The 60,948-nt window shown below is 37.8% G+C and overlaps 2 protein-coding genes and 1 long non-coding RNA gene across 3 annotated transcripts; 2 read left to right on the forward strand and 1 right to left on the reverse strand.

The window, feature by feature from the left end:
* Positions 1-39,838: 39,838 nt before the first annotated feature.
* LOC143551476 (uncharacterized) lies at positions 39,839-40,225 on the reverse strand. The gene is made up of 2 exons (XR_013138501.1): positions 40,052-40,225; positions 39,839-39,980 (listed from the first exon to the last, which is right to left on the reverse strand). It is a non-coding gene; the product is annotated as an uncharacterized LOC143551476 (long non-coding RNA).
* A 7,298-nt stretch (positions 40,226-47,523) lies between these two features.
* On the forward strand, positions 47,524-50,193 carry LOC143551477 (WAT1-related protein At3g28050-like). The gene is made up of 7 exons (XM_077041901.1): positions 47,524-48,191; positions 48,274-48,339; positions 49,063-49,176; positions 49,250-49,490; positions 49,556-49,714; positions 49,791-49,942; positions 50,038-50,193. The coding sequence occupies exons 1-7, from the start codon at positions 48,007-48,009 to the stop codon at positions 50,180-50,182; spliced, it is 1,062 nt and encodes a 353-aa protein (XP_076898016.1). The 5' UTR covers positions 47,524-48,006; the 3' UTR covers positions 50,183-50,193.
* A 5,517-nt stretch (positions 50,194-55,710) lies between these two features.
* Positions 55,711-59,261, forward strand: LOC143551479 (WAT1-related protein At1g70260-like). The gene is made up of 7 exons (XM_077041902.1): positions 55,711-55,933; positions 56,147-56,191; positions 56,748-56,864; positions 57,864-58,104; positions 58,436-58,594; positions 58,698-58,849; positions 59,141-59,261. Exons 1-7 carry the CDS (start codon positions 55,731-55,733, stop codon positions 59,259-59,261), a joined length of 1,038 nt encoding a protein of 345 aa, XP_076898017.1. The 5' UTR covers positions 55,711-55,730.
* The last annotated feature ends 1,687 nt before the right edge of the window (positions 59,262-60,948 follow it).

The following is a 60,948-nucleotide window of genomic DNA, read 5'->3' on the forward strand; positions in this document are numbered from 1 at the left end:
ATTCCGACTAAGTGGGTTTTTAAATGTAAAAAGGACGATCGAGGGGTGATTGTCAGAAACAAAGCACGTTTAGTGGTGCAAGGTTTTCATCAGCAAGAGGGTATTGATTATACTGAGGTATATGCTCCAGTTGCAAGATTAGAGTCGATTCGGATCTTCCTGGCTTATGCTACTTACAAGAATATCAAGGTTTATCAAATGGATGTTAAAAGTGCTTTTCTCAATGGTGAACTACATGAGGAAGTGTTTGTTCAACAACCACCTGGTTTTGAAGATCCTGATTATCCTGATTTACCGTTTAAACAAAGCCCTGTATGGTCTACATCGAGCCCCGAGAGCTTGGTATGGCACGCTCGCCGACCATCTGACTGATAATGGCTTCAAACGAGGAACTGTTGACTGCACTTTATTTCATAAAACTGTTGGTGATGATCTTCTTCTAGTCCAGATTTATGTTGATGATATTATATTTGGGTCTACAAACGACACTTTATGTAAGGAGTTCGAGAAGTCCATGCAAACAAAGTTCGAAATGAGCTCGATGGGAGAGATGAATTTCTTTTTAGGGCTGCAGGTTCATCAATCTGATAAAGGAATCTTCATTCATTAGACTAAATATGTGAACGACGTCTTGAGCCGATTCAAGATAACTGCCGGAAAAATCCCTTCAACTCCTCTTCCAGTGGGTCACAATTTATCACCGAATGAATTGGAGGATACCGTTGATCCGAACCTGTATCGTGCTATGATTGGTTCTCTAATGTATTTAACTGCTTCTCGACCCGACATAATGTTTGCTGTTTGTGTATGTGCTAGGTACCAAGCTAGTCCCCGAGTGACTCATCTGGCAGCAGTCAAGCGTATTTTGCAATATCTACGGGGAAATCCTGACATCGGGTTATGGTACCCCAAAGATAATACTTTCGATTTTACCGCCTACTCAGACTCAGATTATGGAGGATGCAAGATCAACTTCAAATCAACGACTGCAGGATGTCAATTCTTAGGAAACCGGCTTGTTTCCTGGCAGTGTAAGAAGCAGACAATGGTCTCTACTTCAACCGCCGAAGCTGAATATGTTGCAGCCTCGAGTTGTTGTTCCCAGGTTCTGTGGATACAACAACATCTTCGCGACTACGGTTTGAAGTTTCTTACTACCCCCATCTTGATTGATAATTCTGCTGCTATAAGTATCACTAAGAATCCCGTACAACATTCTAAAATGAAACATATCGAGATTCGATATCATTTTATACGGGACTGTTATGAAAAGAAATTAATTGATCTTAAGAAAGTACACACAGATTTTCAAAAAGCCGATCTATTTACCAAAGCGTTTGATAAAACACGTTTTACTTTTTTGCTTGGTTTAAATGGATTGAAGACCCTTGCTGAGATCCTAAAATTAGGATAATTATCTTTTAATTGCTTTATAGATTTATTCTTATTTTTTTTATGTTTTAGATTTTAAGGGGGGGAGAAAAGTATAGAAAATACAAAAAGAATGTGTTTTCGTTTGTATAGATAAAATCCAAAAACATTAAAAATTTTCAAAATTTTAAAAACAAATATTGTGATTTCTGTTCTTTAATGTTTTCCCTTTAAATATCTAGAAAAACCAAAATCATTTAAAAAAATTTTTTTTGAAAAACCAAAAAGAATGTGACTTATGTTTTTGTACAGAGAAAAACCAAAAAGATTTTTAGATTATTTTCTCGCTGAAAATTACGTCGGTTATTTAAGTTTGTGAAGCATGCTTGCGTGTCTTGGTCCTATGATTCACTTGTGAATTGAAGGTTAGCCATTTATTTATTCACTTAAGTAAACTGGGGCGATTAAATTTATCTTTATTTTGTTTTTATGCTCCTCAAATTTTGAGTTTTTGAAGCAAAAAGAGAAAATGATAGTACATTGATTATTTTGACCCCAAGTTCAGCAAAAAGTAAGCTTAAAAGACTGTGTGCTTAATTGTATTGATGCATTGGTAGGTCTTAAAACAACCCAGTAGAGTAAAGTATGTGATATTAACATAAAGAAACGCCAAATTGATGGGGTGTTAGTCTCTAGCAAAAGTCTTGGTGAGGATGGCAGAAATGTAATAACCAGTCATACTCAAGCCTTATATTTGTTGATCACCAAAAAAAAAATCAAATAAAGCAAATAACAAGCGTTAAGATTCTGGACATTGTGATTCTTTATGCGGCTTAACCATCTGGGTATTCATGTGCATGAATATTCACTCGCTTTCTAGAGCAAACCCAAAGTCATTAAACTTGATCACCGCTGTACCTCGTACAATTTACATTACTGACTTGATCAAAATCCGCTGTTAGTCATACAATTGTTCCTCCCTTGCGTGCGTCTTAATACCATTAAGAAACGAACCCCAGGGGATACAATGTATGTAAGCCTACAGATGGACTCGTGCATACTCACTCACAGTAAAGAAAACTTGATGCATTGCTCAAAATTTCTACAATTGGTATCAAAAATTTTGATCAACAATATAATGGTTTAAGTCAAGTTGGGGTGATTTGGCAAAAATCAAATTACGCTTGAACCGAGATTAGAGGCTGACAATTTCTGATATTCTGTGCTTTAATTGAACTATTTAATCATATCACAAAAATACTTGAATGTGTGTTACTAGATTTATGTGGACAACAATACCAATGACCGACTTATCGCCAGTCATAATATCGCTGAAATATAAAGCTGTGATGGAAGGGCAGTTTGGTCAATATGATTCTTTGCTCAAACTCGACAAAATTACAAAAATATGTACTGGTTTTTGATAAAATATTTGAAAAATACAAAAAGATTGTCTATTTTTATTAGTTCGGATATTTGTCTGTAAATACCTTCTTTAATTCTTTAAATTTTTTACAAAATACTAAAAATATTTTCGTTTTCTTTATACAAAATATTTAAATAAATTTTAAGTTAAGTTTCGGTAATCTGGAACAATTTTAACGTATTAGGTTGTCGGGGTATAAGGGTTTTTCGATAATTTAACTTATTGATTTATTTCATTAAATTATTCATTTATTTATTTATTTAATTTAAAATTAAATAAAAGGGTTTTAATTCGCTAAAATCCATTCGTTATGTATGGTTAACGAATTAGATGATTCTTTAGCGAACTAGCATCTGGTTTGCTAACCTAATTCGCTTCCGCACTCTGTAACGAATCATCCCTTCGTTATACATATTTAACGAATCTTGACACGAATCGTGTCTTGATTCGCTATCTTTAATTTAACGAATCACATTGTGATTGGCAAACATAAGGTAACGAATTGAGTTAGCGAATGGGCTAATTCGCTAACTTTAAGTTAAACGAATCGTCTGATTCGTGCAAGCTGTACCTAGGGTTTCGTGCACTGCTATATAAGACAAGATAACGAATAAGCAGTTCACTGTTCGTCTTCTTTCTTCATATTTCAGAAACTATTCAAATTCTCTCTGATATTTTCGATCTTTGTGTTTGAACATTTCAAAGATTATTTTGAGTTTTTAAGGTATACATGTGTTTGGCGATATCATTTTCGTCAAAAATGACATTGATTTAAGTGTTAAATTATGATATTTCAGAGGTTCAAGGGTTTTAAACTTTTGAAATTCGTTTGTGTATAATTTATGTTATTATTTGTCTGATTTTGATATTATTTTGATCGGAATCACTTTCCGATACTCTTGGTGGACTCTAATCATCTTTTGATTATTGTTTGCTGGGTTAATTATGGTTGTGTGTTCTTGATGGTTACTGTTGGTTCGTTGATCCTTAGTACATATAGGTAATGAGTCTCAATCTCATTCACCTACATTAACGAATGTGTTTCCGAGCTCAACGAGCTAATTATCGTGATAGTTCAACGATGATTATGGCCGAATTGAATCTGGGTTAAGATATTGACTATTATTGTTCTTGATAATTTTGACCTTGACTTAGTGGAGTCACAGAAAAAGTCTTAATTTTGACCATTCGTTAGTCTTAGCGAATTGGAACTGTTTCGTGTCCAATTCGTTAAGATTTCACACGAACTAGTTTAGCGAATAAGACGTCACACGAATCAGAGTGTGATTCGTTAAAATATAACGAACTAAAGTTTAGTTCGTTAAACTTAATTAGTGATTCGCTAAGTCCAGTTCGTTAAGTTATTTACTTGATAGCGAATCGCCTGATTCGTTATCTTTGTATAACTAATCAGTGTGATTGTTAACGAATGACATTATATATATATATATATATATATATATATATATATATATCTTTTTATTAATTAACTAAATTGAATATTCAATTGATTTAATTAAAGAATTTAAATTGTCTAATACACGTAACTAGACTAAATACATATATCTTTTTAATATATTGTGTGCTATCTATTCTTATATACGGTTTTTAATTTATATAGTAACAATGGCTGATCAAGAACAACAAATTCAACCTCCACAAGAAATAGCGTCACAGGAACAACCTCGTCAAGAACAACCACAAGGACAACCCCCACAACAAGCTCAACAGGCTGAAATGGTTTTATTACCATTTGATAAGAAGCACAATATCTGTGCTTATGTTGATCACGACGTGGCTGATTTAAGGACGTTCGGAGCCATGTTGAATTTCTTACGCCGTTCGAAGATACATTATGCAATCACTGCTAAACCTAAGGTGTATCTTAGTATTATCAGACAGTTCTGGAACACGGCAGTATATGTTGAAGAAAGTAATTGGGTTCAAGCTAAAATTAATCAGCTTCCGATCACGATTGATGTTGAGGTCATTCGTCGGGTACTACAATTTGACGATAGTGACGATTACCCGAGTGAATTTTACAGGACGCTGGTTAGGGGGTTATTCACCAGATTAAATTATGGGGGTAATATTCGTCGATCAATGTTGAACAAGAATGGGTTGTGTCCACCTTACAAGTACTTGCTGCATGTCTTGCTTCATTGCTTGAGTGGACGTCGCGGTGGGTTCGATGAATGCAGATTAAGTTTACAATCGGCATTTGTTGCTTTAATCCTGAACAAGCCATTCAACTATTCAGAACTCATCTTTGATCATTTGAAAGAGCAAGTTCAGCAAACTCTACCATCAAAGAAGTTCTTGATGTATCCACGCTTTCTACAATTAATTATTCAAGATTTGATACCGGATTTGGTGATTGATAGATCGTTAGTGAACGATGTTCTAGATATGGAACATATGAAAGCTGAAACAGTGCATCGTATGTTGATTTATCGAAAGGATAAGCCACAAGACAAAAGGATGATTGGTCATATAATCAATCCAGATTATGTATGTCCTCCTAATGAGCGCTGGATCCATGATGACTCGGATTCTGAGCGTGAAGGGGGAGAAGGTGGGAACAATGATGATGGGGATGAGATGGTAACGATGGTGATGGTGATGATGGAGCTGGTGAGCGAGCTCTGAAAGAACAACAAGATGCAGTCGATGCTGCTCTAGCTGCCACCATGAAAGCTCAGCAAGAACGAAAACGAAAAGGCAAGGCTGTAGCTACTGATGAGCCACCTAAGAAGCCCCGTGTGTCTTCTGGGGCTGGTGTAATTATTGGAACACCACCACCTCGTCAATCAACTCCTCAAAGCTTGGCGGTGCCGCTAACTACTAGCACCCCGATGCTCACATTGACAACGACGATGGTGTCACATGAGAGGCTCGACTTGATTCCTCAAACGGCGTTGACCGAAATACCGAGGCCTCCTGCTGTGCTGTCAACTGTTTCTTCCACCACTCCAATGGGACCTCCTCCTTTTCCAACAACTACTTTTCCTCCGCCTCTACCTAGTGATGTCTCTTTCATGAGAATCACGCGGCCTCAGGGACCTATTCAACCAGATCACCCATCTGTATACAATTTGTCACCTGGCCGTCAAACGGAAATGCTGCTTAATCTGTTACACTTATATGAAAGTCAAATGGCAGCTGACCGACTCAATCAAGAACGACTCATGGAGAATCAACGAAAAATGATGAGTTACATTTCGTTCTGTCAGAAGGAGACCAAGTCGTTGCTTGCGATTGTTGAGTCTCAGGGGGTGAAATTAAAAGAACAAGATGAGTTAATTTTACAACTAACTTGTAAAGAAGATGCCCTCAAGAAACTCAAAAATGATGATGATGATCCTGACGAGTCTGATGCAGGAGGTGAGCCTAAACAATCGCATGGTTCATCCTCTGGTGCTGGTGTGAGTGGCGCTGATGATTCAAACAAACAGATAATTTCATTTCAAGATCCAACAGCGGCCAAGCTGATAGAGATGATTGAGGCTAACAAGGTAATATTTATTGATGAATTGGGGATAGTTAGAAGTATGGTGAACAAAGATGAGATACAGATCGGTGAGTTTGTGGTTAGATCTTTGACAAGGGAGCAGATCTCGATTCTACTTGGGCTAAATGACGATCAGCTGACTGCATTAGAGACTGAGCCCGATGTCGAGGTGATCAATGAAAATGAAATGGAAGATGATCCAGTATTTATGAATACAGACTTTATTTATGAGAACGAGGAGATTGAAATGGAGGATGTTACAGCTGAAGAGTACCCGGACTTGTATCAACACGCAAATGTTGATCAAGGTGCTCCGGTATTTCATGAAGACGTAATTAAAGAAACTGAGGATGATTTGGAGAAGATTGTGCAGCGAACGGTTCCTTCACTCAAAGAAGTGACTGATGATGACATTGAAAGATGGTTCAAACGCCAGAAAGTGGGTAAGATCATCAGTGCTTTTCGATATGTAGATAAAGAAAGAAAGGAGACTGCTACTGCTTGGATTGAGGCAAATCAGATGACTACCTTCAAGACTGTTTCTAAGGTACATGGTGATATTGTCTCCTGGCTCTATGATTCAGACCTTAAGGTATGTATTGTTAAATGGGAAAAAGGTGTGCAATATTACGCGAGGATAATGGATGTTCTGACACTACCACGTTGGGATGTACGCACCCTCGTGAGACGTCCATTTATCAATCGTGGGGATAACCGAACTACTGAGTGGTTTCATCAACACTTACTGTTCGAGGTCAATCATGGATTCAAATTCTTCAAGCCCCAGGTCCCAAGACGTAAACGTACTAATGAGATTGACCAAAGGACCGGCTGGAAGAAACTTGTTTTGAAAGTGAACCCACCAAAGACAATGAGAAGGGTTCCTGTGAAGACAATGCCGCAAGATATTTATCTGTCATTCAACCGTTGGTACTATGACAATCGTACTGGCGAGGCCGTTATTGTTCGTGGTCGAGGACTACAGACTGAGCTCATCAAGATAATCGATCCGATGTGGTTGGTTAATTTATCAGAGACAGACAACGACGTGCTACACAGGAAGCAGATTTTGTTTGAACGCCAAGAAGATTACGACCTGGCTATGCAATTCCAACGTGTTGTTCGTGTATGCCATGAACATGGGATTCATAGTTGCAGAGATTGGCAGACAAAGCGTTTCAAATAAGTTAAAGACAAAGAGCTCAAGACGAGGGGGTGTCTGTTAATGCACGGTTTTGTGTCTCGAGTCTTTGTAATTATCGTTAATGTTTATTTGATTATTTTAATGTAATATTTAAAGTTTATTTATCTAATACGTTATGTTCGGTCTAGTTCGCTAGGGAATGTTAGCGAACTAAGACTAGTTCGTTAAGGTTAAGTCTAGTTCGCTAGGGATGTTAGCGAACTAGGACTTTATAATGTATTCCCTCCTAATTCGTTAGGGGATGTTAACAAATCAGGGGGTGGTTCGTTAAGTTAATTTAGTAAACGAAGGGGATGCTGGTTCGCTAGGGGATGTTAGCGAACCAGATCGTCTTCAATAAATAGTGAACTACTGTTCACTTGTAAAAAGTTGAAGTTTTTAGAGAACTAATTATATTCAGAAAGTTTAAAGTATTCTCTCTCTGTCTCTCAAGCTTCACGATTAATATTATTGATAATATATATTACATAACAATCCAACTAAGGTATTAACGAGTTAGATCCGTATAATTAATGTCAACATATAGATCTGGATCAGATCTAAGATATTGATTAGAACGAGTTGTTAAGTTTAAGGGATCAAACACTTATGGTCATAAAATATTGTTTGGCAGTCTCCTATACCAAATTTATGATCCGATTCAGTGGTTCGACCCATCCTCAGTTTTTCCTCCGGCTCGCGTACTACCACCTTTGGCAATACGACCAAAATTTCGAACGGTCCACGGGGTGGCGTGAGGTCATAATTATTGATTCGATTTTTTCTTATGGTTATAAAATATTGCATGTCTATCTCCTAGACCGAATTTATGATCCGATTCATTGGTTCGACCCATCCTCAGTTTTTCCTCCGGCTCGTGTACTACCCCCTTTGGTAATACGAACAAAATTTCGAACAAGCCACGGGATGGCGTGTGGGCATAATTATTGATCCGATTCTTTCATTTGGTCATAAAATATTCTATGGCAGTCTCCTAGACCGAATTTATTATCCAATTCGGTGTTTCGACCCATCCTTAGTTTTTCCTCCGCCTCGTTTACTACCCCCTTTGGCAATATGACCAAAATTTTGAACGGGCCACGGGGTGGCGTGGGGGCATAATTATTGATCCGATTATTTATTATGGTATTAAAATGTTGTATGCAGTCTCCTAGACCGAATTTATGATCCGATTCAGTGGTTCGACCCATCCTCTGTTTTTCCTCCGGCTCGTGTACTACCCCTTTGGTAATACGACCAAAATTTCGAACGAGCCACGGGGTGGCGTGTGGGCATAATTATTGATCCGATTCTTTCAGTTGGTCATAAAATATTGTATGACAGTCTCCTAGACCGAATTTTTTATCCGATTCAGTGGTTCGACCCATCCTTAGTTTTTCCTCCGGCTCGTGTACTAACCCCTTTGGCAATAGGACCAAAATTTCTAACGAGCCACGGGGTGGCGTGAGGTCATAATTATTGATCCGATTATTTTTAGGTTCATAAAATATTGTACGGCAGTCTCCTCGACCGAATTTATGATCCGATTCAGTGGTTTGACTCATCCTTAGTTTTTCCTCCGGCTCGTGTACTACCCCCTTTTACAATATTACCAAAATTTTGAACGGGCCATGGGTTGGCATGAGGTCAAATTTATTGATCCAATTATTTCATATGATCATAAAATATTGTATGACAGTCTTCTAGACCAAATTTATGATCCGATTCAGTGGTTCGAACCATCCTTAGTTTTTCCTCCGGCTCGTGCGCTACCACTTTTGGCAGTACGACAAAAATTTCGAACGGGCCACGAGATGGTGTGAGGTCATAAATATTAATCCGATTCTTTCTTATGGTTTTAAAATATTGTATGGCTGTCTCCTAGACCGAATTTATGATCTGATTCAGTGGTTCAACCCATTCTTAGTTTTTCTTCCGGCTCGTGTACTACCACGTTTGGCAATACAACCAAAATTTCCAACGGGTCACGGGGTGGCGTAAGGTCATAATTATTGATTCGATTCTTTCTTACGGTCATAAAATATTGTATGTCAGTCTCCTAATCCGAATTTATAATACGATTCAGTGGTTCGACCCATCCTCAGTTTTTCCTCCGTCTCGTGTACTACCCTCTTTGGCAATACGAATAAATTTTGAACGGGCCACGGGGTTGTGTGAGGTCATAAATATTGATCCGATTCTTTCTTATGGTCATAAAATATTGTATGGTAGTCTCCTAGACCGAATTTATTATCCGATTCAGTGTTTCGACCCATCCTCAGTTTTTCTTCCGGCTCGTGTACTACCCCCTTTGGCAATATGACCAAAATTTTGAACGGGCCACGGGGTGGCGTGTGGGCATAATTATTGATCCGATTATATCTTATGGTCATAAAATATTGTATGGCAGTCTCCTAGACAGAATTTATTATCCGATTCGGTGTTTCGACACATCCTCAGTTTTTCCTCCGGCTCGTGCGCTACCCCCTTTGGCAATACGACCAAAATTTCGAACGGGCCACGGGGTGGCGTGAGGTCATAATTATTGATTCGATTCTTTCTTATGGTCATAAAATATTGTATGCAGTCTCCTAGACCGTATTTATGATCCGATTTAATGGTTCGACCAATCCTCAGTTTTTCCTCCGGCTCGTATACTACCCCCTTTGTTAATACGACCCAAATTTCGAACGAGCCACGGGGTGGCGTGTGGGCATAATTATTGATCCGATTCTTTCATTTGTTCATAAAATATTGTATGACAGTCTCCTAGACCGAATTTATGATCCGATTCGGTGTTTCGACCCATCCTCAGTTTTTCCTCCGGCTCGTGTACTACCCCCTTTGGCAATATGACCAAAATTTTGAACGGGCCACGGGGTGGCTTGAGGGCATAATTATTAATCCGATTCTTTCTTATGGTCATAAAATGTTGTATGGCAGTCTCCTAGACCGAATTTATGATCCGATTCAGTGGTTCGACCCATCCTCAGTTTTTCCTCCAGCTCGTGTGCTACCCCTTTTGGCAATATGACAAAAATTTTGAACGGGCCACGGGGTGGCGTGAGGTAATAATTATTAATCCGATTTTTTCTTATGGTCATAAAATATTGTATGGTTGTCTCTTAGACCGAATTTATGATCCGATTCAGTGGTTCAACCCATCCTCAGTTTTTCCTCCGGCTCGTGTACTACCCCGTTTGGCAATACGACAAAAATTTCGAACGAGCCACGGGGTGGCGTGAGGTCATAATTATTGATCCGATTATTTCTTAGGTTCATAAAATATTGTATGGCAGTCTCCTAGACCGAATTTATGATCCAATTCAGTGGTTGGACCCATCCTCAGTTTTTCCTCCGGCTCGTGTACTACCCCTTTTGGCAATACGACAAAAATTTCGAATGGGCCACGGGTTGGAATGAGGTCAAAATTATTGATCCGATTCTTTTTTATGATCATAAAATATTGTATGACAGTCTTCTAGACCGAATTAATGATCTGATTCAGTGGTTCGACCCATCCTTAGTTTTTCCTCAAGCTCGTGTGCTAGCCCTTTTGGCAATACGACCAAAATTTTGAACGAGCCACGCGGTGGCGTGTAGGCATAATTATTTATCCGATTCTTTCAGTTGGTCATAAAATATTGTATGACAGTCTCTTAGACTGAATTTATGATCCGATTCAGTGGTTCGACCCATCCTTAGTTTTTCCTCCGGCTCGTGTACTAACCCCTTTGGAAATACGACCAAAGTTTCGAACAAGCCACGGGGTGGCGTGATGTCATAATTATTGATCCGATTATTTCTTAGGTTCATAAAATATCGTATGACAATCTCCTTGACCGAATTTATGATCTGATTCAGTGGTTCGAACCATCCTTAGTTTTTCCTCCGGCTCGTGTACAACCTTCTTTGGCAATATTACCAAAATTTTGAACGGGCCACGGGTTGGCATGAGGTCAAAATTATTAATCCGATTCTTTCTTATGACCATAAAATATTCTATGACAGTCTTCTAGACCGAATTTATAATCCGATTCAGTGGTTCGACCCATCCTTAGTTTTTCCTCCGGCTCGTGCGCTAACCCTTATGGCAATAGGACAAAAATTTCGAACGGTCCACGGGGTGGTGTGAGGTCATAAATATTAATCCGATTCTTTCTTATGGATATAAAATATTGTATGGCTGTCTCCTAGACTGAATTTATGATCCGATTCAGTGGTTCAACCCATCCTCAGTTTTTCTTCCGGCTCGTGTACCTTTGGCAATACGACCAAAATTTCGAACGGGCCACGGGGTGGCGTGAGGTCATAATTATTGATTCGATTCTTTCTTATGGTCATAAAATATTGTATGTCTGTCTCCTAGACCTAATTTATTATCCGATCCGGTGTTTCCACCCACCCTCAGTTTTTCCTCCGGCTCGTTTACTACCCCCTTTGGCAATATGACCAAAATTTTGAACGGGCCACGGGGTGGCGTGGGGGCATAATTATTGATCCGATTCTTTCTTATGGTCTTAAAATGTTGTATGCAGTCTCCTAGACCGAATTTATGATCTGATTCAGTGGTTCGACCCATCCTCAGTTTTTCCTCCGGCTCTTGTACTACCCCCTTTGGTAATACGACCAAAATTTTGAACGAGCCACGGGGTGGCGTGTGGGCATAATTATTGATCCGATTCTTTCAGTTGGTCATAAAATATTGTATGACAGTCTCCTAGACCGAATTTATGATCCGATTCAGTGGTTCGACCTGTCCTTTGTTTTTCCTCCGGCTCGTGTACTAACCCCTTTGGCAATACGACCAAAGTTTCGAACAAGCCACGGGGTGGCGTGAGGTCATAATTATTGATCCGATTATTTCTTAGGTTCATAAAATATCGTATGACAGTCTCCTTGACCGAATTTATGATCCGATTCAGTGGTTCGAACCATCCTTAGTTTTTCCTCTGGCTCGTGTACAACCTCCTTTGGCAATATTACCAAAATTTTGAACGGGCCACGGGTTGGCATGAGGTCAAAATTATTAATCCGATTCTTTCTTATGATCATAAAATATTCTATGACAGTCTTCTAGACCGAATTTATAATCCGATTCAGTGGTTCGACCCATCCTTAGTTTTTCCTCCGGCTCGTGCGCTAACCCTTATGGCAATAGGACAAAAATTTCGAACGGGCCACGGGGTGGTGTGAGGTCATAAATATTAATCCGATTCTTTCTTATGGATATAAAATATTGTATGACAGTCTTCTAGACCGAATTTATGATCCGATTCAGTGGTTCGACCCATCCTTAGTTTTTCCTCCAGCTCGTGTGCTAGCCCTTTTGGCAATACGACCAAAATTTCGAACGAGCCACGCGGTGGCGTGTGGGCATAATTATTTATCCGATTCTTTCAGTTGGTTATAAAATATTGTATGACAGTCTCCTAGACCGAATTTATGATCCGATTCAGTGGTTCGACCTGTCCTTTGTTTTTCCTCCGGCTCGTGTACTAACCCCTTTGGCAATACGACCAAAATTTCGAACAAGCCACGGGGTGGCATGAGGTCATAATTATTTATCCGATTATTTCTTAGGTTCATAAAATATTGTATTTTAGTCTCCTCGACCGAATTTATGATCCGATTCAGTGGTTCGACCCATTCTTAGTTTTTCCTCCGGCTCGTGTACTACCCCCTTTGGCAATATTACCAAAATTTTGAACGGGCCAAGGGTTGGCATGAGGTCAAAATTATTGATCCGATTCTTTCTTATGATAATAAAATATTGTATGACAGTCTTTTAGACCGAGTTTATGATCCTATTCAGTGGTTCGACCCATCCTTAGTTTTGGCTCGTGCGCTACCCCTTTTGGCAATACGACAAAAATTTCGAACGGGCCACGTGGTGGTGTGAGATCATAATTATTAATCCGATTCTTTCTTATGGTTATAAAATATTGTATGGCTGTCTCCTAGACCGAATTTATGATCTGATTCATTGGTTCAACCCATCCTAAGTTTTTCTTACGGCTCGAGTACTACCACCTTTGGCAATACGACCAAAATTTTGAACGGGCCACGTGGTGGCGTGAGGTCATAATTATTGATTTGATTCTTTTTTATGGTCAAAAAATATTGTATATCAGTCTCCTAATCCGAATTTATGATCCGATTCAGTGGTTCGACCCATCCTCAGTTTTTCCTCCGGCTCGTGTACTACCCTCTTTGGCAATACGAATAAATTTTGAACGGGCCACGGGGTTGCGTGAGGTCATAATTATTGATCCGATTCTTTCTTATGGTCATAAAATATTGTATGGCAGTCTCCTAGACCGAATTTATGATCCGATTCAGTGTTTCGACCCATCCTCAGTTTTTCCTCCGGCTCGTGTACTAACCCCTTGGGCAATATGACCAAAATTTTGAACGGGCCACGGGGTGGCGTGGGGGCATAATTATTGATCCGATTCTTTCTTATGGTCTTAAAATATTGTATGCAGTTTCCTATACCGTATTTATGATCCGATTCAATAGTTCGACCAATCCTCAGTTTTTCCTCCGGCTCGTCTACTACCCCTTTGGTAATACGACCAAAATTTCGAACGAGCCACGGGGTGCCGTGTGGGCATAATTATTGATCCGATTCTTTCATTTGGTCATAAAATATTGTATGACAGTCTCCTAGACCGAATTTATAATCAGATTCGGTGTTTCGGCCCATCCTCAGTTTTTCCTCCGGCTCGTGTACTACCCCCTTTGGCAATATGACCAAAATTTTGAACGGGCCACGGGGTGGCGTGGGGGCATAATTATTGATCCGATTATATCTTATGGTCATAAAATATTGTATGGCAGTCTCCTAGACCGAATTTATGATCCGATTCGGTGTTTCGGCCCATCCTTAGTTTTTCCTCCGGCTCGTGTACTACCCCCTTTGGTAATACGACCAAAATTTCGAACGAGCCACGGGGTGGCGTGTGGGCATAATTATTGATTCGATTCTTTCTTAAGGTATTGTATGGCTGTCTCCTAGACCGAATTTATGATCCGATTCAGTGGTTCAACCCATCCTCAGTTTTTCCTCCGGCTCGTGCACTACCACCTTTGGCAATACGACCAAAACTACGAACGGGCCACGGGGTGGCGTGAGGTAATAATTATTGATCCGGTTATTTTTTAGGTTCATAAAATATTGTATGGCAGTCTCCTAGACCGAATTTATGATCCGATTCAGTGGTTCGACCCATCCTAAGTTTTTCCTCCGGCTCGTGTACTATCTTCTTTGGCAGTACGACCAAAATTTCTAACGGGCCACAGGGTGGCGTAAGGGCATATTTATTGTTCCGATTCTTTCTTATGGTCATAAAATAATGTGTGGCAGTCTCCTAGACCGAATTCATTATCCGATTCAGTGTTTTGACCCATCCTCAGTTTTTCCTCCGGCTCGTGTACTACCCCCTTTGGCAATATGACCAAAATTTTGAACGGGCCACGTGTTGGCGTGGGTGCATAATTATTGATCCGATTCTTTCTTATGGTCTTAAAATATTGTATGCAGTCTCCTAAACCGAATTTATGATCCGATTCAGTGGTTCGACCCATCCTCAGTTTTTCCTCCGGCTCGTGTACTACTCCGTTTGGTAATACGACCAAAATTTCGAACGAGCCACGGGGTGGCGTGTGGGCATAATTATTGATCCGATTCTTTCATTTGGTCATAAAATATTGTAAGGCAGTTTCCTAGACCGAATTTATGATTCGATTCAGTGGTTCGACCCATCCTCAGTTATTCCTCCGGCTCGTGTTCTACCACCTTTGGCAATACGACCAAAATTTCGAACGAGCCACGGGGTGGCGTGAGGTCATAATTATTTATCCGATTATTTTTTAGGTTCATAAAATATTGTATGGCAGTCTCCTTGACTGAATTTGTGATCCGATTCAGTGGTTCGACCCATCCTCAGTTTTTCCTCCGGCTCGTGTACTATCTTCTTTGGCAGTACGACCAAAATTTCGAACGGACCACAGGGTGGCGTGAGGGAATATTTATTGATCCGATTCTTTCTTATGGTCATAAAATATTGTGTGGTAGTCTCCTAGATCGAATTTATTATCCGATTCAGTGTTTTGACCCATCCTCAGTTTTTCCTCCGGCTCGTGTACTACTCCCTTTGGCAATATGATCAAAATTTTGAACGGGCCACGGGGTGGCGTGGGGGGCATAATTATTGATCCGATTCTTTCTTATGGTCTTAAAATATTGTATGCAGTCTCCTAGACCGAATTTATGAACCGATTCAGTGGTTCGACCCATCCTCAGTTTTTCCTCCGGCTCGTGTACTTCCTACTTTGGTAATACGACCAAAATTTCGAACGAGCCACGGGGTGGCGTGTGGGCATAATTATTGATCTGATTCTTTCATTTTGACATAAAATATTGTATGACAGTCTCCTAGACCGAATTTATGATCCGATTCAGTGATTTGACCCATCCTCAGTTTTTCCTCCGGCTCGTGTACTACCCCTTTCGGCAATACGACCAAAATTTCGAACAGGCAACGAGGTGGCGTGAGGTCATAATTATTGATCCGATTATTTCTTATGGTCATAAAATATTGTATGGCAGTCTCTTAGACCGAATTTATTATCCGATTCGGTGGGTCGGACCATCCTCAGTTTTTCCTCCGGCTCGTGTACTACCTTCTTTGGCAGTACGACCAAAATTTCGAACGGGCCGCAGGGTGGCGTGAGGGCATATTTATTGATCCGATTCTTTCTTATGGTCATAAAATATTGTGTGGCAGACTCCTAGACCGAATTTATTATTCGATTCAGTGTTTTGACCAATCATCAGTTTTTCCCCCGGCTAGTGTACTACCCCCTTTGGCAATATGACCAAAATTTTGAACGGGCCACGGGGTGGCATGGGGGAATAATTATTCATCCGATTCTTTCTTATGGTCTTAAAATATTGTATGCAGTCTCCTAGACCGAATTTATGATCCGATTCAGTGGTTCGACCCATCCTCAGTTTTTCCTCCGGCTCGTGTACTACCCCCTTTGGTAATACGACCAAAATTTCGAACGAGCCACGGGGTGGCGTGTGGGCATAATTATTGATCCGATTCAGTGGTTCGACCCATCCTAACTTATTCCTCCGGCTCGTGTTTTAACCCCTTTGGCAATACGACCAAAATTTTTAACGAGCCGCGGGGTTGCGTGAGGTCATAATAATTGATTCGATTATTTGTTAGGTTCATAAAATATTGTATGCCAGTCTCCTAGACCCAATTTATGATCTGATACAGTGGTTCGACCCAACCTCAGTTTTTCCTCCGGCTCGTGTACTACCACCTTTGGCAATACGACCAAAATTTCGAGCGGGTCACGGGTGGCGTGAGGTAATAATTATTGATCCGATTCTTTCTTATTGTCATGAAATATTTTATGGTAGTCTCCTATACCGAATTTATAACCCGATTCAGTGGTTCGACCCATCCTCAGTTTTTCTTCCGGCTCGTGTACTACCCCCTTCGGCAATACGACCAAAATTTCGAAAGGGCGACGTGTAGGTTCCTTGGACGGATCACACGAGATATCCCGATATACACAGGTGCGGAATCCCTGTGTAGATCGTTACGGACGTAGAACACAAACACACGAACACGCGAATACGATACGAACAAACACACGTTATATTATTAACTCAACACGTGATATAATCACAGTTACAGACTCTCGACCTCACGTCACTTGACTCACGAACTTACACTAACCACTTGAACAACTAACCCGTAACCTATATAAATACACGACAACTTCGCCTCAGGCGAAGTTGTCCATAACTTCACTTGGTTAACAAGTTCGCCATAGCGAACTTGTCAACAACTTCGCTTGGTTAACAAGTTCGCCTAAGCGAACTTGTCAACGACTTCGCTTTAAACAAACAAATACATAAACAATATTACAGACTCGATTACAGACACTAGACATATGAACTACTGACATTTATGCACTAACAGACTCCCCATTGGCAGTAGCTTCATATCTTGATCTTTCAGCTCTTGTCTCGTAATCCTGTAACTTCAAGCGTGCACTCCTTCTCTAACGCACACCGACACAACCCTTTGATATTTCCTTGCTTCATCCTTCCAAGCAGGAATATAAAAGATCTTTTTCTCGTTAAGCATCTTCAGATCAGCTTGCGATAAGTTAACAAGATGCATCGGATCGTAAACTCTAAGGATCTCTTGTTCATCCTCATCTTCCATCACTGCCTCCGCTGTCTCACAATCAACGAACCACCACTTTAGGTCTTTGAGCACATCCTTGGGCATAAGCTTCATCGGTACTTCTTTAAGGCACCGGATTGGTTTATACTTCATAACCATCCAAGGCTTTCCATCAGCTCTCAAACCTCTATCCTTGTCATCAACAAGTTTCCCTTTCTGTGGTTTCAACAGCTCAAACTTCTTTTCCTTTATGCTCTCTTTCCATACGATTTTCCCTATGACTCTAGCCATATTATCATTACTTCGATTGATCAACCCCAATCTGGCTAAGTCTTTAACCTCACATTCAGGCAGTGTGTTTAACGATCTCAACATTCTTCTAAGGTACTGAACTCCATCATATCGTTTAATCACGAAGAGCCGCAACTGCTCATCATAAATCCAGCATATAATCCCTTTCTTTGCTTCAGCATAGCCCTTAATATTGTAACTCTTTTTGAACATGGTAGGGACTGCCGGTTTCCTCGTTTTGACGAGCCAATGAGCGTATCCTTCCTTCCACCTCGGCTGCTCTTCCCATTCAGTATCTTCAACTGCCGTCTGATCACCCATATCGGCCTTCTCAACCTCTGGAATGTCATGTTCGACATTTTCCTCTACTATCTCTCCTTCCTCAATCTCATTCTCAATCTCAATCTGCTCACCGATCTTCTCAATCACATCACTCGGCAGCACATCCTCATCAAACAATATATCATCACTGAACATATCATCGTCAAGTTCCCTCAACGCATCAATCACGTCATCATCACCACCAGCCACGTCGGCAGACTCCCCCTCAGCTGTGGAAGTACCAAGAGCTTGAGAAGTTCTTGGCAGCTCACCACCTACATCTTTCGATGCATTGGGATCATCGTCTCTGTCGTTTCTCTTCTTCGTCCTGAGCTCGTCGCCTTTACAGCTCATCTCCCCCTGAGATGCCAAGAACTCCTTCAAGGCATCTATAATTTTCCCATGCTCAACCAGAAGGGATGACTGTAGTTGATTTGCTTCTACTAGGCGTTGAATAGTCTTAGATTGCTCTGCCACGATCCGCTCTAGTGAAGCTATTCTCTCTGAGTCTGAAGTAGGCGTAGGCGAGACATCAGAAGCAGGCGTAACCGCAGGTGGTACCATACCTGATAACCCTGCAGTAGTGACGACCGTTGACTCTACAAATCGTGCAGCAACCACCGACTGAGTAAGCGTTGGAGGTGGTAGAGACACAATCTCCGAAGTCGACATCTGGATAGTAGTGGTAGATGGAATGCCAGCAGATGATGTAGCCACCACGGGAACATCCGCAGTGCTTATACTTGTAACCTGTACAGAAGTAGGAACGATAGACATACCAGACAGTGCAGCCGGAGCGAAACGTACCCTTCTTGAAGTCTCTCCAGCTCCCATACCAGCACCTGTCCTTTCCCGTCTTGATCGTCTTATCAGCTTATGTATATCTTCTTCCTCTTCTGACTCATCATCATCCTCCGTTCTCTTTCTCTTCCCAAACGTTCTCTCTCGAGACACCATCAACCGTCTCCCCTCATTCATGATCTCATCCAAATCTGAGTCAGCCATCGACGTTGCTGCTCTAGTAACACTCACACCCGAACTCTGTGCAGCAGAGACCTGCACCTCTTCCAGCGGATCAACTCGGTCCATATCAAAGTAATCTTGACCACCAAATACTTCATCAAGATCAATATTCTCCTCAGCCGTCACAACAGGCACAGCAGATGCAGCTTGAGTTGCTCTTGCCTGTCGCGGTTAAGGATCTCTGAACTCGTCCCCACCAGCAGGAACATACTCTGGGTTGATTAAAAACCCAAACAGTGGAGTATGCCTTGGACGCAGCTCAGGCTTGCTCCTCGCACTCGAAGTGCGGCATTGAGCGAAGATACGCTTGCTCACAGATTCCACGTATCTGATCGGTCGTCTCTGAGGTAGATTCGGAGCCACATGGTTCAATATCATCTGGATGAAACGTGGATACATAATGAACCGCTCACGAGCCATCGCCCTCCTCTGTCTGTCAATCTCGTAAAAGGCCATCTGACTAAAACTATAGCGTTTATTGTAAGTCAGTGCAGTCATTGCGGACTGCATGGTCGCACCCATACCGTCAGTGCCCGCCTTCCTTCCTGACATGCAAACTATCATGACGTGCATAAGGAAGCGCCACTGATCAAGTAGAAAACCCTTCCGTCTCTGTGTATCGCCTAATGGACCAGAATAGCCCATTCGGAGAAACGCTCCATCACGAAACGGAGCCACAAACTCAGTTGGGTCGTCCCTCGTCTCTTCTCCAAACCGTAACGCCACCCGAATCTGTTCAGAATTGAACTGAACCTGGTGATTGTTCACAGTCGCTCGCATGACCGGGGGCTCAACACGACAATCGTATTCTACCGTCTGCCAAAAGTCTTCGATATTTGGTAAGGATATCGGCAGAGTCGTCGTGATAGCATGAAAAATCCTCGAGCGTATGAGGAAAGTAATAATCTCGCGGTAATCCTCAACGCCGCTCACTTCCGGGTCAAGGGTGATGTACATATTGTGACCCGGGAAAAATTGCCTCTGATTGTCACCATCGTCTCCTCCTGCACCTCCAGCACCAGCTACTGCAGCCATATCTGCAACAAACGAACCAAGTTAGATAAACGTTAATGAATAACACAAGTTCGCTGGTTACCATGAGCGAAGTTGTGATAAACTCTGTATAGGCGAAGTTAAAGATGAGGCGAAGTTGGGAACAACTTCGCTTCAGCTTTAAGTTCGTCTAATTAATATTAAGTAAAAATGATCCAGGCGAAGTTAATGGTAACTTCGCCTCATCACAACATCGCCTCAGGCGAAGTTGAGCCTCAGGCGAAGTTACGGATAACTTCGCCGAAACCCTAAGTTCGCCTGAACTGAAACGGCGACAGTGAGTTTTGAATCAAACATCGGAAAATCTGGGATTTTGGTTAAGTTTGAAGATCAAGGACCCCGAAAAACATGGTTTAGGGTCTATCTTGATGATCAAATCGTTCATGAACACGTAACAACAGGTTTTGAAAATCCGGGTTCAAAATCCGATGGTCCGAGGTTTCGAAACAGTTCGAAACGACCACTGTTTAGCATGAATGAACATGGAGTGTATGATAAATCGACATCTCGAACCTTGAATCGTGAGGAAATCTGAGAAAAATAACTAAGAATCGGATTGAAGCAATAAGTTCGCCGGAGGCTGTATATGTTCGCCGGATATATCTGATAAGTTCGCTGTTTGAAAATAATGAAAAGGTTTGACCTTTGAACATCCTTATATAGGGGCGGAGTTATACAGGCGAAGTTACGGATAACTTCGCCTAGGCGAAGTTATTCACAACTTCGCCTGTTTAACAACATCGCCTATATTTACAAAATCAAACCTTATAATTTGAACATTTTTCAATTAACTCTTTAAAACTTCCCTTTAAGAAATAAATGACATGATCAATTCTAAGTAACCAGTTAAAAAATCATAAAACTATCTAAGTACAAAAACTTTAAAAATTTAAAGTATAAGGGATCAAATTTCAGTCTAGTTAGGGACTACCACGTTTTAGAAAAGATCCGAACAGGAATCATACTAACTACGTGACTGTCACATAGATCCGTGTTTAGCTGTATTATGACATATAGAGACAGGTTGTAAGCAGGTATAACTTAAAGTGGTTTTCATCGTGTCTGTGATACGAGTTAGGTTCGATTAAGCCTCAAAATTTAAGTGGGCAATAACTCAGAGATTTTGATGCCTCCTATCTATTCTCAAATCGTATTTGGCTTTCACCAAGTCACCCCGAATTGACTTCGACCCATAGTGTCTGATTTAACTTGTAATTACTCTTCATCTCCTTCCCGTTCTCTTTCTTACTCCTTGATTAAGAAGTCTTGATATGTTGAACTCTAAAATGTTTCAATAACTCATAAGGTTTTTTTTTTTTTTTTTTTTTGTGATAAAATTTACATAGACTTCAGAGTAGTAACCAACTGCAAGTCCCGAATCTGGATCACTGCAGTTTCTTGAAACGCTATCTTCACGGGAATCAGAACACACATGGGCTCGTGTATGACTGGGTAATCGCTTTTCTGCCTATCATTCGGAAAGATATATATGAAGACATGCAAAACTCTTAAGGAGTTTCCACGTAAAATCAAGTAGATTTAGTTTGTATCACATCTACTTTTACGCACCATTAAAAAGTTACCATGACATACAATGACTGTTCTAAAGCCTTTTAAGCCTAATAACTTCACTAGTTAAGCACACAGAATCAGTATAACTATCATTTTCCAAGGTTGGATCAATTTTCTGTTAAACATAGCAAATGAACTTCTTACGAAGTAGTAGACTTGAAAAGTAATTTCATTTCCCAATTTTTTTTTAAAAAAAAAAATTTAACATTAATCGCCCCGACCAAAACGAAGTCTTCAGGTAAACGGCTATCCCGAAGATCCAATGGTTCAGCTGGACCGACCACATACTAGTATGTGTCCTTATAACTAAGTATGATCGACTAATTTTAAGCGAAAGAATGAAAACTCATCATAAACCGCCCCGGTCACAATCAGTAATCTGGCTAATGGCTATCCTCAAAATCTACAAGTAGAAAATGAGGACCAAAACATATCCGAAGACAAGTCCTTCAAACTGATGTAACCGACATATTTTTAAGCGATAGTGACCCCTTTTTTTATTTAAATATTACAAGAAAAGCATGGTTACTCGGGATTGATCATCCCATTTAGCTCAATAAGGTTTTGAAATCTCGTTTTGTCAAACGCTTTTGTATAAAGATCAGCGAAATTATCAAGTGTATCCACCTTTTCAAGCACAATCAATTTCTTCTCAGCACAATCCCGTATAAAATGATGACGTATGTCAATATGTTTAGTTTTACTATGTTTCACGGGATTGTTAGTTACTGAGATAGCAGCTGTGTTATCAATGCAAATAGGAGTAAGTAAGAAATTCAGACCATAGTCGCGCAACTGTTGTTGAATCCAAAGAACCTGAGAGCAGCAGTTGGATGCTCCATGTATTCTGCCTCACAGGTTGAAATTACGACTGAAGTCTGCTTCCTGCATTGCCACGACACCAATCTGCCACCAAGAAACTGACATCCTCCAGTTGTTGACTTCCGACTCTGATTGCACCCTCCATAATCAGAATCTGTGTAAGCGACCAGCTCCAAGTCTCCTCCTCTCGGGTACCACAACCCCAGCTTCGGCTTGCCCTTGAGATACCGCAGTATCCTCTTTGCACCTTTCAAATGAGATTCTTTTGGATTTGCCTGAAAACGTGCACAAAGACAAACAGCAAACATTATATCAGGCCTAGATGCAGTTAAGTACATTAAAGAACCTATTATTGCCCGATATTGAGTTGGGTCCACATCTGCATCACCGTCTAATTCAGCACCCAATTTGTGATTGACGCATATTGGAGTATCATATGGAGAACTGTCCTCCATCTTGAAGCGCTTGAGCACATCATGAACATACTTCGTCTGATGAATGAACATCCCGTCCTTCTTCTGATCAACCTGCAATCCTAGAAAGAAAGTTAGTTCACCCATAGCACTCATTTCAAACCTTTTCTTCATGACGGCTTCAAACTCTTGACACATGGAGACTTTTGACGCAGCAAATATAATGTCATCCACGTAGACTTGTACCAGCAGGAAGTCGCTTCCATCTCTTTTGAAGAACAACGTGCTATCAATTTTCCCTCTTTCAAAACCATTCTCGAGCAAGTAATCCGATAAAGTTGAATACCAGGCACGAGGTGCCTGATGTAATCCATACAACGCCTTGCTCAACCTGTACACGTGATCTGGAAAGTCTGGGTCAGGAAAACCCGGAGGTTGCTCAACATACACAACCTCATCAACTTTCCCATTCAAAAATGCACTCTTCACATCTAGCTTAAATACCTTCATCTTTTCATAAGCAGCAAACGCCAAAAACAATCTTATGGCTTCCAACCTGGCGACAGGAGCGAACACTTCATTATAATCAATCCCCTCTTGTTGATTGAATCCTTTCACAACTAGCCTCGCCTTGTTCCTTATAATGATCCCCATATCATCTCTCTTGCACTTAAACACCCATTTTGTGCCTATAGCATGCACATTCTTTGGTTTTTCAACCAAAGTCCAAACTTCCATCTTCTCGAATTGAGCCAACTCTTCTTGCATGGCTTCGACCCACGAGCTGTCCTTTAAAGCCATTTGATAATTCTTCGGTTCAATCTGGCTTATAAAGCAGGTGTACAGGCATTCATTGATTATTCCTGTCTTCTTAATGCTTGTATAAACACAGGTGTGCTCATTCAAGCTACTTCTAGTTTGTACACCGGAGGACACATCACCAATCACATTCTCCAAAGGGTGATCTTTATGAATTCTCGTGGTCGGAACAGAACTGACATGCAAATTGTCTTCCAAGTTAGAAGAGAGCTCGTCAATGGTTGTTTCATGCTGAGAGTGAAAAGGATTGATAAATTCTTCTTCAGTTGAGGCAGCAGGGGTATCGATAGTATTTGATGAGGAAGGTTGACATTTATCAATCAGCTGTCTTTGCAATAGATTTTCTTCCTCATCAAGGATCATCTTCGTTGCAACTCTCTCTTCTTCTTCAGCAATATCCAAAAACGGTACGTTAAAAGACTTGAAGAGTTTAACATAGTCGAAAAACTCAGCAGGTCCGTTGCTTGGTTTTGGCGGTTGGTAACTTGTGATGTCGGTGTTACACACCACCTCAACCTTGCTGGTCGATGTATTGAAGACACGTCTGTTAGGAGTCCCAACAACATAACCGACTAAGATTCCTTCATCGGCTACTTCAGCAAATTTAGAATTTGTCTTCAAAATCGAACAAGGGGACCCGAATGGTTCAAGACCACTCAAATTGGGCTTTCTCCCATGCATAAGCTCGTAACACGTTTTATTAAGCCTCTTAACCGTTAAGACTCTGTTCAGGACATAACAGGCTGTAGCAACAGCTTCAGCCCAGAACACCACAGGAAGCCTCGAGTCAGCCAGCATTGTTCTGGCTCCTTCTATTAACGTTCTATTCTTCCTTTCAGCCACTCCATTCTGTTGCGGTGTATACGGAGCGCTGTATTGGTGTTCAATCCCTCTCTGAAGGCAGAAGATCTCCATCTCAAAATTCTTGAACTCCGTTCCATTGTCACTCCTGATGAACTTAACTGTTTTACCCATGACGTTCTCAACTTTGGTAATCAAATTCTTCACCATTTGAGCCGTCTCATCTTTCGATTTCAGAAAATATACCCACGAATATCGCGAGTAGTCATCAGTGATCACCAAGCAGTAAGAAGTACCTCCTAGACTTTTTGCATATACGGGACCGAAGAGATCCATGTGAAGCAATTCTAGAGTACTGGCAATAGAGTTGACCTTCTTGGTGAGATGGGATTTCTTGTGTTGCTTTCCCTTCTTGCATGCTATACATTTGTCTTCAAAGTTAAAACTTTTCAAGGGAACGCCCATCACAAGTCCATTCCTGACAATGTGGTTCATCTTACGAAGATGAATGTGCCCCATCCTCCTGTGCCACAGTTCGGATTCCGATTCGCTTGCTTTCGTCATTAAACATGATTCTTCCGTGGCCATTTCAGTAGACCTCATATCCATCACATAAGTATTTGTATCACGTGGAGCTTTCATCACTATCCACTCGTCTGGTATCTGGAAACCAGGCTTCAACACGATCGCCTCATTCTTCGTGAAATGAACAGTGTACTCCTTATCACAAATCTGCGACACACTCAGCAGATTGTGCTTCAACTCTTCTACAAAGTTCACATTCTCAAGAGTCATTTTTCCATTGGACACCGTTCCTCTTCCAGTAATTTTGCCTCCACTTTCACCGGCAAAGCTAACTCTCGCTCCTTGAACAGGTTTTAAGTCGTGCAACAAGTATTTGTTACCCGTCATGTGCCGGGAACAGCCGCTATCTACAATCCAAAGACTGTGGGCAGCCCTGTTCAACTGTCCCTGCACAATAAAGCAAAAGATTAGAATTTTGGGACCCAAGACCAATTGGTCTTGGATCTATACATCCCGAACTTTGGCTTTTCACAGTTAGTATTCGTATAATTTCTGTAAGCCCCATTAGGATATCTCCTTGGAAATTGAGTGTGAGGCCTTCCAAACCTATGTGTATTGAAAGTATTATATCTTGCGGTTTGGTTATTTGCATTGTAAAACTGAGGTTTGTTTCTGTGAAAACCTGAATTAGTTACATTTCGAAATTTTGAATGGTTTTCATTTTTAATAGTATTAGTCTTATTCTCAGTTTTATTAGGCCTCACACCTCTGAATCGCGACTTCAGAGGGCAATCTGCAACAAGATGTCCTAATTTATTACACCTAAAACAACACCTATGCTCCACTTTCTTTTCAAAGGTTGTTTTGGATGTCGAGGCTGTGTTACCGGCCGTTCGTCTCACATAAGGTGGGACGTACGGGTTGAGTGGAGTACTCTTTTTATAAGTTTTATCTTTTTCTCCACCAGTGGGTAACACTACCTTCTCTTTTGTCTTACCCGATTCGGACAACTTATCCGAATCTGATGAGACTGGACTCGTAATAGAAATTTTCACACTTGAAACAGGCGAACTCGTTTCGCCACTACTAACACTTGGTTCTTTACTCGTAACCTTGATTGGAACTGTCTGAGGAACTTCAAAATCAACAGATTTCTGAACACTAGGGTTATAAGTGTAATTGTGGTTATAAGGTGGTGGAACCTCGTGATAACCAATTCCTCCCCTTTTCGCAGAGGAATCTTGACCACTAACAAGGTGATCAAGAATAGCTGAGGAATTTCTGAACTGCTCAAGTTTTCGGTTCAGTTCCACCACTTTCACCTGGTGGTCAGCAATCTGCTTTTCTCGTTCAGCAATCAGTTTAGTCTTTTCTTCTAAAACCTCATAACTTAGATCAATTACTTCAATTTTTTCAGCAAGTTTTGTTTTTAAGCTTTTAACATCTTTTTCACACGCTTTTATTTTAACTTTGTAACTGTTTTCTCTTGCTTTCATAAAGTGATGATCTTCTTTAAGAGTTTTAAATTCAGCATCTAAACGAACATACTGATCAGTTATGGTAGCAAGTTGCTCAGACAAATTCTCACATTTAGTACAAATAGGTTTAGAACTTACCTCGGAGAGTTGATCCTTGTTATCTGCCATGAAAGCTTTTTCCTTACCAGTAGCTTTCTCTTCTCCGGTGACCTTCTCACATTCTTCATTCTCAACCTTAGCCATATTTGCCTGCTCAAAAGTTTCATCCGAATGCAGGTTCCAGTTGTATTCACCTGCTTCTCTAGACATCATGGCACTTAAATCTTTACTACTCCCATTGTACTGTGCAGACCTGCCTTGACCACGTTCAACTCTCTCGTTTCTGCACTCTTTAAGAAAGTGGCCGTTTTGTTGACAGTTATAGCACCTCACCTTAGTCTTGTCGAACCCAGGCCTGCCACCAACAAACTTTCTCCCTGTCTTCCTCATAAACCTCTTCACCCTCCTTACAATCATGGCCATTTGCCATTGTAGATCCATCTCTTCTATATCATCAGCATCTATTTGGTCATAGTCTTCATCCAGCATCGCTGGATCAACAACCTTCCCTTGGATATAGTTCTCATATGAAGCAATAAACGAAGCATAGAGGCCAAACTGCTCTTCAGCAAATTTGACGCTCATTGGCATCTTAGAGTAATTATTGCTTGAAGAACTTGAAGAGCCACTACTCTGGCTTGCTGTCTGTTTAGTACCACTTGATCCACCGGCTACAAAGCAAACATCCCCATTTGAGTTTACTGACACATGCCCCTCCTGTGAAGACTTGGCACCCGACTCGCCCTTTGAGTAGTAGGCGGCAGAATCAGTCTTTGAACTTGAATTGGAGTTTACTTTAGCACCGTACATGCCTGGATCTTGAACCTGATCCATAGATGTTTCTTTTCTTACCATATTAAGCTCAAAAGTTCTGAGCTTGTTGACAGTGGTTTCAAGATCATAAGTAGGGAAGTCCTTGTCTTCCCTCATCAGTACAGTATACATCTCCCATTTTGGTGGGAGGGCATCGAGAAGCTTCTCAACTATTTCTTCTTCTCGGTAGGAAATAGAATAGTTGCTCAGCTCAGTCATTAGATGATAATATCGGGTGATAATATCATCTAGAGGTTCGTTCTTCAAAAATTTGAAGACGGAAAACTGAGTTTTGAGCAATTTGATTTTTGAAGCTCGAATTCCTACATTCCCTTCAAATCTGTTCTCAAGAGCTCCCCAAAGCTCTCTAGCTGATGTGTATTTTCTGAATGTATGGAGGATCTCCTGTGGAAGAGCCATTGTGATTGCAGCATGGGCCTTGCTCTCGGCCTCATACATCTTCTTCTCTTCCTCTTCCATCTTACTGTACTTTTTGATCTGGTCCCTACCTTCGTACTCCATTACAGGTGGAATATAGCCATCTTGGATGCATACCCACATTTTCGCATCCTGGTACTTTACATATTGGATGAACCGATCCTTCCATGCGACAAAATCGGTTCCCTTCAGCAACCTTGGGGCCTTTGTAGCTGACCCCGCTTCAACTTCCATCTTTACAAGCTCCGAGATGTTGATCGACGACATCCTTCTTGAAGAGAAGAAACCTAAAAAATAAAAAAAAAATTTATTTAATAAAGTACTGTAGGCGAAGTTAAGAATAACTTCGCTTAAGTAATAACTTCGCATGATCTTTCTTAAATTCGCGTGACTGGGCAAAGTTGAGAATAACTTCGCTTAGGGTGAGCGAACTTAGGAAGTAGGCGAACTTGAAGAGAACTTCGCTGAGTTAGGCGAACTTGAAAAAGTAGGCGAAGTTGTGAATAACTTCGCCTCTCCTTATATCTTCGCCGAAACCCTACGTATCCTGACGGCAACTTCGCCTGATGAACAACAACTTCGCCTGACGAACAACACAGTTTCTGTAGATCTGTAAAACGGATTTTAACGAGGTTTTTGACGGTTTAAAGGCTTAAACACACTGGTAGGAGGTTAGAATGAGCAAAAACACCGAAAACACGTCCCGCGAAAAGTCGAAACGGGACGAATTCTACACCCGCGTGAATATCCCGAACCACACAATTGAGCAAATGCTCTGATACCAATTGTAGGTTCCCTGGACGGATCACACGAGATATCCCGATATACACAGGTGCGAAATCCCTGTGTAGATCGTTACGGACGTAGAACACAAACACACGAACACACGAATACGATACGAACAAACACACGTTATATTAATAACTCAACACGTGATATAATCACAGTTACAGACTCTCGACCTCACGTCACTTGACTCACGAACTTACACTAACCACTTGAACAACTAAGCCGTAACCTATATAAATACACGACAACTTCGCCTCAGGCGAAGTTGTCCATAACTTCGCTTGGTTAACAAGTTCGCCTAAGCGAACTTGTCAACGACTTCGCTTTAAACAAACAAATACATAAACAATATTACAGACTCGATTACAGACACTAGACATATGAACTACTGACATTTATGCACCAACACAACGAGGTGGTGTGAGGTCATAATTATTGATCCGATTATTTCTTATGGTCATAAAATATTGTATGGCAGTCTCTTAGACCGAATTTATTATCCGATTCGGTGTTTCAACCCTTTATCAGTTTTTCTTCCGGCTCGTGTACAACCTCCTTTGGCAGTACGACCAAAATTTCGAACAGGCCACAGGGTTGCGTGAGGGCATATTTATTGATCCGATTCTTTCTTATGGACATAAAATATTGTGTAGCAGTCTCCTAGACCGAATTTATTATCATATTCAGTGTTTTGACCCATCCTCAGTTTTTCCTCCGTCTCGTGTACTACCCCCTTTGGCAATATGAACAAAATTTTGAACGGGCCACGGGGTGGCGTGGGGGCATAATTATTGATCCGATTCTTTCTTATGGTCTTAAAATATTGTATGCAGTCTCCTAGACCGAATTTATGATCCGATTCAGTGGTTCGACCCATCCTCAGTTTTTCCTCCGGCTCGTGTACTACCCCCTTTGTTAATACGACCAAACTTTCGAACGGGCCACGGGGTGGCGTGGGGGCAAAATTATTGATCCGATTCTTTCTTATGGTCTTAAAATATTATATGCAGTCTCCTAGACCGAATTTATGATCCGATTCAGTGGTTCGACCCATCCTCAGTTTTTCCTCCGGCTCGTGTACTACTCCCTTTGTTAATACGACCAAACTTTCGAACGGGCCACGGGGTGGCGTGGGGGCATAATTATTGATCCGATTATTTCTTATGGTCATAAAATATTGTATGGCAGTCTCTAAGACCGAATTTATTATCCGATTCGGTGGGTCGGACCATCCTCAGTTTTTCCTCCGGCTCGTGTACTACCTTCTTTGGCAGTACGACCAAAATTTCGAACGGGCCACAGGGTGGCGTGAGGGCATATTTATTGATCCGATTCTTTCTTATGGTCATAAAATATTGTGTGGCAGTCTCCTAGACCGAATTTATTATCCCATTCGGTGTTTCGACCCATCCTCAGTTTTTCCTCCGGCTCGTGTACTACCCTCTTCGGCAATACGACCAAAATTTCGAACGGGCAACGAGTTGGCGTGAGGTCATAATTATTGATCCGATTATTTTTTATGGTCATAAAATATTTTATGGCAGTCTCTTAGACCGAATTTATTATCCGATTCGGTGTTTCGACCCATCCTCAGTTTTTCCTCCGGCTCATACCACCTTTGGCAGTACGACCAAAATTTCGAATGGGCCACAGGGTGGCGTGAGGGCATATTTATTGATCCGATTCTTTCTTATGGTCATAAAATATTGTGTGGTAGTCTCCTAGATCGAATTTATGATCCGATTCTTCCTCAGTTTTTCCTCTGGCTCGTGTACTACCCCCTTTGGAAATATGACCAAAATTTTGAACGGGCCAAGGGGTGGCGTGGGGGCATAATTATTGATCCGATTCTTTCTTATGGTCTTAAAATATTGTATGCAGTCTCCTGGACCGAATTTATGATCCGATTCAGTGGTACGACACATCCTCAGTTTTTTCTCCGGCTCGTGTACTACCCCCTTTGGTAATACGACCAAAATTTCGAACGAGCCACGGAGTGGCGTGTGGGCATAATTATTGATCTGATTCTTTCATTTGGTCATAAAATATTGTATGACAGTCTCCTAGATCGAATTTATGATCCGATTCAGCGGTTCGACCCATCCTCAGTTATTCCGCCGGCTCGTGTACTAACCCCCTTGGCAATACGACCAAAATTTTGAACGAGCCACGGGGTGGCGTGAGGTTATAATTATTGATCCGATTATTTCTTAGGTTCATAAAATAATGTATGGTAGTCTCCTCGACCGAATTTATGATCCGATTCAGTGGTTCGACCCATCCTCAGTTTTTCCTCCGGCTCGTGTACTACCCCCTTTGGTAATACGAACAAAATTTCGAACGAGCCACGGGGTGGCGTGTGGGCATAATTATTGATCCGATTCTTTCATTTGGACATAAAATATTATATGGCAGTCTCCTAGACCGAATTTATTATCCGATTCGGTGTTTCGACCCATCCACAGTTTTTCCTCCGGCTCGTTTACTACCCCCTTTGGCAATATGACCAAAATTTTGAACGGGTCACGGGGTTGCGTGGGGGCATAATTATTGATCCGATTATTTCTAATGGTATTAAAATGTTGTATGCAGTCTCCTAGACCGAATTTATTATCCGATTCGGTGTTTCGACCCATCCTCAGTTTTTCCTCCGGCTCGTTTACTACCCCCTATGGCAATATAACCAAAATTTTGAACGGGCCACGGGGTGGCGTGGGGGCATAATTATTGATCCGATTCTTTCTTATGGTCTTAAAATATTGTATGCAATCTCCTAGACCGAATTTATGATCCGATTTAGTGGTTCGACCCATCCTCAGTTTTTCTCCGGCTCGTGTACTACCCTCTTCGGCAATACGACCAAAATTTCGAACGGGCAACGAGTTGGCGTGAGGTCATAATTATTGATCCGATTATTTCTTATAGTCATAAAATATTGTATGGCAGTCTCCTAAACCGAATTTATTATCCCATTCGGTGTTTCGACCTATCCTCAGTTTTTCCTCCTGCTCGTGTACTAGCTCCTTTGGCAATACGACCAAAATTGTGAAGGCATATTTATTGATCCGATTCTTTCGTATGGTCATAAAATATTGTGTGGCAGTCTCCTAGACCGAATTTATTATCTGATTCAGTGTTTTGACCCATCCTTAGTTTTTCCTCCGGCTCGTGTACTACCCCCTTTGGCAATATAACCAAAATTTTGAACGGGCCACGGGGTGGCATGGGGGCATAATTATTGATCCGATTCTTTCTTATGGTCTTAAAATATTGTATGCGGTCTCCTAGACCGAATTTATGATCCGATTCAGTGGTACGACCCATCCTCAGTTTTTCCTCCGGCTCGTGTACTACCCTATTTGGTAATTCGACCAAAATTTCGAACGAGACACGGGGTGGCGTGTGGGCATAATTATTGATCTGATTCTTTCATTTGGTCATAAAATATTGTATGACAGTCTCATAGACCGAATTTATGATCCGATTCAGCGGTTCGACCCATCCTCGGTTATTCCGCCGGCTCGTGTACTAACCTCCTTGGCAATACGACCAAAATTTCGAACGAGCCACGGGGTGGCGTGAGGTTATAATTATTGATCCGATTATTTCTTAGGTTTATAAAATAATGTATGGCGGTCTCCTAGACCGAATTTATGATCCGATTCAGTGGTTCGACCCATCCTCAGTTTTTCCTCCGGCTCGTGTAATACCCCCTTTGGCAATACGACCAAAATTTCGAACGGGTAACGAGGTGGCGTGAGGTCATAATTATTGATCCGATTATTTTTTATGGTCATAAAATATTGTATGGCAGTCTCTTAAACCGAATTTATTATCCGATTCGGTGTTTCGACCTATACTCAGTTTTTCCTCCGGCTCGTTTACTACCTCCTTTGGCAATACGACCAAAATTTCGAAACGGCCAAAGGGTGGCGTTAATGCATATTTATTGATCCGATTCTTTCTTATGGTCATAAAATATTGTTTGGCAGCCTCCTAGACCGAATTTATTATCCGATTCAGTGTTTTGACCCATCCTCAGTTTTTCCTCCGGCTCGTGTACTACCCCTTTGGCAATATAACCAAAATTTTGAACGGGCCACGGGGTGGCGTGGGGGCATAATTATTGATCCGATTCTTTCTTATGGTCTTAAAATATAGTATGCAGTCTTTTAGACCGAATTTATGATCCGATTCAGTGGTTCGACCCATCCTCAGTTTTTCCACCGGCTCGTATACTACCACCTTTGGCAATACGACCAAAATTTCGAACGGGTCACAGGTGGCGTGAGGTCATAATTATTGATCTGATTCTTTCTTATGGTCATAAAATATTGTATGGTAGTCTCCTAGACCAAATTTATGATCCGATTCAGTGGTTCGAACCATCCTTAGTTTTTCCTCCGGCTCGTGTACTACACCCTTCGGCAATACGACCAAAATTACGAACGGGCAACGAGGTGGCGTGAGGTCATAATTATTGATCCGATTATTTCTTATGGTCATAAAATATTGTATGGCAGTCTCCTAGACCAAATTTATTATCCGAGTCGGTGTTTCGACCTATCCTCAGTTTTTCCTTCTACTCGTGTACTACCTCCTTTGGCAATACGACCAAAATTTTGAACGGGCCACAGGGTGGCGTAAAGGCATATTTATTGATCCGATTCTTTCTTATGGTCATAAAATATTGTGTGGCAGTCTCCTAGACCGAATTTATTATCCGATTCAGTGTTTTGACCCATCCTCAGTTTTTCCCCCGGCTCGTGTACTACCCCCTTTGGCAATATGACCAAAATTTTGAACGGGCCACGGGGTGGCGTAGGGGAATAATTATTGATCCGATTCTTTCTTATGGTCTTAAAATATTGTATGCAGTCTCCTAGACCGAATTTATGATCCGATTCAGTGGTTCGACCCATCCTCAGTTTTTCCTCCGGCTCGTGTACTACCCCCTTTGGTAATACGACCAAAATTTCGAACGAGCCACGGGGGTGGCGTGTGGGCATAATTATTGATCCGATTCAGTGGTTCGACCCATCCTAAGTTATTCCTCCGGCTCGTGTACTAACCCCTTTGGCAATACGACCAAAATTTCGAACGAGCCACGGGGTTGCGTGAGGTCATAATTATTGATTCGATTATTTTTTAGGTTCATAAAATATTGTATGGCAGTCTCCTAGACCGAATTTATGATCCGACACAGTGGTTCGACCCATCCTCAGTTTTTCCTCCGGCTCGTGTACTACCACCTTTGGCAATACGACCAAAATTTCGAGCGGGTCACGGGTGGCGTAAGGTAATAATTATTGATCTGATTCTTTCTTATTGTCATAAAATATTTTATGGTAGTCTCCTAGACCGAATTTATGACCCAATTCAGTGGTTCGACCCATCCTCAGTTTTTCTTCCGGCTCGTGTACTACCCCCTTCGGCAATACGACCAAAATTTCGAAAGGGCAACGAGGTGATGTGAGGTCATAATTATTGATTCGATTATTTCTTATGGTCATAAAATATTGTATGGCAGTCTCTTGGACCGAATTTATTATCCGATTCGGTGTTTCGACCCACTCTCAGTTTTTCCTCCGGCTCGTGTACTACCTCCTTTGGCAGTACGACCAAAATTTCGAAGGGGCCACAGGGTGGCGTGAGGGCATATTTATTGATCCGATTCTTTCTTATGGTCATAAAATATTGTGTAGCTGTTTCCTAGACCGAATTTATTATCATATTAAGTGTTTTGACCCATCCTCAGTTTTTCCTCCGTCTCGTGTACTACCCCCTTTGGCAATATGACCAAAATTTTGAACAGGCCACGGGGTGGCGTGGGGGCATAATTATTGATCCGATTCTTTCTTATGGTCTTAAAATATTGTATGCAGTCTCCTAGACCGAATTTATGATCCGATTCAGTGGTTCGACCCATCCTCAGTTTTTCCTCCGGCTCGTGTACTACCCCCTTTGTTAATACGACCAAACTTTCGAACGAGCCACGGGGTGGCGTGTGGGCATAATTATTGATCTGATTCTTTTATTTGGTCATAAAATATTGTATGACAGTCTCCTAGACCGAATTTATGATCCGATTCAGTGGTTCGAACCATCCTAAGTTATTCCTCCGGCTCGTGTACTCACCCCTTTGGCAAGAAGACCGAAATTTCGAACGTGCCACGGGTTGACGTGAGGTCATAATTATTGATCCGATTATTTCTTAGGTTCATAAAATATTGTATGGCAGTCTCCTAGACCGAATTTATAATCCAATTCAGTGGTTCGACCCATCCTCAGTTTTTCCTCCGGCTCGTATACTACCACCTTTGGCAATACGACCAAAATTTCGAACGGGTCACGGGTGGCGTGAGGTCATAATTATTGATACGATTATTTCTTATTGTCATAAAATATTGTATGGTAGTCTCCTAGACCGAATTTATGATCCGATTCAGTGGTTCAACCCATCCTCAGTTTTTCCTCCGGCTCGTGTACAACCCTCTTCGGCAATACGACCAAAATTTCGAACGGGCAACGAGTTGGCGTGAGGTCATAATTATTGATCCGATTATTTTTTATGGTCATAAAATATTGTATGGCAGTCTCTTAGACCGAATTTATTATCCGATTCGGTGTTTCGACCCATCCTCAGTTTTTCCTCCGGCTCATGTACTACCACCTTTGGCAGTACGACCAAAATTTCGAATGGGCCACAGGGTGGCGTGAGGGCATATTTATTGATCCGATTCTTTTTTATGGTCATAAAATATTGTGTGGTAGTCTCCTAGATCGAATTTATTATCCGATTCAGTGTTTTGACCCGTCCTCAGTTTTTCCTCAGGCTCGTATACTACCCCCTTTGGCAATATGACCAAAATTTTGAACGGGCCAAGGGGTGGCGTGGGGGCATATCTATTGATCCGATTCTTTCTTATGGTCTTAAAATATTGTATGCAGTCTCCTAGACCGAATTTATGATCCGATTCAGTGGTACGACCCATCCTCAGTTTTTTCTCCGGCTCGTGTACTACCCCCTTTGGTAATACGACCAAAATTTCGAACGAGCCACGGGGGTGGCGTGTGGGCATAATTATTGATCTGATTCTTTCATTTGGTCATAAAATATTGTATGACAATCTCCTAGACCGAATTTATGATCCGATTCAGCGGTTCGACTCATCCTCAGTTATTCCGCCGGCTCGTGTACTAACCCCCTTGGCAATACGACAAAAATTTTGAACGAGCCACGGGGTGGCGTGAGATTATAATTATTGATCCGATTATTTCTTAGGTTCATAAAATAATGTATTGTAGTCTCCTAGACCGAATTTATGATCCGATTCAGTGGTTCGACCCATCCTCAGTTTTTCCTCCGGCTCGTGTACTACCCCCTTTCGTAATACGAACAAAATTTCGAACGAGCCACGGGGTGGCGTGTGGGCATAATTATTGATCCGATTCTTTCATTTGGTCATAAAATATTATATGGCAGTCTCCTAGACCGAATATATTATCCGGTTCGGTGTTTCGACCCATCCACAGTTTTTCCTCCGGCTCGTTTACTACCTCCTTTGGCAATATGACCAAAATTTTGAACGGGCCACGGGGTTGCGTAGGGGCATAATTATTGATCCGATTATTTCTTATGGTATTAAAATGTTGTATGCAGTCTCCTAGACCGAATTTATTATCCGATTCGATGTTTCGACCCATCCTCAGTTTTTCCTCCGGCTCGTTTACTACCCCCTTTGGCAATATAACCAAAATTTTGAACGGGCCACGGGGTAGCGTGGGGGCATAATTATTGATCCGATTCTTTTCTTATGGTCTTAAAATATTGTATGCAATCTCCTAGACCGAATTTATGATCCGATTTAGTGGTTCGACCCATCCTCAGTTTTTCTCCGGCTCGTGTACTACCCTCTTCGGCAATACGACCAAAATTTCGAATGGGCAACGAGTTGGCGTGAGGTCATAATTATTGATCCGATTATTTCTTTTAGTCATAAAATATTGTATGGCAGTCTCCTAGACCAAATTTATTATCCCATTCGGTGTTTCGACCTATCCTCAGTTTTTCCTCCTGCTCGTGTACTAGCTCATTTGGCAATACGACCAAAATTTCGAACGGGCCACAGGGTGGCGTGAAGGCAAATTTATTGATCCGATTCTTTCGTATGGTCATAATATATTGTGTGGCAGTCTCCTAGACCGAATTTATTATCTGATTCAGTGTTTTGACCCATCCTCAGTTTTTCCTCCGGCTCGTGTACTACCCCCTTTGGCAATATAACCAAAATTTTGAACGGGCCACGGGGTGGCGTGGGGGCATAATTATTGATCCGATTATTTCTTATGATCTTAAAATATTGTATGCGGTCTCCTAGACCGAATTTATGATCCAATTCAGTGGTACGACCCATCCTCGGTTTTTCCTCCGGCTCGTGTACTACCCTATTTGGTAATACGACCAAAATTTCGAACGAGCCATGGGGTGGCGTGTGGGCATAATTATTGATCTGATTCTTTCATTTGGTCATAAAATATTGTATGACAGTCTCATAGACCGAATTTATGATCCGATTCAGCGGTTCGACCCGTCCTCAGTTATTCCGCCGGCTCGTGTACTAACCCCCTTGGCAATACGACCAAAATTTCGAACGAGCCACGGGGTGGCGTGAGGTTATAATTATTGATCCGATTATTTCTTAGGTTCATAAAATAATGTATGGCGGTCTCCTAGACCGAATTTATGATCCGATTCAGTGGTTCGACCCATCCTCAGTTTTTCCTCCGGCTCGTGTAATACCCCCTTCGGCAATACGACCAAAATTTCGAACGGGTAACGAGGTGGCGTGAGGTCATAATTATTGATCCGATTATTTCTTATGGTCATAAAATATTGTATGGCAGTCTCCTAAACCGAATTTATTATCCGATTCGGTGTTTCGACCTATCCTCAGTTTTTCCTCCGGCTCGTTTACTACCTCCTTTGGCAATACGACCAAAATTTCGAAACGGCCAAAGGGTGGCGTGAATGCATATTTATTGATCTGATTCTTTCTTATGGTCATAAAATATTGTTTGGCAGCCTCCTAGACCGAATTTATTATCCGATTCAGTGTTTTGACCCATCCTCAGTTTTTCCTCCGGCTCGTGTACTACCCCTTTGGCAATATAACCAAAATTTTGAACGGGCCACGGGGTGGCGTGGGGGCATAATTATTGATCCGATTCTTTCTTATGGTTTTAAAATATAGTATGCAGTCTTCTAGACCGAATTTATGATCCGATTCAGTGGTTCGACCCATCCTCAGTTTTTCCACCGGCTCGTATACTACCACCTTTGGCAATACGACCAAAATTTCGAACGGGTCACGGGTGGCGTGAGGTCATAATTATTGATCTGATTCTTTCTTATGGTCATAAAATATTGTATGGTAGTCTCCTAGACCAAATTTATGATCCGATTCAGTGGTTCGAACCATCCTCAGTTTTTCCTCCGGCTCGTGTACTACACCCTTCGGCAATACGACCAAAATTACGAACGGGCAACGAGGTGGCGTGAGGTCATAATTATTGATCCGATTATTTCTTATGGTCATAAAATATTGTATGGCAGTCTCCTAGACCAAATTTATTATCCGATTCGGTGTTTCGACCTATCCTCAGTTTTTCCTTCTACTCGTGTACTACCTCCTTTGGCAATACGGCCAAAATTTTGAACGGGCCACAGGGTGGCGTAAAGACATATTTATTGATCAGATTCTTTCTTATGGTCATAAAATATTGTGTAGCAGTCTCCTAGACCGAATTTATGACATATAACATTTTTCTTTTTTATGACATATAATATCGTGTTTCTTTTTTTTCTTTTAATTTATGACATATATCATTTTTCGTGTCGAAATTCCGTCGGAAACTTCCTACCCATTTTTTCCTGTTAACTTGTAGTAAATTTGTCGAAAAAACTATTGGGTTTATTTTTTCGGGGAAATTTATTGAAAATTCGTCCGAATTTTTCGTAGGAAAATTGACTCTTTTATAACGTTAAATCAATTTGAATCATGAAAGACAAACCCTTCATAAGATTCTAAACTATATCACTTTCATTTGACGTAATGATGAATTGGAAAGTTATTTTTAGAAAAGAATTTAATGTTAAACTAATTTTATATTTTTTGAAGAATTACATGATAATAAGAATAATGCAACGAAAATAATTTAGTTACCATTTTTCATTAAACATTAGAAGGGTGAAACAACGGGCTCTCCAAATTAGTTAAATTCGATAGCCTAAGCACAAAAATAAGTTGCCTTACAAAAGTTAAATATCTATAATATATATAAATGAAAACATAAAAATCCGTGTCGCGATGTGGTCGCTCCCCCTTTTTTTGGAGTCACCAGATTTGCTTGATTTTTAAATGGAGGCTTCTCATGCATTTGACCAGAATTCATGGGTATGGGTCTTACCAAACCCTTATATTCCTTAAATGGGTTATAACATATCATTAAATTAAAAATTATTCTCATCAAATTATTGATGTAAAAATCCTATAAAATAGGATATACTAAAAATTAAGATCTTATTTATTTTAAAAAAGATATATATATATTATTTAAATTAAAAACCAATTTTATAGTAAAAAAAATAAACGGATCTTGGGTCTCATCAAACCATAAGTATATTATTAACTTTTATAAATATTATTTATAATTAAAAAACCAATTTTATAGTAAAAGAAATAACCGGGTCTTGAGTCTCTTCAAAACCATATAGCTTTTAAACTGGGTTATAACATCTCATTTATTTATGAAATAATTTATCATCAAACAATAAGTATATTATTAACTTTCATATAATAAAAAAATCCATTAGTCTCTGAGTGTTTAATATCTTCTGCAAAAGTGCTTTTGAATACATATAGAGGCGATGTGCTTAAATCTCCATACACAACACCAAGGCTTTGGTAAGCTAATGCCAAAACTGTCCTCCATGACTGTTTCTGTATATTCTGCACAAAAAGCTAACAAATTTCATATGGGTATCATCAAGTTTTAATCTTTTTAGCAAATTGTAACATACCCATCTCACCTTTTGATGTTTATGATGAATCCCAGCTTCCAGATCCATTAAAAGTTGCTTCAAATTGATAAAGTTGTCACTTTTATCTTGAATAACAGATGGGTCATTGAAGAAGATAACAAAGGTTGAATCTTGATTAATTAATTAAGTAAAATGCAGAGAATTGAGAAACCACCCACCCAAGTAAAGAACAAGAACATTGATAAATGGTTTGCTAATTGGAGGTTAAAAAACTATAATAAATTGCGTGTGATGGTGGAACAAGGTTTTTATGTATTTTGTAAAACTCATGGATGGCTTTTATAAAATTGATCTTCTGGATTTTTCTATTGGACTAATTAATTAGTAGTAACGCTTTTGACATAATATTCGGTTTCTCATGTAAAAGTATTCCCAACCCATTTTATATATTATATTATTGTGAGGAGAGTTTATAAATTATAGGATGAGATTTTGAGTGGTTGTGAATGTAAATTATAGGATGGATGGAGAAACGGTAGTGATTTTTTATAAATTTGGGAAAACTTTGTTTGTTCCTATTAATTTTTTAATATTTGTTGAATTGGTTGTGAGTAAAGGAGAGAGAAAACTGTAATGATAAAGGTATAAAGTAATATTATTTAATTGAACATTAAAGAGAAATATAATGTAATTATAAAGATGGGAATGGAGATCCGAATGAGAATGCTCTAATAGGGTCAAAATCATACAATAAACTTTAACACGTTTTCTCACCTTTTGCCACATATTCCGTTTTAAAAAATTATTCTTCTGATATTGTTTGGTAGTTCTGGACCGTATTTACAAGTAGGTTTAGTTTCCCAATTGTAATAGGATAAGTATGGTAATGTCGTCACCAAGTTAATGTTAGATTTATAGATATAAGACTTGAGTATATACTTTCGATAAGTGAACAATACAATATTATTTTAGCGAGGTTTTGAATTAGTTTTCAATTGCAATAATAAAGTGTTTATTAGGGTATATACGATTTCATTAGGTTCAGTTATTAGTCAAAACCAAAACCTAAGTCTTTTATTAATCAATTGATTTTCGGTTAATCAGTTTGGTTTATTTAGTTAATTTGTCGGTTTTTGTTCAGTTTGGTTAATAACCGAAAACAAATTTTGGGGCTATTTTTTTCTTCGAATTACATGATATATATATATATATATGCATAAATACATAAAATTGAGGTATTAAAGCTAAAAATATATATAAATTTAAATGGCTCAGTTGTATTTGGTAAAATAAAATAACCAATTTTCAGGCACTTCAGTATCTGGTTAATCGGGTTCGGTTAATTCAGATTACAGTTAATTTCAGTTCGGTTTTGTTGATTTTAGCTCGGTTTCGGTTAACAATTCAGTTATTGTTCACCCCTAGTATTTTATCGATCATGTGCCTTGATATAGTTTGCAAATATGATCCATATTACATTAAGTCTCTCGTACGAATCAATTAGATCATCCGTAGTGGAGAGTTATGGGGCAGCTTTATGGCTCATAACTTTGGGAAACACCGCCCCCTTCCAAGTTATGGGTTTTTTTTTGCAAGTTATACACAAAACGCGATAATGGCACCAAAATCGAAAAAGAGACGTTACTTTTTATCTTTAAGAATTAAAAAAAAAACAAATAAACAAAGTTATGGAGAGTTATGACTACACTTGTTTTTTTGTAAAAAACCATAAGCGCCACGTGACGCATAACGTCCAGGGGTTAGGCTTTATGACTACTCATGGTCTTAATGGATTTGTTTTTTTTTCATTAACACTCCACATTGTAGACTCTGAAGTTCTCACATCCACAACCACTCAATTAATGATTTTTGTTATGATAAGTAGTCTTTTAGATAAAACAGACAATATTTTCAATCCATAAAGACGATTTTAATTTGAAAAAACAAAGCAAATACGGTTTACCTACCTTTCCAAATTACTTCAAACCACAATTTAAACAAATAATAATTTGTATTGTTGTAGTTGTAGGGTGAAAGACAACTTGAACACGTAATTATACATTAGTCTTCTGATAAATACAAAAGAATCGTATTAGTATCTTACACCACTATAAGTATTAATAAAATAACATTGATTCAAAAATCAAATCATTTTGCTTTTTCTTACTATAGTAGGTAAGTTTGAGACTTAAAATAATATTTCTTTCACTTGATAAAAATGATAAACTTTTGATGGATTTTTCATTTAGTAAACAATAATAATAAAATGTTTCCGGTATATCGTCGAGATAAATTTTAGTAAGTTGTCATTTACCTGATCTTGAAATAAGTTTTTATGTATATTGATTGGGTTTTTAGTATTTTTATATTATAAATATATATAATTTACCTGATGTTGTTGATTAGTAAAGTTTTTTCATTGAAGATTTTAATGGCTGAAAATGAATAAGAAGTTTATTTAATGAAGCCTATATTATAGACTAGATATTTTATTTAGCAATTTGTAAAATGTAAGGTGCATGTTGGTTTCAAATAACTAACTATAATGTTGAAGTTAACGTATATGTGTGTAAATGCAATTTGGTTGCAATGTAACAATAGTCGTTGGAGAAGAAAATTAAGTAAAAGTAATCAACGGTGTTTAATAAGCTTGCTCTAAAAGTCATAATTTATGTTTAAAGTTATCTTTATTTATATATTAAAAAAACCAATTTTGGTTTGTGAATATATTTTATTATAGCTAAGGTATGAGCTTATGTTTTGTGGACTGTCTAGCATATACTAGCTAAAGCGTTATGTCAAAATTATGTGGGCATTGAGTCCTTAACTAACCCACATTCTAACAAGTTTCGTTGTGGTTTAACTAGAAAAAACAATATAAAAAAGTTTATAAATATGATACAAGTTAAGAGACAAATTTAAAGATGTTAACATGTTTAAGAAACGAAATCTGTTAAGCTCAAACACAACCATTCAATATCGGTGTTGCGTTACCAGGTTTGTATCAGAAATGGTCGGCACTGTTCACAAATAATATTTTATGTAAAATAATGTAGTCGGTTGATAGTGTCTACATCACTTTCTTTGGTAATAATTACACAATCTCTTTATTGATAAACTTATAAAGTGTCTACTTTTAGAAAAGGTTTTGAAAGGTTAAATAAATTATTACTATAATATATTAACAACCAACTAAATAAGATGTAATTTCTAACTTGTTAATATTTTCACCTTATGGAAAGTGAGAAGAAACTGTCAATAAATTTGAAATTAAGAAGAATAAGAAAAAGGATTTCATAGTGGGAAAAGGAAAATAAATAAAGGAAGGGCACTAATGAAATGAGTTACTTTATATGTGCACCCACGACTCATGGATGGAGATCACATTGCTTTTCACCTTTATTAAGTTTTTTTTTTTTTTTTGAATGTTTAAGATTGCCTCCTACTATTTACAATAAACCGTCATTGCCAGGGATCGAACCCTGGACCTCTCACCCAAAGGCCTAAGCCTTTGGAGATGGCTTTATTAAGCCTTTATTAAGTGTTTAGGTGCCATTCTTTCTCAACCTACTTATCAATCTTTACCAACCTTTTTTTTCTTCTTCTTAACAACCCTCTAAATACTTTTTTATTATACCATTTATTCGTAATAGAGAATGGAAAAGTGAAAATTTTCCTTTTATTGGTTTTTCTTTTAACTTACGATTACATTGACATAAAAGTCAAACGATAACAAGTCGTGCCACTAGCAATTCTTAAATAGCAAAACTAAGCCGTATAAATATTGTATTAATAGATCTTGGGGTCATAAATTGCTCCATAGCCTCATACGCAAGAAAACCACAATAAAAATACATTTTGGTTGTTAAGGCACATCTTTTAGTGTTTGGTAAGTTTGCATGAAACAATTTTTAACGCAGTCTAACCTACCATGAAAATACTACTCCCCAATACCAGAAGAGGGGAAATTTATGTTAGTCCATACATGCATGTTTCCCACTCATCAATCCAAAGATCAAAATGCTAGCTGGTTTGAGTGTTAATCTTCCTTCCAACGATTTAATTAGGTTTGCTTTTAGTTATGAATCACTTTTATTTTGTTTTAAAAAATTAAAAAACCTTTTTTTTTTAATTAATGGGAGCAACACTCAACAAGTACACTTTTCAATGTATCAACCCAATACCAAGGATGTAATGCACCAAAGTTTATAGTAAGCAACCTTCTTGTTCATTAAAGTCATGTTTCAGTTTGCAAGCATGACATGCTTACAGGATGCTTTTGCCACAATTCTAAATAGCTATGTATCTGAAACTTATAAATTAACTAGCATGGTGCCCGCGTAATGCAGCGGGGCGTACTCGCAACTCAATATTGAACGCATAGTCCGTGTCGGTACATACGTCACCTGATGACAGTGAGCACGTAGCCTAAAATTGGGCGTGTAACTCGTGCAAAGCCAGTTGCGTGTAATCGAAGATTGAACACGCGTAACCGGACGGGAATGCACGTTACCGACATTAAAACATGCTTAACCAATATACAATAATTTAAAATAAATCATTTTACAAACCACCCCGTTTTGGCCCCAAATCCGTTCCGACTCGACAATGTTCTGACCTGGCCCATTTCTACTCGAACCCGAACCATAACTATTTTTTTGTATCGACTCATTCCGACCCTATTGTACTTTTACAAATGACCCGAACTCGCCTGACTCGACTTGTTTCCAGGTTCTAAATGGTAAGAGCGTAACATGCTAGCTTTTTAAAACTAAAAACTATAGCAATATTATAACCAAATTAAAGAGAATAAAATGTTCGTTTTTATGACGTAATGTTTTTGAAAAAATATAAACGTGTGAAAAAATTATGACCGTTAAAAAGTCGTGAGGTAGTTGGTTTTGGATTAGGGGGCATATGTGTAACTATTATTAAACTTTACAAAAAAAGGTATTGAAGTTGAGGGACCAAAGTTGTAAGTATATTTGAAAGAGTGAAAGTTACTTAAGATTATGAGTAAAGACATAATTTCCCCTAATTTTTTTAAATTTTGATGCATTATGTGTTGTACATAAATCAATGAGTTTGGTACCTTTTAAAATTTAAGAGGTCTCTAACTCATGCTTTATATATATAGTATAGATAACTTTAAAAACATTAATTTGTGACATTTGGTATTGGCATGCCGTCACACTTTGCAATAACTTTGTTTACAATAACAATTTTATGTTCCTTATCGACTTAATGTTTCACTCGCTCTAAAAGATAAGAATCTTTCAACGACACTCACGCGACACCTCTTGGAATTTTGTTCACTAACACGAGAATTTTGATAGGTTATCATACATTTATTAGTTGACAACTAACTGGTTATATAACTGACGCAAAAAGTATGTTATGTAGACTGCAATCGATGCATTAAACTCGATCTACTATGTATACTTAAATTGTATGTTCAAAGATATATTTCAAGTGTATCACACCTAAAATACATCAACTTAAGTGTAAGTTTTGATGGCACCTTTTTTATTTTACATTTTTTTTCTTGTGTGTAATATATAAATAATATTTTCTTTATGCCTTTTACACATTTATAATTGTTAAAATTTGTATTTTTTTCTACCATGATTTGTAAACTATACTCAAATATACTACACATGTCATTAATAATATCTGATCACATATGATGAGCAACAAACTTAACTGTCTTCTACATGAAAAATGATGTAGATATTGTTAGTTGGCACTTGGCCTGACCAAACAATTGGGGACCAATATAAAGGCCTCACTCCTTAGCCATTAATAACACATTAAATAGAAATTTTAGTTTTATACTACTTTTTTTGATCCCCTAAATTAAATAATAATAGTAACTAAATAAAACCTTTAATGGTTAAAGTTAATGAAAAATGAAAAACCATTAAATTACTTAACATGCTTACAAATCAAACCAAAGTTGCAAGCGAGCATATCATTGCAAGTTTTCGAATTTTCATAAATTTCCTTTTTTTAACATTTAATCAAATTTTCATTAAATTTAGCTTGTTGCTCGTTTATATTCTGTCTTGATGCAAACACTATATTTTAATTTCCTTATCCAAGTGAAATTCGGTATGTTAGGGCTAATAACTTTTGCCTAAATCTTTTGACCAATCAGTTTTAAAAATCAACAAAATGTGACAGCATACAATTACTTAATCATGTGTTTAATACAATTAATTATCAATTTATCCCTTTTAGTAGTACTATTTTTATTATAATACACCTAAATGCTTAAGCATATAAATATTAAAAATGCCCTAAGAGGAACAAAATGTTAGAATTTATTGAGGCAATTTTGTCAGTTTTCAAGGAACAAATTAGCACCATTCAAAAACATATTTATTTAGAAATTTTGCATCCCAGTGTTGACTCCGAGATGTTACACGTAAAGTAGGGGTCTCTTTTGTTATGAGATAATAAACGAGAGATTTGAATGAACGAGAGAATAAAATAGACAATAAAAATTCTATTATCTTGTTTGGTTAATATATATGAATGAAACGAATCATTATTCTGTATAGTTTAGTAGACATAAAAAAACGAAGACATGATATAAATATGACAAAAAATACTCATATCTCAAATGAAGAATATTTACCAAATTGATTAAAAAATGGTAATAGTGGCGGCGGCGGTGGCGGTGATGAGATCGATGATGGTGGTTTTGTGGTTGTTGTAACATCATCACTTCTTCCAAGTCTATAAGCTTTAACTCCTTCAAGATAGCTCGAAAATTATATATTTTTATTTTAAGATTTGATTCTAGTATGCGTTGACTAACATGTGCAATACCCCTTGATGACTAATATCATTTTCTTCCCAGACCCATCACAGTATATGCCTTCTCTAAAATGTCTTTCTTCTCCTTATTAGTTAGCGCTACAAGTAGATTCGCTTGTCTCAATAGCACATCACTAATGCCCTGATGCCCAAGAAGGGCCCTCTTCTTAACCTTTTCATAAATCGAAATCATTCTCCCTCTCTTATCAAATTTCTCCAATTCGAAATTGGTAGACACCATTCTCTAATTTCGATATTGGAATACAATCTTCTTTTAATTTATGCCGTAACGAGGCTCTGATACCACTTGTTAAAATTGCAATGAGAAATTTACAATCCAAACTTCAAAGAATTGAACAAGACGAATTAAGCTTCAAATAATTAGAGGTTATTAATATACTTCAGAAATTATTACAAGTTACAAGATGAAACAAAAACCTAAGAACCTAATCTGCTACCTTATATCCCCTCTTTACAACACACCAAATAGTGGTTTTATGACTAACTAGTTGATGTTTGATAATACCTTATTTAAGTGTAATGGATCATATTTGCCGTTTAAAATATGATCATGTTGGTTTACAATTAAACTTGTATCGATTGATCCAGGCCCAAATAAGAAGAGTATGTCCAAATCCTAGTGAGCCTATTGAGGCCCATAAACCATTGAATCCTTATTCGTATGAATTTAAAATTCCCGCATTTAAGTGAATCATAATAATAAACAACACATGAATCTTGATCTTGCAAGATTCTTTAATGGTAGTCAACATGCACATTGGTTCTCATTTAAGTGAACACTAAACAAGTAGTTAAATTGATTTTGAGAATATAAGCATGTTACCAAACAAAAACCTAGGAAACTTAGCTGAGAACTTACAACTTTGCAGGCCAGTTATAAACTAATCAAATAAGTTAAACCACATGATGTACTAAACACATAAACAAACTTTACCAGATTATTATATAACGCGATTTTCGACATCATTTTCACTCGGTAACATCACGAATAAATAACTAATAACTGTAGCATCCTAAGTGGTCCATGCACTAGCAACTCCATTAGATTTAGAATTACTAAACTCTTATTGGTTTCAACTTGATACTATGCCTAGTTGACTACTACTGTTAATATAAGCATTAAGCAATCTTGTGTCTCCAAGATCTTCAACATGAAGATGAATATGAAGAGTGCAGTGCCATTTTTGGCCATGGTGATCGTTCAAATTTCGCAGTCGGGATTAACGGTAGCAGGCAAGAAAGCCATCGAAACCGGGATGCAAAACTTTTCGTTTGTATTCTACTCCAATGCTTTAACATGTTTAATAATTCTACCTTCTGCTTTTCTCATTCATAGGTACTTTTGTGTGTCTCATGTTTTGTTACTTTGTACATGTAACCTATAAACGTGACAGACCGAACTTTTGTTTATTATGCAGACCACCGAATCGTCCTCCCTTAACTTTCTCAACCATTTGTGGTTTTCTTGTACTTGGCATACTCGGGTAATTACTATAATATTTGCATAATTTATCTCACATATTCATACTTAACTATAAATTCCATCTCATTTTACAATTATTGATGATCTGTCTTTAAAATCCATTATTTTTAACGGTCAACGGAGTTTGTAATATAGATGTACTTAGATTTGGGCCACAGTCACATTTTTCTGAAAATAAAATGACAAAACAAAATTGATCAAGAATCTGACTCGTTATCGTTAGGGGTGGCAATTGTGACCCATTGGGTTGAATGGTCAAACTAAAAAAAGAAAATGATTGAAACGGGTCAAAACGGGTTGACAATTCTCGTTTTTTTATGGAACGAGGAAAACGAAGGAAACTTTTTAGTATTTTTACTTTTTATGTTTTTGATTTATATTTCGAGTTATAAATTTTTAATTGTTTTTTTCTGAATTTTTTGGTGAGAGGTTTTGAAACGGGTCAAAATGGGTTGAGATTTCAGAAACCCTCACCAAAAAAATTATAGAAAATAATTAAAAAATTATAACTCGAAATATAAATCAAAAAATTAAAAAATAAAAATACTAAAAGGTTTCATCCGTTTTTCCTGTTCCATAAAAAAAAACCCGAGAAATGTCAACCCGTTTTGACCCGTTTCGATCATTTTCTTTTGTTAGTTTGACCCATTCTGACCCATCATATACATTTTGATACAACCCATCCCTAGTTATTTTTATTAAAAACAAAGTCTTCTGTTTTCAGATTTTTGATACAGGTAGTTGGTTATGCAGGATATACATATGTTTCCGCAACAGTTGCAACAGCAATACTTAACCTCATACCGGGCTTTACCTTTGTACTTGCGATCATCTTCGGGTATTATTCTCGGATATGTAACTAAAAGAATAGGATTTAACTACAAAAGATAATATTTTTCCCATACTTGCAGATTAGAAAGATTAGATACTAGACAATTGTCCATGTGGGTCAAACTCATTGGAACAGTAGTTTCGGTGTTGGGGGCTATTATAGTAACGTTCTACGCAGGGCCTGCGATTATAAAAACGTCTCATTTAACTTCGGTTAGCCCACAACATCTCCTTGGAGAATTAGAATCATCACACTGGATCCTAGGTGGCTTTCTGATGTTACTAGACAGTCTCTTAGCTGCCTTGTTCATTATAACGCAGGTACGTTATACGTGTGAATATTATTATTTGCATATGTAGGTTTGCTTACTTATGAATGTTTACAGGCATTAATCCTCAAGAGATACTCGGCAGTAATGATCGTCATGTTGGCTTACTGTTCCATTATCGTTGTTTTGTCGTTTTTAGCTTCGTTGATTTTGGAACATGATCTGAGTGCGTTTAGTTTACAGTCTAAAACGCGGTTACTTGCCATTCTGTACGCAGTAAGATCTTCTAACTTAATTTCTTTGCAAGCAAAATGAATTGTAATATGCAATAATGCAAATAAGTTACTTATAGGGATTTTTTGGGGCCGGTTTTCAAATCACGGTTGGTGCGTGGTGTGTGAAGATGAAAGGGCCACTTTACGTTGCCATGTTTCATCCGTTAGGGATTGTAGTTTCGGCTATTTTGGGCATCATATTTCTAGGAGATGGACTCTCTCTTGGATGGTAATCTTTCTTGTTTATTGTTTTATATATTTATATATACATAACATACTCGACACTTCACACTTGTGTTTAATACTTTAATATTTGGCGCGCAGTCTAATTGGATCAACGGTCATTGTTATTGGATTCTATGGTGTAATGTGGGGAAAGTCTAAAGAAGATAAAACTGTTGAAGTTGAGAGCTCAAAGTCCCCTCTTTTGCAAGACAAGTCCGAAGAGCATACTGTCGTGTTATCATAAAATAAAGCCGCTTAATAAGCTAAACTTTGTATAATTTATATAATGCTCAATGACATGGTTTATCTAATATAACTGGTTCAGAAACCTCATTGATCTATGAACTATGATGCATATTTTTAATAAGCTAAACTTTATGTTGAATCAGTTAGTTGCATTACACTAGATAAGTACTGATGTTATTCAGTCATGAGCTGGCTGCAGCTGGACGGGTCGGTGACTACTGCAAGTTCTCATGTCAGCAGGGGCAAGAATTAGATAATATATATACATATGCGCATACACAAGACGTCAACGTATCTGACTTTTAGAAAACGCACACACAACTTTGACTTTTTTTGTGTCTTGTATAATGGTCAAAAGAGTCGAAAGACAAGACATTTAGACACCTTTGAGCAGGAAGAGTCAATTGCCTCTTGCATTCTAGAACAAACAAACATATGCTAAAATCACAAAAATATTATTAGATAAGTTAGCTAGCAAGGGGCTAGCTGGAGGATGACTTGTTCAAGTTCTAACATCAATGTGGCGAGCGTTGACGAAATACAAATGCAGCATGCGCGCAAAGGAGTCAACCTTTTGACTTTATGAAAAGTAAACATTCTGTTTTGAAGATTTCTTATCTTGGTATTATATTCTGCATGCTGAAACTAGGATGGTGTTCGCGCTTCCTAACAAGGAAAAGGCGGTTGTATACAAATATACAAAATACAATACCCTTTGGAGCACAAAAAAAAGTTGTAATTTAGATTACATTATTGTATTGTTCTTCCTTGACAACATTGATATCGGTTATCAGCATCACATAATTCTAATTCATATGCCTCGTGTAGATGCTTAATGGTCGTTTATTTGCATAATTGCATTCACAAGCCATTATGTCTCTCAAATCCTAACTTGGAACAGGATCTAATTGACTTAAATGGTTATGTCATATTGTTGCTTACAAATGTTTTTTTAATAATAAAACTAGAAATAGGACAACAAACGAATGAAAACGAGGGCTTGGTCGTGTTCATATTAACGTATATGTTCGTTCGTTTAAAACCTAAACGAACAATTCATGAATGTAAATGAACAAAGACTAACAAACAAACGTAAACAAACATAAACGAATGCAAATGAATACGATTGACCAAACAAATACAAACATAACTACTTACGTATTTATTAAACATAAATGAACGAACAAAACGTGTGCTCGCGTTCGTTTGTTTGTCAAATAAACAACAGTTCATGAACGTTCGGTTTGTTTACAGGCCTGATAAAAAAGTTGTTAAAAGTAACATGATGACCACTTTTTCTATTTCTGGTAAGTTTAAACTCTGAGGAAGCATGGGAAGCACGACCAAAGGCTCATTTTGAGAAGTTTAATGGGCCATAATGCCATATATGATATGAATGAATGTTTGGGATTCAATTGTTTAATTAAAGTCAAAGTGTCACTAGTATTATAAATTATAATTATATATATAAAATTGTTCATTTGACACTACTATGTATACATGAGTTTATCCAGACAAATATATTATTAAATCTTGTAGAGTTCAAAGTATACCACCGTCCAACAATTAGTATATGAGGTCATCAGTCACTTAAAACATTTAACCTGGTGTGCAACTTGCTACAAAAAGAGATCATTTTCATTTTCATCTAGATGATTAAATATGTTGTTCTAAGATTATGTAAACTGAAGTTATAAATTACTGGTTAAAGATAAAATTACCATCTTAATTTTTGCAGACACTTACAAGTGTAAAAAAATAAAATAAAAAATGATTCATGATCACCAAGATTTCAAGAAAGCAGCCAAAAATAAACCAGAAGACCTTAACAAAAGTTTAGTATGAGTTTGTATCTTATTTATATATGGAAAGTTTGTATCTTAATCAGCTTCTCATTATATATTAATCATTTATCCTAATAGTGTGACACTTCTTGTAGATTGTAGTCGAGTTGGGCTAGCATATACATGCATGTCATTTTCTTTGGAATAAAAAGATAGATAAGGCATATATGTCATCATTTTTGTCTATGTTTCTAAACATTCAACATGGTATGTTATTCCATTCTACGTGGATTTACAAAAGGAAAAAAACATGTAAAACTTTAAACTTTAGATGGATGGGTAAGTGACTGAACTATTAATATTTATGAAATATATATATATATATATATATATATGATTTTGATTTTTGATGGGGTCAGTAGTAACACGAGCCATCCAACACCCATAATCATATCGACACGACACCAATATGAATACCTACTAGACATTAATATTCTTTCTCGATGTAATTCATATTCCTTAAGACCGTCTAGTATTACGTGGCTTCCACACATATATATAGGCCGGTGCCACCAGGAATATCACCACGCCATGCATATTGCATTGAAATATGATAGATATAAGTGTAAATTTTGTTATTAATATTAACTTTAAATGATATACATTAACTTCAATATTATGAAATCTTAAATGTCAGATGATTTTGCATTAGTATACATGTATATTCAAGTCCCATATCGATAATTGAACACGAACTAAACGAATAACTCTCGTTTATATTAATCAGAAAATATAACTCAAAACTGATTACAAACTCTCAAACACTAACTCGGTTTGACTCTTGATGAACCCTAACTCGGTTGCATCTAGATGAACTCTAACTCGATTACATTTCGTGTGTGTCTCTGGATGAACCCTAACTCGGTTACACCTCACACCACACACTATAATGTCAAACCATATCTTGGTTTATATAGACTAACCTAACTTGCTAGTCAAGAAATTGCCTATTATAATCACAATACAATTAGGAAACATAACCAACTATGACCGACTTGTCATCTTTGGTCCCTCAAGTTACCGGTTTGTGACTTGGAGTCCGAAATTACTTCCAATAATCACCCCCTAATTTATTGCTCGAAATAAATGGTTCTTCAACTCCGAGCATGTCTCTTCTGCCCTGTTTGATTTGACCCACGATCTTGACCTTCTAGGCTTTCACAACCCTCTTGGTCTTGATCTCCTGGAACTCTCCTTGATCCATGACCGTGTTCTTTCGGCCCCCCCGAACTCGACTACCTCTGTGACCTTGTCCCCGACCATTCACTCGGTCGTATGAAAACGCATAACCACTCCTTTGCAATCCCGGTCATCTAATTGAGTGAACATCAATCTTTCTTGATCATCTTTTGTTCCCGAATCAATACACGAGCACATCGTTCAAATCAAACCTTAGTCAACAAACTTGATTGCTTCACACAATCTCTTTTGTTTCTCTTCCCTATCGATTTGCCTCTTGCAAACTGGCCGTCACAGCTTTACCTTCACGATTTAAATCATCTTTTTCTTGAAATCTTCACGAACCAAAAAAACCTTAACAAAAATCACCTTCTGCTCTGATACCAATTGAAGTTTAGTGACCAGGATCGATAAACACAAAAACAAAATTTAGATTATAAGCTCGATCTTTTTTTATGCAGACTACTGTCACTATTGACTTTTGTAATAACCTTGTTATTATTACAAAACCAAAACCAAAACCAATCTCACGTGACTTTAGACGTAATCACAAAACCAAAAATAAAACACAGAAAAAGGAAACGGAGGGTCACCCCGCAAACTTAATCTCTTGCCGGAAACCGCTCAGCCCGATTGAAGCCTTGAAGGAACCTGCTCGTTCTCCAAGTTCACCACCCTGAATCGGAAACCCAACTTGGTTCCGATATGCGCCAATGATACCCTCCTCTTCAAGCCACTGCTCAAGCCGATCTCCGTTAACTAAATTATCGATTTCTTGAACTTGGCTCTGATACTAATTCAAGTCCCGGATCGATAATCAAACACGAAGTAAACGAATAACTCTCGTTTATATTAATCAGAAAATATCACTCAAAAAACTGATTACAAACTATCAAAACCTAACTCGGTTTGACTCTTGATGAACCCTAACTCGGTTGCATTTAGATGAACCCTAACTTGGTTACATCTCGTGTGTGCCTCTTGGATGAACCCTAACTCGGTTGCATCTCACACCACACCACCACCTATAATGTCTAACCATGACATGTTTATATAGGACTAACCTAACTTGCTATCAAAGACATTACCTATTATAATTACAATACAATTAGGAAACATAACGTAATTAGGAAACACAACCAATTATGACTAGTTTGTCAATATTAGTCCCTCAAGTTCACCGACTTGTGACTTGGAATCTGAAATTACTTCCAACATATATAAGGCTATGTGTACTGGGGCGATTTTGGGCGAAAATCGCCTTAATGTCACCCTCCACACCGTCCCTTAGACGATTTTGGGGCCTTTTTTTAGAGGGACATGTATTTGTCGCCGTTCAACTTGAAAAAATAATAATATTATATTATTATGAGACAATTTTAGGCTACAAACCACTATATCCTTAAATGAAAATCGTCACCCTACTAACATGACGTCACGTGTCAAAAATCACCCCAATATAGTCCCTTACGACCTAATTAACTTTTTATTTATTAAATGTTTTATAAATGTATAAGGATATATATATTAAAATTATTTAATTGGTGACGCCATCATTAGATACTAGTTTTTAATTAGATAGAATTAATCAATAATATTGTATCATCTATTTGCTATTAGCTAGATAGGATGATGTTGATTTTGTTTTATTAAAAGCAAAACAGGAAACAAGAGAACGATATATACATTTAACCCAAAATGTTGTTACTAAAAGTGCAAAAAATATATCATTTTTTTGATAGTGGATTTTCAATAATTTGATACTCAATCATTACAAAAGTTTCGACCACAAGATTATCTTTTCATTTGATTATTTTTATTTATTTAGCAATTTAGGTATGAAGATACGTAAAGAGAAACGTGTTCAGAGTATTTGTAGTACTTATTTGTGTTAAATAAAATTTAAAATTGAACACATATATACATCTTAAAAGATATATCCCATGAAGACTTGGACATTTGTGACGTTTGGAATGTTACTTGTTTGATTATATTACCTCATTTTCATATAAACTTAGAAACTAGATTTTCTTATAAGAATTTTTTTTAACTAAATTTTCACTTTATATAGAGTTTGATCTCATATTTGCATACTTCATCTTTGATTTTCGTTTGCATGGTTATATAATGTAACTTTTTTTTTCCTTTAATTATACATTTAATAAGGGCATATTGATCTTATTTCTTTTAAATACCAACTTATACAAATTTCATAAATATACAAATACCCAAATTAAATTATACACGTATAACCAGAGCCAGGTACTTTGTATTTAATAATTGTGAGGCCTGTAGAAGTGAATTAAAATGTGAGGAAATAATAATAAATATTGAAAAATACTAGATTGCCTTCCCTCTATGTGATTGGGCCATTCGAGTTGCTGCAACACCCCTTTAGTACCTTCACCATCTCTTCAAGGGTTACTCTCTCTCATTCACACCTTTAAATAGGTCTCTTTGCAACCAAAATATATATGAACTATAACTATATATCTTGAGAGAGAGAACAAAAGGAAATTAATCATGGAAACAAAGGCTATGGTGGTTGGTGAAGTAGTGCCATGCATGCTAATGGCTTTGATGGAGTTTTGCACCATTGGATTGACCATCTTGGCTAGCACCGTCTTGTCCAAAGGCCTAAGTCCTTTTGTGTTCGTCGTTTACACGAATGCACTCTCTTCTATCTTTCTTCTGCCTTTCAACACGTTCATCGTCACTAAAAACAAGTTCGGTTCTTTCCTTTAGTTAATTAATTAATAATGTCACACTACAACATATTATGGCTATAGCAACGACTTTGGTCATAATAATACATATGGATCACACCGCAAAAACATGAACGAATGCATGCATGCATGCAGAATTAATGAATTTTAGCGTATTTATAATACCAGTTGTTACTCATGAGTTGTTTAATTTTATATTTGATTATCTTGCAGGAGAGAAGAACTTCTGCCACGATTTCTTCTTCTTGGTTTCGTAGGGTTTGTATTCTTGCTCTAGATCTCTAGCTTTCTCGTAAGATAAAGATTTCCATTACTAGCGATGGGAATCGATCTATGGTTTAGGGTTTAGCAATTCTAAATATTGATATCATATCGAAACTAGTCATAATATTTTTGGTAAACTAAGTGAAGAATGAAAAAGTTTATAATTTGATCGATCTTCCAAGTTATGAAAATTAAAAGGTAAAGGAGAAAACAACTTTTGAGCTATAGTTCAAAATCATTTGTGTACAAGCTCATAGTAATAATATATAGTCAGATATATAGACAATTATGTGTACAAATTACTTATAGTAATGTATATTGGTAATTTCAAATAATATATGATAAAGCTTCACATACACTCAATATATAAAGAAAAATCCAAATGAAGTGAAGAAACAATTTAGATTACCACAAGTTAATGATGATCAGTTTTTGTATGTGCTTAATATTTAAGGATCATAATAAAAGCCAGATTAATTTCTAGACATCCAAAAGATAAAAGGACAACTAGATCTGATACGATGTTTAATTTGTGTGCGTACGTATACAGGGTGACAATGGCACAAAATCTAGCATTTGTGGGATTGAGTTATAGTTCCCCGATCGTCGCTATTGGAATGGGGTGTTTGATTCCCTCTATTTCATTCATTCTTTCCGTCATTTGCAGGTTTGCTTAATCTTTTCTCCTTAATTTGTATATAGCTTTTTATATTGAATATAAAGTGTGGAAATAAGCAAAACTTTTGTAAATATATGTAATATATCATTACATATATTTGGCTAGCCCGTTGATTACATATATGTTATAATCGACCTACATATATTAATCATAAATTTTCATAAAAAAATACTAACATATATTACATATGAGAAAAAAAATGAAAAAATTTAATTGATTGAAAGTGGTTCTTATGATTTTATAAGAAGAAGTTCTCATCTTTTACTATCATTCGTTAATTAACTATGCATTTAATCAGTAAGAAAAATTACCGGCCAACACATTATTAGCAAAGCTTGTATGATTATGTCAACTTTTATTACAAAAGACAAACCAATCACTATAATAATTAAATGCTTTTAAACAAAAAAGATCATATACTTTGTATTAGACTACGCAAATGTAGAATAGTTCAAAAAGTACATCTAAATATTTATAATTTGCATATATATGACGACTAATTAAGTCAAACTTTATTATTGTTTAACTTAATTTAAAAATGGTTTAAAAGAATATATTTGATTCGGTAATCAGAATTGATGGCTCTCAAAGCACCCTGGAAAGACAAATTGACGTCAGTTTTGTTTGGCCTCTCTTGTGGCCTTAAATCAACAAAATAAAAAAAATAAAATTTTTTTGAGTTGGTTAAACTTTTAAAGTTAATTTTAGGGTAACTGTTTATGTATATCAAATCATGAATTATCTATATATATCAGACTAAAAGAGTACTTAATGTATAGAAAAATAAGTGATGATAGAAAAATATTTTTAGATGAATTACAAGCGAACTTGCTCAAGTTCATTTTATTAAGCTTAAATGTTTTTTTTAACGACCAACAAAAATATATAATTATTCAGCTGATTAAATGTTACGATTGATTAAAATATTGTATATTTGTTTTCTTTTATGTTGCAAATGAGTTATAAATCGTGCATTATTGTTTACAGAAAGATAAACGTGGATTTGAGAAGTTCGAGCACTCAAATAAAATTAATGGGCACATTGACATCAGTTGTTGGAGCCGTGATGCTTACTGTCTATAGGGGTCCAGTAGTCAAAAACCCTTCGACTCATCTTCGGCTAGCTCCACGGCTATTTGTTTTCTTGTCCCCACATGAAAATTGGGTCCTTGGTTGTGCTCTTTTTGCAGCCGCGTCCTTGTCTTACTCGATATGGAATATTATTCAGGTAAAACCGACCAACATGTAAAATTAGGCGTGCATACGAACCGAACGAACACGAACAAGGACATGTTCGTGTTCGTTCATTTAACTTTAAACGAACACGGACACAAACACTTAATCGAACGCATATTTTGTTTTCGTGTTCGTTAATTTAAAAGATGAACATGTTTGTGTTGGTTATGTTCGTTTGTTTCACTTCTAAATGAACAGTTCACGAACATAAACGACAAAATTGAACATAATTGAACAAAGATAAACAAACATAACTGAAACGTAAATGAAGTATTTATTGCTAAAGATTGTATCTAAGATTTACATTTATTATTGGCGTGCAGGTGGGAACTGTTGAAAAATGCCCGGATGTAATGACAGTGGCATCTAGTTCTAGCTTATTTGGGACATTTTTATCGGCTTTCCTTGCTATAATCATTGAGAGAGACCCGAGTGCATGGAGGCTGCAATTTGACATGGGACTCCTTGTGATTGTATTAACGGTAAGCGATCTATCTAGGTTATAATATCTTTATACGTGTAACTTGCACTACAAGAATCTATTAAAATTCTAACTGTTATATATGTGTTTGATTTCCAAAACAGGCAATATTTGGAAGTCTTATCAAAAGCCATGTACATATGTGGTGTGCACAAAGAAAAAACCACTTTTACGTTGTTATGTTCAAGCCTCTAGGGGTTCCAATTGCTGGCATGTTTGGTTGCGTTTTCTTTGCTCAAACATTTCATTACGGAAGGTATTAATCCTAAACGTTTCATCCTAACTTGTCATCTGACTTAGGGTTGTTCGGGATTCCTTATTTTCACCTTCTTATGACTTATAACAATAAGTTATAAGTTACAAGTCTGTAACTTATCATCTCATATAATAAGTAATCCCAAATATCTTTATTAAACTTTTCATAAGTAATAAGTCACAAGGAGGTAAAAATAAGGAATCTCAATTACGCCTCGTTAGTCTATTTTAGCAATAACTTTAAGATGTCAATGTAGCTTAACGGCCGCATAACTTTAAGATGTCAATGTAGCTTAACGGCCGCAGCGATAACTGGAATCGGATATTACACAATGATGTGGGGTCAACTTAAAGAGGACGAAAGTAAGAGGGCTAAAGCGGATTTGATGGAAGAGAGAGCCCCTCTTTTGTAAGAAGAGCAAGTTTAAATAAGAGGAATTTTTGCATATGTATGTTTGTATGTATAAGTTAAGTCTATATGCATGTTAGCGAGGGTATATTTTAGAGGCCCTGGTTACAAGCATGCCTCTATATAACTATGCATGAAGCCATTAAGTATAATTTGAAATGGTTTGCATTAGAATTATGAAAACAAATAAAGCTCAACGGAGCTATTATGACTTGGTATTACACTATGTCATTCAATCATGAAGTACGTACAATGGATCATATATTTCATATATCATATCATCTTATTAAGTATACTTAGTTAGAGAACACACGCACGTATTGATTATGAGTTTTATTTACCACAAAACGAATGGTTGTGTTTCTTCATGTAACACAATATCTTTTGTTGTGATTGGACATGCAAGATATATCGATATGTTTCAAATATAAATTTATAATGAAATAGAAACCAAATGCTGCAATGCAATGAAAATAAATGCTAAAAGGTCCCGACCAAATTATGATAAAAAGCTATAGGAATGAATTATGAATGACATATCATTTGGTTTTTAAGAACATTAGAAGAAAGAAAGATGCAAACTAGTTGACGTGCTCTAGCCTCTAACATTGAACAAAATTAATAAGGTCATATGTTAGACTCAATGCTTTGCGACCTTGGCCATCTCCTCCATCATTCATTCTCATCACTTAGCATATGTTATGGCTACCATTCTTCATTCACATTTCTTTTAACTAGTTTTTAATATCAAAAATATTAAAAAAGGCTTAAAGTATAGCGTCTATAATTGATAAAGAAGTAAACATTGATAATTTCCCCTAAAACCGTGTGTTTTGGAGAAGGAGATATTGTACCCTCTTCTCCATATGGATGTTGTTCGATGGCGCCTCCTTATATATGACTCCTCCTCCGGCAGAATGAATGAACCCCTTCTCCTTCCATCCACAACACTCATTCTAATGACTAATAGTCTTAACTCTTAATAGTTTAATCTCTCTCTTTTACTTACAAGAAGTAAGATTTTTGTAGTATTCGTTTATAAACTTTTGCTTTTCGACAACCGGAAAAAATGCTTTAAGAAAAAAGAAAGTAAAAACTGAAAAAATTGACCAAAAGGAACCAATTAGGACTCTAGAAGAGAGAATTTTTAAACATAGTTTTTCGGTTTTCCTATGGACAACTAAATTTTAACATTTTACATTCAATGGCTAAAAACTAAAAAGACACTCAAATTTAATTATGGATTTCCTTAAAATAAAAACAGGATAATGTAATAAAACAGTTAAACATATGATGATAAATATATATGATGATAAATATAAAATACAATTATTATGCATGCTCTTAAACATTAGTTTTGTTTCTATTAAAACCCTGATTTTTTTTAATTATACACATCATCCTTACCTTTACTTAGATCATATTTGTTATTTTTAATTTTTAATCGTACTAGCGGACACTTAAATACCTAATTTGGGATAAAGTCACAAAATGACAAAAGAAAATAATAAGCCTACACAAAATATATTAATATCTTATTGAGTTATTATCAGTTTAGTAATCGTTTAATTTCCAGCACAAACTTTATCAACGGTTTCTAATTTCGGGCCTGTCATATAGTTATTCATCAATTTGGATTAAATGCAAAAAAACCTAAAAAAGAAACCAAAAATATATATATTTCGGGCCAG

Source organism: Bidens hawaiensis, unplaced genomic scaffold (genome assembly GCF_021521415.1).
Source record: "Bidens hawaiensis isolate Kalapana, Puna unplaced genomic scaffold, B.hawaiensis_p1.1 tig00016458_1, whole genome shotgun sequence".
Taxonomy (NCBI): Eukaryota; Viridiplantae; Streptophyta; class Magnoliopsida; order Asterales; family Asteraceae; genus Bidens; species Bidens hawaiensis.

Excerpts from the sequence above, each read along its gene's own strand:
- LOC143551477 (XM_077041901.1), top strand. The coding sequence starts at position 48,007 with ATGAAGATGAATATGAAGAGTGCAGTGCCATTTTTGGCCATGGTGATC. Across the intron at positions 48,340-49,062 it reads CTTGTACTTGGCATACTCGG|ATTTTTGATACAGGTAGTTG; the intron begins GTAATTACTATA and ends TTCTGTTTTCAG. Across the intron at positions 49,943-50,037 it reads GATGGACTCTCTCTTGGATG|TCTAATTGGATCAACGGTCA; the intron begins GTAATCTTTCTT and ends TTTGGCGCGCAG.
- LOC143551479 (XM_077041902.1), top strand. The coding sequence starts at position 55,731 with ATGGAAACAAAGGCTATGGTGGTTGGTGAAGTAGTGCCATGCATGCTA. Across the intron at positions 58,595-58,697 it reads TCCTTGTGATTGTATTAACG|GCAATATTTGGAAGTCTTAT; the intron begins GTAAGCGATCTA and ends TTTCCAAAACAG. Across the intron at positions 58,850-59,140 it reads CAAACATTTCATTACGGAAG|CTTAACGGCCGCAGCGATAA; the intron begins GTATTAATCCTA and ends ATGTCAATGTAG.